Raw genomic sequence first — 72,089 nt, 5'->3', positions numbered from 1 at the left:
TGAGGGCAGGGGACTGGACTCGATGACCTCTCGAGGTCCCTTCCAGTCCTAGTGTCTATGAATCTATGAGTCTATGAATCTATGATGCCTGCCATAGTTATTGCTGATTGGCATGGGAAAGCATCCTATTGTGGAGGAAGAAATAAGGCTTCCATCCCAAACCTTCAGCAGAGGATTAAAACTTTCATTGCGCTGTCTCAGGAGGATACGGAACCATCCCTGTGTACATAAACAAACTGCTCCACCTCGCCCTCTTGCCTAATTCTGCAAGGGGAATGAAAAGCAGATAATGCTACCTCTTGGTTGTACCGCTTCCTCTTCTAATATAAGTGAATTAATGAAAAGTCGATAGCTGTGCCCTGTGTGGCAGAGCTCTGACCTTGCTCCTGTGGGTCCTGCGCTCTAGGCGGTTTATGCTAGCCTCAGTGGCTCACTGTGACCTCCACGTAGCCCTTCTCTCTCTAGGGCCAGGGTTACAGTCTACTGAGCCCTTTTCATCATAGGCCTGCAAGGAGGTTGGTAAGAGAACTCCCACAGTCTCTGTTCAGCCTCCTGTCCTGACAGGGACCTGACTTCCCTTCCAGGAGCTGTTCCTGTAGTGGTGGGTTGGGGGAACCTGGCCCCGCCTCTACTCCGGGTTCCAGCCCAGGGACCCTAATGGTAGCAGTTGTTGGCAGCCAACCTTTCACTGCCAGAGTTGCTACATTTCCCTGGGCCACTTCCCCACAGCTCTCCTGCTTCTCCCTTCTTCACCCTTACCTTAGGGCTCCTTTAACGATGTTTTAGGGTGTCTTCAGTAACCAGCCCTTCAGCCGCACTTCCTCTCCTCTGGCTCCCTGACTCCCCTGCTGGACTGGAGTGAGCTCTTTGATAGTATCAGCAGGGCCTTAATTAGAGTCAGGTGTTCTCATTAGCCTGGAGCAGCCCCTGCTCTGGTCAGTCAGGGAACAGAAAACTGTTAATCCAGTGGCCAGTATATCTGCCTTCTGCTATTCTGCTGTACCCAACTGGCCTGGGTCTATCACACCTGTTAAATTGGGAGCACCGTAAGTACACCATTGTAATAGGAAAACAAACAATTACCTAAGGTTCCTTACCCTGCATCGGGCTTGCCTGTGCTCAACTGCTGGGACTGACTGGGCTGCGTGGAATCTCAAACCGGTCCTGGTTCATGGGCATAGCTGGATCCCCGGTGGCATGTTCTATATCCTTCACTTCCTCCACCTCCTTGTCCTCACTGGTCACACCAGGGGCCTGTGGCTTGGGCTCCTGAGTTATCCACAATGGGGAGTGTGGTTGTCATGGCAGATTGACTGTTGGCCTCTGGCCTTCTGATATGCCTGATGCAGTTTCTTTGCTTTCACATGGCCCTGCTGCTAGTCCCTGTCACCCTCTTCTCCTGCATCCCCCATGCAATCTGCTCAGAGGTGTCCACGTTTCTGTGGCTGCTCCGTAGCTGTGCTTACACAGCCTCTTCTTTCCAGAGGCCCAGGAGATCCACTATCTCCAGTTTACTCCAAGCTGGAGCACATCTGGCCAGCATGTTTGGCTGGGCAGTTGCACACTGGAATGGAGAAATGCTAGGGAGACAGTCAAGAAAAAGGCATTTCAAAAATGTGTGGAACTTGAACGGGGAAGGGGGCGTTCTGGTCTCAGTGGTCCCTGGACAATGGAGTTTGCAGTTGTGACTAGAGCAGTCAGCGTCAGGCACGGTGGGATAGCTGCTGGAGGATTGTTAGGACTGACAAAGGTAATGCAGCACCTATACTTGTGCAGCATTGACCTGGGTTCAACGCCGCTTGGGGAGGTGGTGTTACTGTGTTGCTGTAATGGGGTGCTTACATCAGTGGGAGAGACATTTAAGTGTAAACACATGCACAATTAGGTCGACACAAGACAGCTTACATCAGCCTAACTTTTAGTGTATGCCAGACCTAAGCGCCATTTTCATTTGGTAGCACAATAGCTTCTCAACAAAGAAAATCTATATCTGATTTCCTGGCAATTATTTGCAGTGTTTCATAACTAATACACTTTTTCTCTCTTAATAATCTCAAACATCTGATTACTTTATTTGCCATTACATCTAAATATAGTTCTGCTTGAAGAAACAGGTCATCCTACAGTTGCGCTAATATGGGTAGTAGTTGAATTCATGTTTACATTTGAGTGCTTGCCCATGCTGGCATAAACAGTGCTTACAAACTCAGCTATTTTGCTTTCTGAAAACTGTAAAACTTGTAAAGAGAAAAGCTCAGCAGACACCTAAAATGAAGGTATAATTTTTCTCAGCAGAGAAAGCGAGGCGCTCAGAGAGAACACGTGTTAATGTTTTGCATGCATAGCAACACATCAATGGAAAGATCTTTAACAAATTGTTTTTGAGTGATCATAAAAATAACATAGTAGGAGGCATCTTTCTGAAATGCATCTCAAGTGTGGGACCAGTAGGGTAAAAATTATCCCTGTAGGAGATGGAAGTCACTTGCCTATGTCTACACTAGCACTTTTGTCAGTAAAACTTCTGTTGGTCAGTGTGAGGGAAAACACCCCCCCCCCCCGACCAACATATGTTTTGCTAACAAAACTGCCGATGTGGATTGCGCTGCAGCGGTACAACGGTGCTGCTGTAAGGTCTCTGGTGTAGATAGACACAGCCTAAGGAATCACAATGTCAAATTAGAAGTTATGCTCCAGCTAGAAATTGCTAACCATGGTTCCAGAGGCTGGAATGTGATCCAACATTGTAACAGAGTAAAATTCTTTCTAGCCCTGTCTGAATTATTATGAAAGTGAGGAGTAATTTTTAAATCCATAGTCTTTAGTGCATTCAACTAATAAAAATCAAAATTTTGAATCCTAAGCCTTTTAAAAATCAGTTGTAGTAATGTTCTCCTTGTGTTTCAGGTTCAGTGATATACACTTTATATTAAGGAAAAAAGCAGATATAAAATGAGCTGGGTTGTGGAAGAATGGAAAGAAGGCCTTTCCACAAGGGCCCTTCAGAAGATTCCAGAGCTTGAAAGTCAACTAGACAAGCTTAAAAAAGAATGACAGAAAAGACAGTTTCAGCTTGAATCGCTGGAGGCAGCTTTGCAAAAGCTCCTTCATGGCCTACCCCAACCCAGGCATCCTTTTTTTCATTCACTATTGAAATGTCAACTCCCGCCTCTGATTGGCCCATAACACATCCATTTGTTAAATTTTTAAACAAGTACCTTTGTGTTTTCTCCCATGCTGACTGTCAAGATATGCTTGGGAAGAGCCCCCCCTAACCATCTGCAAAGTCCTCATCTTCTTTCAAAGCCCTCCTTACAACTCTCCTTTGCTGTGGTGCCTACAAAAACGTAACAGTTAAGCAGTGGTCTCAGTACACAAGCTGCCTATCCTAGTGACCAACGTTGTCTCATTGTTTCCTTGTACTCTCCCCTTTTTCCTTGTCTTGTGCCTAAATTGTAAGCTCTTTGGGGTAGGGATAGTCTTTTTATTCTATTTGTACAGCGCCTAACACAGTGGGGTGCTGGTCCATGACCAGGGCTCCTAGGTGCTACGGTAATAGCAAACAGTCACCTATAAAATGCATCTAGAATGCTGTGCAAAGGTTAATCTTATGAGACACAGTGGAAAAAGTAAAAAATTTAAAAAATACCTTTATGTAAATCGTTTTGATAAATTGATTGTATAAGGTGCTTTGTAAAACAAATTATTTCTACAAATGGATATCTGTGAACACTCATCACTTCATATAAAATATATTTTTTATAAACATACCGAAATTGTCATGTTGATAGCTTGCGCCCAGTTTCTCATGTCAGATACTCATTGGTACTTTGTGAAGGATTGGCTCAACTTTTTTGTACCAAACAACAGGCTCATTCAGAATTTACACCAACTTGTCTATATGAACGTGGTGGTTTTAAAATACTGGAGTACGCTCTGTTGTAATGGCCTATTAAAAATTGCTGCTTTTATTTTCATAGATTCTTAGGCCAGAAGGGACCACTGTGATCATCCGTTCTGATCTTTTATGTAACATAAGTCACAGACCCTCCCAGAAATAATTCCTAGAGCAGATCTTTTAGAGAAATTTTGACTTAAACATTTAAAAATAGTCTGTACAACAGTAATAATTCCCCACTTATGCATCATCAGCATAATTTGAACCCCAAACCGTCGTCATTGTAGCACAGACGGTTTATCGCTTGAGCTAAAAGGACTAACTCTTCAGTACAGAGCCTCCAATTTAATCAGGGCTTTAGTCACAGAAAAGCCATAACACTTAGGTTTATAGCTGATAAGATTAATATCTACATAACGTCATTGCTGCCATCAAACAATTGACATGCCAGTAAAATGTAAACTACTCGCTAACGTTTTTTTGATGCTAATACTCACTCTGTGAGCAGTGATTGACACCTGTGTAAAGTAGTGAAGGAAAATTACACTAGCCCACTATCCAGGCCTTGCTGTGTATTCAGTCTTAAACTGTCACTGGCCTCTTGCTCTGGTAGTACTTTTTTGGTACGATTCCAAGTCCAATATCTCAAACTGTCAGGGATAGGAATGTATGCCGTATACCCAGGGCTGGCTCCAGACCCAAGCGCGCGCGTGGGGCGGTATTGTGCTGGCAGGGCGGCAGGCGGGTCCGCGGACCATCCGCAGTCATGCCTGCAGGAGGTCCAACGGAGCCACGGGTCCAGCGGACCTCCCGCAGGCATGACCGCGGAGGGTCCGCTGGTCCCACGGCTCGGTAGACCTCCCGCAGGCATGACTGCGGACGGTTCGCTGGTTCCGCTGCTCGGTGGACCTCCTGCAGGCATGACTGCGGACGGTTCGCTGGTTCCACGGCTCGGGTGGACCTCCCGCAGGCATGCCTGCGGATGCTCCACTGGAGCCGCGGGACCAGCGAACCCTCCGCAGTCATGCCTGTGGGAGGTCTACCCGAGCTGCGGGACCAGCACCTCCCGCAGGCATGACTGCTTGGGGTGGCCAAATTTCTAGAGCCCCCCCTACGTATACCTTGCAAAGGCTGGGGATATCAAATCTGTTTTCCAATGCTACATAACGCAACACCGATCATGAGAGAGAGGATCTTGAAATTGCATTATTCTGATTACTATCTTGCATCCCTACTTCAAATCAGACATGGCTGTTCCAGCTGCTATCTTGAGGAAACGCAATTTGAGCATTGATCTCTAACACTAGTCATTCAGGAAATACTGGTTGCTAACACTGACAGATTTGAAGGGAGAGGAGCAAGATGATGATCAGAGTCGTATGGCTTTTAAGTTTAGCTCTTCTAATGATGTGCAAGGGCTGTAAGCACTTTACTGGTCTGGATAGATGCTTTTTATAGCCAATAAAGTCTTCCAAGAACAGGTGTGGGACCACTGATTAGAGAAATCATTTTAATATTAATACCTAGGTGGAAACTAAATGACTTGTGGGGACTATGTATTTTGATTTTAAATGTTACACAGGGAAGCCTTGATACGAACACTGGTAGAATAGCAAAATAGCTTTGCGTGTAACTGAAATTTCCAGTGCTGTCAGGGCTTTGAAATGTAGTGAATAAAAATACTCAACCACCACTTTATCAAGCAGAAATTGTTTCTTTTATAAGTGCTCTCCACTCTTCACTCTGAAGAAAGATGTGTATTCCCAGGCTTGATCAAAATCTTAAAATAAGGTATTTTTTATATATAATTGATTAATCAAAATTAGGTTGAAAATGAAAAAAATGAAGTAGCAACACTAAAAGAGAAAACCAGAGCTTGATGGAATTGTGTGATAATCTTGAGAAAACGAGCAGAAAATTTTACATGATCTTCAAGTAAAAGAATCACAAGTTAATTATTACAGGACAACTAACTTCAAGCAAGAAACAAATTGAAAGACTAGATCGGAAACTTAAAAGGTGAGACCTTACTGTTCTCCTTTAACTTAAGTGTGGCTGTTATCCTGTGTAAGTATTATTTTGCTTAGACATGTAAATGACTCTCAAATTACTGTCTTTGTCCACTTTATCTTACTTTAACTATACTCCATATTTAAATAGACGCTTGAGTTTGTGGCCAAAATTTTCAAACCTGGGTGCCTAAAACAAGGTTCCTGAGTCTCACATTGTTGTACTTATTCTGATGCTCCGGGAGTGTGGCAAGATGAACCCCCAAAGTCTCATGGCCAAGCACCCTATTCTCAGAGGGTTTTTTTTCTTGAAGTCTATGGATTTTGCTGTGTCAGTTTGTGACCGTGTTACTTCTTATTTGGTGTATCTTTTGATGTAAACATTCCAATACACCTCCGAGAGGGTCATCCTGTCCTGGTTCCCATTTAACCAGTTGTCTTTAGGGCTGCCAGCCTTCACCTCAGGGTTGTCAATTGGCCCTTCCTCAATCATGGCTACGCTTTGATGGTTCTTTGGCATCAACAAATCTCAAGTGTCTTCGCTTCTCCTTTCTTGACCATCTGGTTAACAATGGCCTTCACACCTTATCTTTCCTGATGCACACATTCCTTACTCACACAAACAGATTGAGAATACAAACAGTAGTATTTTATATCCAGCAAAAAGGCACTGCAAATTAAACCTTGCTAAGTTTTACAATCAATAACCAAGACAATTTACACTGAGACCCAGGCCTTCAATGTTCCTCTAATCTACTTAACATACACACAATACAGAATCCTGTCTCTTACTAACTAAATCTGAAAACAAAGAGCTAAAGAAGGCCCAATTTGTAATGCATATAGGAAAACAGAATCTCATACTCCCAGAGGGTCATTTCTTTCTGCTATTAAAAAAGGGTGGCTAGCAGGATGAAATCAAATCATGCATTAATTCTTCTAGTGCTCTATAAAATCCTGCTCCTACAAGGGTGAGGCTTCTAAATAAAGTGGTTTGATTATCTGATGTGATGCGCACCTGAAACTCCCACTAAGCCCAGTGGAATTCATAGGTACTCAGCACATGTGAATATTTGGCCCTTTCTTTTCTGGGCAAAGTTGTGTTTCAAACCTGTTAGCTTAACAGGATTGAAAACATACAGACTCTTTGCCTCTCAAGATAAGGCCTTTTATGTAAGGCCCTTGCTTACACTTACATTTTGCCAAGACAACTTTCATTTTTTTTATAGCAGAGCTTGGTGTATGTCCACATTTAATGTTCTCTAGTCCAACAAAGCCTTCTGCTTTTTACAGCATTAATTAGTTCTCTTTCAGAGTTGCTGCCAGTAGAGTTCTCATGGATGCACATGTACCAGTACCAGTATAAGCAATCCCCAGCTGCAATCCCACAATGCAACTTTCCTTCCAGAGGGACTGTCTGGTAGCCAGGACGGCTCCAGGCTCCAGCACACCAAGCGCGTGCCTGGGGCGGCAAGCCACGGGGTGCTCTGCCAGTCGCCGCGAGGGCGGCAGGTAGGTTGCCTTCAGCAGCATGCCTGTGGAGGGTCCGCTGGTCCCACGGCCGGGCGGACCTCCCGCAGGCGTGCCGAATCCGAATCCACGGGACCGGGACCTCCCGCATGCAAGCCGCCTAAGGCAGCCTGCCTGCCGTGCTTGGGGCGTAAAATACCTAGAGCCGCCCCTGCTCGTAGCACTCTTGAACTTCACTGTCCAGGGTGCAGCGACCTGGAAGCTGTCCTTACTTCACTTTTATATGCCAGCATGTTTCTTCACAGCAACATCTGTTCCTGTTCCCTGCTACATTTTCACTGAATGTAGATACCTAGCACTGTCTCATGCTGCTGTCTATTCCAAGAGAGGGGTGCTCAGTTTCCTTGTACTGTGGGGGAAGGAGCATGTGCAGGCACAGCCAGAGCCCTCTGAATGAACAAGACTATTTACAGCAATTTGCTGAAGGCTGTGGCAAAACTCAGCCTCTTCAGAGAGGAGTTTCACTGCCACACAAAGGGAAAGGAGCTGAGGCAGTGGTGGCAGAAGGCGAAGAAAAGAGAAAGTTTGGAGCCACCTGCATGACCTCTCTCATAGTGAGCTGGGTGCTATATTCTGGATCTTACCTCCTCCCTTTAACTCTGTGGATACTCTGCGTGTCCTGGTGAGGAGAAAGAAATCCCTCCCTGGAGCAATGGATGAGCAAGAGGTATCTGGCCCTGACCTGGAAGGAGACAATAAGGAGGGCTACAGCAAGGCAGGTGCCAGCCAGGAGCTGTTTCATACCTACCCGTGACATGCACCAATATGTTTCCTCCTTGGGTAACGGGAGATTATGGTAGGTGAAAGTGATTTATATCCCTTTAAATAAACTATTGTCTGCTGATAGGCCCTAACTTTTGGCAAATGCATATGTGTGTGCTTACGTTGTCAGTTCCTGCCAGACAGTGAGGTGGTGTTTCCCATATATCCACCACATACCTCCGACTATGGCTGCAAACAGTCAGCCATTACTCCGCATTCCCACCTTGTCAGTCGTCCGTAAAAGACACTCTGGTTTGGGTTCTACATTCTCAACCCTCCCAAATTGATCTGCCCTCAGCTAGTTTCTATCAGGCGCTGGACCCAAATCCAGATCCAGTGCCCACATTATAATCAGTGTACTAAAAACTTCTCTTGAAAACATGATTTTACTGCATCAATAGCAGAGGCTGAGAACAGAAGCAAGTAAACACACGTCAGTTGGTGCTCCATCCGTTAGTATCTTGCAGTATTTTGAGGTACAGACAGAGCAGCCTGTTAATTTTTACACACAAAGCTTTCTGGTTTGTGGGCACAATTTCACAGAACTTATTTTCAGTGAGTAGTATGTAAGACTTGCCCAAACATTATGTTGAAGATACGCTTTGCTCAGCCCAGTGTGATATGGCACATCCCCATGCCCCTTTGCCAGGACCTCTGAGGGGGATTCTGCAGAAAGCAGCATGGCTGCATACTGCCATGGCCAGACTAAGGCCTCTTAAACAGCTCTTTCTTTGCCACTTTGGGATCATCAAGGAGCATGACTTCCTGAAACAAGTGCAGTTGTCTTTATGAAATACTATCCTTTTCTATATCAGAAAGAAGCCCACCTCCTCCCCAAGGCATTGGGTTAAGAAACCCTGATCTACTCTCCATGTAAGGTCTAGCACCTGTTATGGTATAGTAATTTGGAGGCAATCCACATAGTTATGCTGTACAGGGTGGGAAAATCTGAGTAGCTGCAACAGTTATGTCAGGAAGGCTGCCTCCTTCCTCTCCACCTAACAGTTCTGTGTTTATCACTAACTTTGAGAGTGGGGCTCTCCTCAAGATTCTCCGTAACACCTGCACAACTGTCTGGTCACTGTCAGAGCCAAGAGGACGCACACAGAGAAGGACATGCTCTGTGAGATTCTGCAGGTCTAAAAGTGAAATGCAAGGGCAATAAGGCAGCGGTGTGAACAGCTGCTGAAGGAGTAGAGGGAGGACAAAGATGCAAAAAGAAATGCTGCTGCTGCTGCTGATCCAGCTGCTCAAATGAATTGTTGATCAATTATTGATTAAGAATCTCACTGCATTAGTTCACCCACTCCAAAGCATGGATAAATATGGGGTGTTGGCAGGGATCATAGACACCTCATCCCCTTGTGCCAGTTCCCGCTGTACTCTACTCTCATGGACAACATGTCAGGGAACAAAGAACTTTGATTACATGTACAGTCATCTGTGATGCGCTGACATCCAGTCTGCATGTTGTACTTGTACCTAGTCAAGTTATATAGCTAGTAAAGTCAATTATCAGTTATCTTTTTTTTTTTTGGTATGTCTAGCATGCCGTGGTGGTAATAAAGTACATACTTGAAAGTTGGTGCAACTTTATTGTGACTTTTTGGTATTGCAGTGCTAGAAAGTAATATAACCAGAAAGGCATCTATACCTCTAAACAAAGTCAATGCATGTATATTACAGAAGTGCTAGCCTTTATTGAGTCTAGAAATACACCACCTGTAATGTGACAGCGTTTCTATGACCATCAGTTATCTTCCACACTTCAACAACAAATGCCTGAAAAGTCATGAATGTCACAAATTCCACACCTGTTCTATTAATAGCTTCATAGAAACAGGGTTAGGCTATTACCTACTGTTGAAGTAAGCTTTTAAAACTTCCTTTACCTGAACCGCTGTTAGCAATGCAACTGTTAGCTAGCCTATTTTAGATCCAGCCCGTCCACCTCACTCATCCACCCTGGCAAGAGGGTCTCTCAGAGAGTGCTGCACGCTGTGCAGTGCATAAGAACTGAGCATGTTTTACTTGTTGATATGGAGCTTTGGCATGAGTACCCTCCACCTATCCTGTCGTCTTCCACCTCTGCCCACTTCACATTCCTTTTCAGCTGCACAGATAAGAGTCAGATCTTTCCTTGTTTCTGTCTAGCTTGATAGTATGTGGTTTCTAAGCCAGAGAATTAAGGGTGGGCAGTTTCCATAAATTATGATTGGCACAGAAATGTCATTAATTCCAGTTGGATGGAGTGGGTGTCTGCTTTCAATATGTCAAAAGCACAGTGTTTCTAAAGCCGTGGTTGTCCTGAATTTCTCTGAACCAGCCAGTGTTTGTCAGTAGCGTGTCCCTTATGATCTACCAAGGCCTGCATACATTTTGAAGGTACCTTTTTTTAATATGCTCAGAACCTGGGAAGGGTGGGCACAGAATGGGGATATTCCCCACCTATTACCCCAGCACATTTAGAGAAACCCAGCTTATTGAATCCACTTTTTTTTTTTTTGCACAACGATCTAGCCTAACTACCCTGCACAGCAGGGTGTGCTTTATTGTGTTGCATACCTCAGTGATAACTGTCCTTACCATTGATTTTTTTTGTAACACCAAATTGATTACCCCACTAATTGGTAGCAAACTGGTGGTGTAAGATTCCATAGGGCAATCACCACTTGTTTCCCCACTGTAAGGGCAGCTCTCACCTTGCTGTTCCTGTGCTGGGGGAGTGGGCCGAGCTGACCATGCAACTCTAGGAATGAACTTCTGCATCTAAAAAGTTCTAGAACCACTGATTGTCCCACCACCCACTAGACAGGCTCAAAACTGCCACTCCATCAAATGTGGTTGTTCCATGAATAGCCTCTGCATTTATTTTCCAGTTATCCTCAGTTGACTCTTTGAATGCTGAGTCTTTGGGAATATAGCACTAGAATGTCTTGCCAGAGTGCAGCACATTTTTGCCAATACAACTCAACGCTATGCAGACGACATGCCAGCAGAAGTGGCAGAGTGTAAAATGCACTTGACCAAAATAGTTTTGGCAGTGTCACCATGACAACAGAATTTTTACCACTGCCACTTTCTCGTGCAACTTTTTAGAGAGACAGGCTTGAAAGTCTTCACCTAACACTCTATATTATATTAATGAGCGTGATAAAGTGAAAGAGTTTGGAGGTTATATGACTCTTTGGGGGATTGTTGTACATATAGCAGTAGCTTCATAAAATGGAATATTAATAAAACAATTTAATTATGAACATTTGGAGAATCTGCCTATGTACAGTTTACAAATGGTTTGATATCGGGACCCTGTGTCAGATTGCAAACTCTATTTTGAATGTGGGTCTTTAGCTTCTGTTTTTTTACCTCCATCTTGGACTAAAATTCCAAGTGGTGAGGGCCTGGGGCTATCAATGATAGGCTGTGAAACTTTGATGATCATTTAAATGGAGCACCCTGGGACAAAGCAAGGGCTACTATCCAGGCTAAACTAGCTTTTCACCATCTAAATTCTAGAGCAGCAAAGAGTCTTGTGGCACCTTATAGACTAACAGACGTTTTGGAGCATGAGCTTTCCTGGGTGAATATCCACTTGCCGGAGGCCCCCACGAACGCTAATGCTCCAAAACGTCTGTAGGTCTATAAGGTGCCACAAGACTCTTTGCTGCTTTTATAGATCCAGATAACACGGCTACCCCTCTGATACTTAAATTCTAGGAGTGATGGTAACTAAGCAACAGAATCTGTGGTCAGGTACTTTCATTAGCTGATGAGGCTGATTGGGAGTCACCTGACAAAGAAGGGGGAGATAAGAAAAGAGGGTTTCTGACGAATCCTGGGGAGGGAGGCAAGGACAGAAAAGACTGCAGATACTCCATGATTCAGGGGAGAAACCATGTGCATGAGGGCAGAGAGAGGAAGAATCCTGAACTAGAGGACTCTGACCTAAGACCAAAGAATGCTCTAAGAGTGGTGACGAAATTGAGGCAGGGAATTGTGTAGAGGGTTTTATTATTTTTTTGTTCAGATCTGTATACTTCTTGTGCTTGCTAACAGAGTGTTTTTTGGGAACCCTTGTAAAGTCTGTGTGTCTGTGTTCAACTACTACCTATCACTGAAGAGGTGAACTGTGTACCTGGAGCGCTCACAATGTAGAAGCTCTGGGAAAAGGGTGTGTTTAAGTCTGCAGGGTCAGTGCTGGCCTGGGGGCTTAAGACAATTAGGTTGTGTGGTCCTGTAACTGGGAAGTGGAACTAGGAGCCTGGGCCCTGGAAGTGTACCAGCAAATCCAAGGGAAAAGGCAGTTGCTGCAGCCTATTCAGGCCAAGGGAAGCTTAAGAGCACAAATCAAGCATATTGGGACCCAAAGGCAGCAGTCTTGTGAATGTCCAGCAGAGGGAGCCTTATCAGAGCTGTGACTGATTTTAAGAGGGGATAATGGTTGTAATTGCTCTTCATCTCTGTGTCCTTTGTGTATAATTCTTTAAGTTATGAGTTTTCTGAAATATTAAACCTTGAGTGTATATAGAAAATATAAGCTAATTGTCTCTTTGATAGAAGAAAGAATTTAAACAACAACCCAATATCACTAGAAGTGAAAGTACAGATTCCAATATTTATTTGAAGGTGTGGTATTGTCATCTAGAATCACATTTTTAGTGATATATCTTTATTATGCCTAATTTTATATTCCTTGAGCAACCAAAATTGCCATTCGATGTGCACTGGGGGCTCTTAAAAATGTCGGATTGGGCCCTATTTGTTTCTGTAACTAATTCCTTGTACTTCTAATTCTCTTTTAAGCAGGAACAAATCTGAACTTGAGAGAAGTCAGCAAACATTGATTACAGGAGACTTATCACTCAGGAGGACCCCACAGGAGAATTTTTCTGCTCTTTTAACACCAAATCAAAATCACAATGATCACTCCCCCTCCCCCCTAGTATGCAATTGAATAAAATGTAAATTCTTGTGAAAGTACAGGTCATTCCTGAAAGCATAAAAGAAAACAAAAGGTGAATGAAGAAAACAGCTGACCATGTGTTTGGCTTATAATCTGTTAATGTCTATAATTTTGCAGTATTTGAAAATTAATTCCCATGAGTGACTATGTAGGAATTGAAGTGAGCATACTTTGTGAGTCCAAGACTATGCTTTGTCTTGATTCAGGGGAGGTACAAATGCAGATACTAATATGGACGTAACACACGCATAGGCGGCAGGTTCGTATAATTTTTGGTGGAGCCCAAAATGGTGGTTCCCCCCGCCCCACCCTGTAAGCTGATATAAAATGAAGCTACAATGCGTCAGCACCACAAGATTACAAGGGTCAATTAAAAGTGGAAAGTCAGAAGCAGCACTTGCCTGCTTCAATATACGGTATTATATTTTGTTGCACCTGTTGTGACGAAGTGGGAATGTTCTTAATGTTTTCTCTGAATACTGTGTGGGTGCCTCAGTTTCCCCTGCAAAGTGCCAACTGACGGTGTTGGGGACAAAGAGATCAGGTAGCCTCCTTGTCCGGAAGAGACACAGAGGCCAGATGAGGGAGTGTCAGTTTGGAGCTGGCTGGGGAAATCGGGAGAGGCCCAGAACTTGGGTCTGGGCTCCCCACCCCCCAAGATGGACCTGACTGAGGGGTCCTGTTTTCTGGACCTACAAGCTCTGTTTTAGACTGTATCCCTGTCATCTAATAAACCTTCTGTTTTACTGTCTGGCTGAGAGTCACATCTGACTGCGGAGTTGGGGTGCAGGGACCTCTGGTTGCCCCAGGACCTGCCTGGGCAGACTCGCCATGAAAGTGCATGGTGTGGAAGGGCATGCTGAATGCTCTGAGGTCAGACCCAGGAAGGTGTAAGCTTCTTGCCCTGGAGACAGTATGCTAAGAGAGGAGGCTCCCCCAGAGTCCTGACTGGCTTTGTATGGAGTTGTTCCAAAGCATCCCAGCATCCCCTTCCACACCATGCGCTTCCCGAAGTCTGCACAGGCACTGACACTCCTCCTCTGGCCTTTATCTCTTTTGCAGGCATTAGGAGGCCACCTGATCTCTTTGTTCTCCAACACCTTCAGTTGGCACCTTGCAGGAGAGTGGCCCAGGCCATCAGTTGCCTGGAGGCAGGGTTGCAGCCATTCTCTGTGAAGACGGCATCACACTGGCCCTCTAGGGCTTTACAACAATCACACCCCCTTATCCCACCATCTAGAGCCTTAAGAAATGCATTGGGGAAACTGAGGCACACAGACAGTATTCAGAGAAAACACCTGTATATGACCAGTTACATACTTTGAAGGGTGTAAAATAATCAAATATTGTGCTAAATACAATGATACTCCAAACTGACCACCAAATTTAAGTTGCATGTTTTTCCCCTCAGGTGAGGGTTCTGGGGTGGGGCTGGGGATGAGGGGTTCACAGTGCAGGAGCGTGCTCGGTGCTGGGGGTGCAGGCTTTGGGGTGAGGCAGGGCTGAGGATGAGGAACTTGGGGTGCAGACAGGCTGCCCCAGGGCTAGGGCCAGAGAGGACTCCCATCACCACCACTGGCAGCAGCAAGTTCCAGGAGGGACCCTCCTGCCCCCACGGCACACACACTCTGCACATGCTCCTAGGGCCCCTCTCAGGTCCAGAAAGCTCACTCCCTCCCTATGATGGGTACTGGGCGGGGGCATAGGTGGCCTTCCATGTTGCTGCCCTCACCATAACTTCACTATGGATGGGGCTGCCTGCCCAGCATGGGGCAGAAGTGGGGTAGGCAGGGTGGTGGCTGGCTATGGGACGGGGGAGCAGGGTGTCATAAAATTCACCTAAGCCCTAGCTGCTCAGGTCTAGGAAGCCTCCGTCTCCCATCCCTCCTGTGGCGGGTGGGTTGGTGGGTGCTGGGGGAGGGGGCATTGCCTTCACATGTGGCTTCCTGCCTCCCCTGTGCAGCCTGCTGTGCCTCACTGGGGGTAGGAGTAGGGGCTGGGGCAGGGGGGGAATCATAGGGTCAAACACTCACGGAAGCCCCAACAGCTGCTAAGGTGAGTGATGTGTGTCTCCTGGCCCGTTTGTGTCTCCTCCAGGTAGGGGCAGGAGAGGAGAGGAGAGGGGAGGGGAGGGGAGGCCCCCTCCCCTCCCCCTCCTGAGTGCTTCAGCAGCAGTTAGCATTCCTCTTATGCTAATGCTGCAGCCCTTAGGCTACGGCAGCAGCAGCAAAGGAGAGAGAGACGCGCTGTGCGCTCTCTTTACATTCAGGCAGGGAAGCTACGGGGAGGGGGAAAAAATCTAGCTCCAAATATTGGTGGAGCAGAGCCCCTGATTATGAATATTCCTGGGGCTTTAGCTCCAAGAGCCCATATAAGTTGGCGCCCATGAACACACATACATCCTAACTAATTATGTTCTATAACAAAATATTCAGGTAAAATTTTCATTCAAAATAATTGAAATTCAGTTTTGCCGGCTGGTGAATCGGGGGCTTGAGGGATTTAGTAGTAAGTGCTCAGAGTTGGAAATGCTTACCAGTGTTGGGGACTCTGGTACCCCAAACGGCAAAGTTCGTTGTCTGACCGCGAGAGACAGGCAACACCAGCAAAGTTCAAATATAATGCTCTTTATTGAAGAGTGCACACGACAATAGAGAGCGAGCTCATCTCCAAAGAGAACCAGCTAACCTCTTTACAAAATAACCTAGGTTTATATAGACAGTTCCGTCGCATCATCATAATTGCAATTACCTAGTTAAGTAGTCACTCCTTCTTTTGAAACTAGAAACTGTTACCATACATTCATTTTTATGTTCTACAAGATTAAATGTTTTACATGATTTATGATACTTTAACAATCACCAATCAATCTAAAATGTAATTGTTAGGAATAGACATAGAACAGAAACAGGGAGTTTGGAAGTTTGGAAACTTGGCTTCTTATGAGTTCTTTAAACGAATTGTTTCTACCTCAGTACGTTTGGTACCATGCTAGGAATACAGTCCCTTTCTTATCTCATGGTTGCTTAACTTTGTGAGAGACAGACCTGTAACTCCCTGGGACTTTCCACTTATGAATTACCCATAAACCTCTGTTAGGGTGTTAGCCTGACTTTGTTCAGGTTGACACAACTGGCTTTGGGTTACATTTTATTTAGGCCTAATACCAGTGACAAGGTACCATCACACAATTTGCTTGAGTTTAGGTTGTGAAATTCAGACTCTACAATATAAAACAAAACACTCAGATTTCATGGACACCAAAAGAAGGTACTGCCAAAAACTTGCATTTGGCTACCTAGCTGGAGTTGAGATCCCCAGTCCTTGTTCTCATTTGAAAGCTGAGATTTCAGATGCTTTTGGAAGAGGCAAAGCACTCTGGCTATGGTGTTCCTTGAGAAAGTGGCTGCTACAGTTATGTAGGAGTTAAAGTGGAGAGAAGCAAGATGTGACTTTAGGCTGAGATTTTCAAATGTGTGGTGAGTCCCATTAGCAAGAAGTTAGGTGTCCAACTCCCACTGATTTTTCTTTTGAAGCTCCTTTGAACCTTAATGCCTGATTTTTAATTCATGCTACAAATGAATGTTAATGCCAGGAGCGACGGGAAAAAATTCTTCATTCAGGAGATATTACAATATACATTTGTACCCTGGTATTGGTCCTCAGTCTAGTGGTTGCAATTTCATTGTGGCACTGAGTTCCAGATCTCAGTTTTCAGTCTCTGAACGGTTCGGTTTTAGAAGAACTCCTGTTGAGTTGTTGTCTTAATATATCACTAGAGATTAATGAGGGCTGTTGCTTTTATCACCCTTGTCTAATATTAGGCATAAGAAATGGAAAGGGAAAGATTATGTATGAAATGAGGCAGATTATTAGCAAATATTCACTGTCAATTTGTAGGTTTTAAGTTTGAAGAACTCCAAGAACAATACAATAAAGAAGTTGAAGAAAGAAAAAAGCTGAGAAATATCCAGATTAAAGTATGGGGCTAGAGTATCTCAGCATTAGAATCTCATTTAATGTGTGACATGGAGAAAGGTGCAGTTCTTCAAAATTAGCCATATGATTTTTCAGGGAAAGTGGTAACATTAAATGTGCTCATTGTTCATACCACTGAGATTAAAGTGTAGATTTAAGAAGAGTAAGCAGGGGGTATGGTTAATTTCCTGACAGCATTTTTGAAAAGTTAGTACTAATTAGAATACACAAAAAGGACTTTTTAAACATATTGTTTTCATGTAAATAATCACACGACTGAGAATTTCTCAATACTTAGTTATCACGAGGGATAGAATTTATATGGAATGTATATGTTTTTGCATTTAAAATCTGAAAATGATCTCTTATGTTTTCTATTTTAAAAGCAAAACAAACAAAAAACCTAACCTACTCAACTTGGGCACAGTTGTTTTACCACCTTAAGAATATTTATACTACTTCAACATGCTTACATCCTTTTTTTAGGAAACGTGTACTGAAAACCTACAAACAAAATTAATGAAATACGTGTACAATCACTTTCTAGTAAATTTAGAAGTTGATTTACACGATAAACTCAGTGTAAATATCCAGGAATATTCCCATTACTGTTTTTCAGTAGGTGCTTCCTTTGTAGCACTTTTAAAGACTGATAGCGCTCTATAGCGAGGCGAAGACTCACCGCTGTGGCACCTCCTGCTGTTCGTCTCTTTCCAGCCTTTGGAGCGCTCTCTGCCGGCGGATGTCTCGCCAGCCTCAGGCCCCATGTCCCTCCCAGACCCCGGTGCCCTTTTCCTCAGGGTTCTGCCCCAGCAATACCCCCACTCTCTGTGGGTCTCCCCTCCCAGGAGCTCCCAACCTCTAAAACCACCTTGCCTCAGTGGCTACTGCCAGTCATCCTCTTGCCCCCACTCACTGGGGCAGACCGCGGTCTGTAATGGCCACTCATCATTGGCCAGGGGTTAGGACCAGCTGCCTCTGCCTATTCCTGGGCTGCCCTCTGCAGCACCAGTACCTCCATAGACCTCCATCAAGACCCGCAGCCTGGGAGTTGCAAGGCTAGAGCTCCCCAGCTCCCTTGCCCTTTCCCCAGCTCTGCTCTGCTTCGGGTACCTTGCTTGCAGACAGCTCACCCTCTCCCTCCAGGGCTGAAGAGAGAGTCCTTCAGGTGCTGGCTCACAGGCCTCTTATCAGGCCAGCTGGGCCCTGATTGGGTGGCCACAGCTGTGGCTGCTTCCTCAATCAGCTTCGCTTGGCTGTTTTGAAGCCCTGCTTTACTGGAGGGGGAAGCTGCTCCACTACTGATGTCAGGGATTACATTCTTGTGAATTTTGGGGAGCAGTATTGGCCCTTAGTGCTTTAGTCAAAAACCCCATTCAAATGTTAGACATATTGGAAAACCAAGTTCAGTAAGTACCAATAGCAGCTTTTTTGTATTTTTAGAACAGAATGGTCTGATCCAGTAGGGCCAATGGTCCATCTAGCCCATTATCCTGGCTTCTGGATGGTGGCAGATGCTTCAGAGGGAATGAACAGAACAGGGCAATTTATTGAGTGATCCCTCCCCTGTCATCCAGTCCCGGCTTCTGGCAGTCAGAGGTTTAGGGAAAGAAAAATATCTGATATTAGAGCCAAAGCATGTTTTTTGAGTCCAGGGATTTTGTAAAAGTAAGTGCAAATAAATGAGTGTCTCTCTCTTGTGTGTGGAATGATTTACATGTAGAATTCTTGCTAATGGGATCACCACACATTTGGAGATGACTAGAGCCCACAGTCTAAAATGTAGCTATATTTGTCCACAGAACACAAATGAGGATCCGTTCTAATGCACAGTAAGTCTAGAACGAAATACAAAAATGAATATTATGCCTGTCAACAGCTAGCTTGACAAAACCGATCTGATCGTGAGGAATGTGCAGGGAAGGTACCTCAATGTTAACTGATAGGATGCCTCTCTTAAAAAACAAAACAAAAAACTTGATATACTAAATATAAGGAACCACAGGTCAAACTTCTTGCCATTGAGATGCTGGCCAGCTTAGATATATCTGAACTGCAGATAGTACTCCCCCAACCCTCTTCAGCTGCCTGTGATGTTAATCAGCAAAGTATTCCAGTCAGTTGACTGCTGGGGGTATAAAAGCAGATTGGTGTAAATCATATAGTACTTTGTGCTGATGGACGATCTGTGTCGCGGACTCTGTTATCCAAAATTGCAACTGACAGCTTGACCAATTGCCCTATCTTATTTCCATCATACAGAAGTGAATTAATTCTCTTATGAATTGTCAGCTATGTAAAGGTAGATATGCTTTCCCCCACTCTTTTTAAATAGAAAATAAATCATTCTCATCCTCAAAGTACTAAGAGTCACAGAAAGATTGCTCGGCATCAGGCTTCTTCATCAGTGTTCTCGTGGCAACAAGAAAAGACACACAGCTGTCCTTCATCCAGCAGTCAAGAAACCCTTTAAAGAGAGGTTTTTACTTCATCCCATTTTCCATGGGGATAGGAGGCAATTCCTAGTCACAGTGGCTTAAGATCAAAGAAGACAGATTTCAACAACAAGTTCCCTGAAAATGGTGGTAATTCTTCCGTCATCGAGCAGTTAAAAACACAGAACCAAGGTATCTTGCAAGTGTAGTTATGACTTTAAATCTACTTTGTAAATAAGAACATCTTATTTTTTTTAAAGAGAATTAAAACCTCTGTGTTTAAGGACTTCATTGAAGACTGTTTTATATATAAAAGGAGTAAAATACCTACTCAATGTGTAAGACTTTTGAGATCTCTGGGTAAAAAACCCTATATACATGTTTATTAATTATTTTCTTGGTTTATAAAGTTTTTCCAGTATGAAAAAATTAACTGAGCTCAGAAACTGACTTGTTTTATTGTGTTTTTGAATTTAATTCTTTGGCAGGTTCTGTAGAGTAATCTGTTCTATCAAGAAGTCATTTTTCAGGGAGATCCTTGCCTGCTTAAACTAGAACCATAGTAGAATGAGCATCTGGAGCTTCTTCAACTGAGAAGTCTTCTGAGCTTAAGCTCTCTAGTGTAGCCACTCTAAGCCGATGGGATAGAGGTCTAGAGGTCTCCCGTTGGCTTAATTCATCCGGGCCCCGCAAGCGGTGGCAGCTATGTCTCCTGTCGACACAGTGCTGTCCACACCGACGCTTAACTCTGTGTAAGTTATGTCGCTCAGGTGGGTGACTAATTTCACACAACTGAGCAACAAACCTTATGTCGACTTAAGCTGTAGTGTAGCCCTAGTGTCAGTGCAGCTGTGCAGGATACCCACTTGGAAGTCTTTGTAAACATTTAATAAACACTATAGGAAGAACCTTATCTTCAGCAGATAAGGTGACAGGTGACTTAAGGCCATTTCATGTCTTCTGCTCTGCCATTCTGTCTTTGGTCTTCAGATTTTCTGTCAGTAAATTTTGTTACCTTGTTGGAAGTGTTTGGGACAGTGTCTGTATCCTCCATTTTTTTTCAGTGAATGGATGGGTCTCCTTTCTTAGATTTCTGCTTTAATCCAATTAAGCCAAAATCATTGGCAAGTGGTCTTTGAAAAAGATCATTTTTTAAATGGTAATGCTGTTCTGCAGGACAGTTATCTCAGTTCAAACACTCACCCTTTGCTTACTGTTAGTTTAAAAGGGAAGAGTTTTCATTCAAGGCTTAGTTTATGTGCACGGTCACATTGTAAAGTTAATTGCAAACCTAAGATGAAGTTTCAGCTTTGGAAGCCTGAAGGGTTGGTTGGTTGGTTGGTTGGTTGGTTTGTTTGTTTGTCTGGGTTTTTTTGGAGGGTGTTGGGGGGGGGGGGAGGAAGGGGATGGGGCAGGGAGAAGGGTCAGTGACCGAAAAAAGGAAAATTCTCAACTGCCATTGGCTGCCATCTGTTTGCCGCCGAACTGCTGCACGTGCCACCCCTCTCTTCATTGGCTGCCCAGGCACCTGCTTGCTACACTGGTGCCTGGAGCCGGCCCTGATCTTGCCTACTTTTCAAATGTTAGGCTGTCTTTTATTTTGATCTTAACTCTGAATTACCTTGGTTTCTAATGCTTCATTTTGTTTGTTTTTCATAACTGCAGCATTACGAATTTTTAAAAAAAACAAACTTACATGTACTGTCAACTTTACTCACAGAGTTTAATGATTTGTTTTGTTTGGTTTCTGCCTGGGGATTTTCTTGATAATTTCTTTAAGACATTTTGAAATCTTTCCCATGCAAAGAAAGAAAGCTGGCAGAGAGCTCCCGGTGTTATGCAGAGAACAATGGGGGAGCTAAGAAACGGGGAACATTGTAGTCCTTAGAAGTATGATAGGGGTCCCTCAGGTTCTGTGGTTACCAGGAGAACTGGAGGTTCTGGTGGAGCTACTGAACTTTGCAGGCACTCTGAGTTGAGATTAGTGGAGAAACTCTGAGGGGTGCAGGAATGCCTGAGAACATGGGAAGTTAGTCCAGCTGAATGTTTTGGCCTCTGCCAATTGCTGCAGCTCCACAGTTTCCGTGTGTATTGGGTAGAACATTATAACTCATGCAAGTCATGGATTCCACGATTCTTCATATTTCTCTTTAGCTTAACTCTTTTCCCATCCCCTTTCTGCCCCTCCATACACACTTAGATTAAAGAAGTTATGTTGCTGTGGGAAAGGCACCACCACATATGTCTTCTGTAAGTGTGATGGTTGTCACCTACTCTTTGCAGTCAGGGATTTTATCTATGCATGCAGATTCTGCTGCCTACTTAAGAATATTAGAAAATGCTGCTGCTTGTTAGAAAATTCTGCTGCTTCCTACATCCTATATACAGGATGCTGAAGATTATACCATCATATTGTTGCCGGCTCAAAGGCTGAGCAACAGCAGGTTCGTTGCCCGGTGTGCGTAGCACTAATTATCACACCAGGGTGGAGAAGCAAAAACCAGGTTTATTTGAGCCCAAATAAGGTGCCAGGGAGAAAAACCATTCTCAAATCCTGCACACCTGCGCGCAGGCGGGATCCCAGCATTTATACCCCCCTTGTTTGTGTAAGCCTTTTGTTCGGTTTTTCCCCTCACCTCTCCCTTCCCAACAGCAGTTACATTAGGCATTACATTTCAGCGTGTTAGAAAAGTTCTCATCCGCATGTTTATCTCTGGCCTTCACAGCACAAACGCATACAGATTTTTCTCCCCCCTCTCCCCCTCCTCCCCTTCAAACTCCTGCATCTGCAAGCTGAAACAGCTGACAGTTACACATTTTGCTTGCTGTCTGTTAGCATCTTAGGCTGGTTAAAGTTCACAGCATGGAAGACCTCTGGTTCACTCAGGCCTGTAGTCACAACTTTGGTTTACTTAGGCCTAGTGACACCAACAATATGAATGGGGATAAGAATTTGCCTCTGCAGAGAATGCGGTAATGGCTGTTCTTTGCTGCCTCTGTAAGGACCCCATTGAGAGAAGGTCTTGGCTGGGAGTAGGTTGAGGCCAGGGACAATGAGTCAATCCAGGGTTATTACCATGTTTGTATACAGATGTTCAAGTAAGTTAACAATGAGAACTTTTGACCTGTGAATAGGCCCTCTCCACTTCACTGACTGATAGCAAAGTGCAGAGGAAAGATTGATTGGTTGCTACTTCTGATGTCACAATGATGCTACTTATGAATCACCTGAGTTACTGAGCAAATTGCACAGGAAAGTTTGATTGGTTGGTTCTTCTGATGTCACAATGATGCTACTTGTAAATCACCTGAGTTACTGGTATAGCTCTGTCACCATCACCTCTGTTGAGACTGTTGAGAGCTTTTTAGTAACTAGGGAATACATGAAGAGTTTGGGGTCTTCTGTCATTGAAATAATCAAAGCCAAGAATAAGGTGAGAGAACAAGCAGTGAATTTTATTAATATTGTGATTTTTAAAAAAAAATGTCTCTGGCAAAGTAAGAAACTATTTTATGCAAAAAATTAATGTAATCTAAAGTGTAACTCTGCTGAACTTGGAAAGTAGATTCATTTATTATACTGTGAAACCGGGATTTTTAGTTCCACTTTAAATGCAAACGTCAACCTGTTGGGTGAAAACCAAATCCACTTCAATTTAGGCTTAAACAATTTATTTTAGCCTTTATTATATATGTTTTTAGACAATGCTACTATCACGTATGAATTACATAAACATGCAAAAAAAGATAAGGCAAGACAAGAAAGTGCTCAAGTTATCTTTCTTGGGGACAGGGTGACTCTTCTCAAATCTCTGCTATGCTTGGCTATTTTCCTCTGTCTCTTCTCCACTATTATGTCAATCATCTATTTTTAATCCTCTGTTCTGTAACTGCGCAGACTCAGTAGAGAAGCTACCTCATCTGTGTCTTTATCCATATATATTCTACTCTAACCCCTAATTAAAAGCAGGGCGGCTCTAGTAATCCGGCCGCCCCAAGCAGGCGGCATGCCGCGGGCGCTGCGGGCGCTGGTCCCGCGGCTCCGGGGGCGTGCCTGCGGAGAGTGCGCTGGTCCCGCGGCTCCAATGGAGCTTCCGCGGGCATGCCTGCGGGAAGTCCACCGAGCAGCGGGACCAGGGAACCGTCCGCAGTCATGCCTGCGGGAGGTCTACCCGAGCCTTGGGACCAGCAGACCCTCCGCGGTCATGCCTGCGGGAGGTCCACCTGAGCAGCGGGACGGCGCCCCCTCCGCAGTCATGCCTGCGGGAGGTCTGCTGGTCTGGCGGCTCGGTGGACCTCCCGCAGGCATGACTGCGGAAATCGCCGGACCCGCCTGCCGCCCTCCTGGGAAAATGCCGCCCGGCGGCGTGCGTGGCGTGCTGGGGTTTTGAGCCGGCCCTGATTAAAAGATTCGCATGCATAAATCACAATAACTAACCCAGATTAATACATTTTTTGCTTATCCTGCTAAAACTTAATTATATCTGTGTAGTTCCCAACACAGCTATTCCTAGCTGTCACACTCCTGGCTGCATGCAGTTGTACTTATATTACAACTGCAATTTTTATTCTTCGTACTCATCTGTTTCTGTGGCCTTGAGTTTTTACTTGTTAGCTGGTTGAATAGGCAGGTGGGGATGAGGATTGTACCTGACTTGTACAATTTTGCTGCTTGTTAGAAAATTCTGCTGCTTTCTACATCCTATATACAGGATGCTGAAGGTTATACCATCATGTGAATGGGGTTAAGAATTTGCCTCTGCAGAGAGTGCGGTAATGGCGGTTGTTTGCTACCTCTGTGAGGACCCCATTGAGAAAAGGTCTTGGCTGGGAGTAGGTTGAGGCCAGGGACATTGAGTCAATCCAGGGTTATTACCATGTTTGTATACAAATGTTCAAGTAATTTAACAATGAGAACTTTTGACCTGTGAATAGGCCCTCTCCACTTCACTGACTGATAGCAAAGTGCAGAGGAAAGATTGATTGGTTGCCACTTCTGATGTCACAATGATGCTACTTATGAATCACCTGAGTTACTGAGCAAATTGCACAGGAAAGATTGATTGGTTGGTACTTCTGATGTCACAATGATGCTATTTGTAAATCACCTGAGTAACTGGCATAGCTCTGTCACCATAACCTCTAGATGTGACTGTTGAGAGCTTTTTAGTAACTATGGAATATATGAAGAGTTTGGGGTCTTCTGTCATTGAAATAATCAAAGCCAAGAATAAGGTGAGAGAACAAGCAGTGAATTTTATTAATATTGTGATTAAAAAAAAAACTTGTTAGCTGATTGGATGGATGGGTGGGGATGAGGATTGTACCTGACTTACTGAAAGCTAACAGCTCTCTTCTCTACCCTGCTATCTGCTTGGTCAAGAACTTTATAGATGAGACACAAAAACCAATTTTCTGATTTACAGACTGTTTCAGCAAAATCTGACAATCTCAAGCAGCAGAACTACATACAAAAGCAAACATTCCTATTTTCTTCCAGAATTGTATATAATAATTTCTCTAACATTACTTAGTACACATTTCACTAACACAATTCATTACACAGTTCTCCAACAAAGCTTAACTATGTATGTGCTTGCTAATGGTGGCTCCATAATTTACAGTTGAGCTTTAGAGTTACAAACACCAGAGATACAAACTGATCAGTCAACCACACAAATCTCGTTTGGAACCGGAAGAACATAATTAGGCAGCAGCAGAGACACATCCCTTCTACCCCACCCCACCCCCGGCTAAAAAAGGCAAATACAGCACTGTACTGTGTTAAATTACTAAAAAATGAAGGGAAAGCAGCATTTTTTCTTCTGCATAGTTAAGTTGGAAAGCTATGTTAAGACAATGTTCAGTTGTAAACTTTTGAAAGAACAACCATCATGTTTTGTTCAGAGTTACGAACAACGTCCATTCCCGAGTTGGTAACTCTGAGGTTCTACTGTATATTTAAGTCCACCATTTCCCTATGCCCTTAAAAGATTTAAATAGCTTTATATGAGCTAAAACATCTCGTACTTTTGCTTATGCAGCACCAGCACAGGCAGAAGTTAATAAAGCCTATTAGTAGAACTGTATTGCAGTCTCTGAGGCTGGTACATAAACAAGAAAAGAGAACAGTGCTGTCCACTTAGAGTCACAGACCTGCATGATCCAGGACAGATTTTTGCTCTATCCTTTGGACCCTCTAAATTCTGGTGGTACCTCTGGATCCCTTCCATGACAGGAAAGAATTCACACACCTTACTGAAGAGTTTTAAAGTGCTCAGAATGCAAGATCTTGGGTCCTTCCAAGACCTCTCTGTTTTGCTGCAGAAGAATCAAGGGGGAAAAGGCCCTCTTGTATTCAGTGCAAGGAAGCCAAGAAATTTCTGTGGCTATAGTTCTGATATAATTGAAACGTTGAAATAATTTGCATTAGTGGAGCAAACGTGTGTTAATCATATAAAATGGATTTTTTTTGCTAGCTAAAACAGATGCCAAACAGGTGTACACTGATAAGAGTAAAGAAATAAAGCCAGTCAAACCCAGCCTTTCATTAAGAGGCAAATCCTTATTTGGCCCCATCTTTCCATATCCATGAAGAGGCCTACACTTTGCTATATGGGATAGGGTGGGCAAGATTTCAGCAGCCTGCACAGCACTTCCTTTCTCTGCAGGAGCTTCCTTGCCACTGCATGAAGTGGTTGTTTGGTTTAGTGGGTCAGCCACTGCATTGATATACTGGACAACGTAGCAGGAGAACCATGGAAACTAGTGGATCATCTGCTGCTCTATGACTTTTGGGATTAGTGATTGGTTCCTTTTTTCCCCTACCTTTTCATTTTTTTTAAAAAATTTTTTTAATACCAGTTACGTGGGTGTGTGCTGTGGGGAAGATCTGCACCTTGAAAAGTTTTCCTTTATGGATAAGTTGCTCTGATAGACTGAACAAATAGCAGGCCAGCTCTCTAATGAGGCAGCCAGCAATGCAGTATTGTTATTGCGGTAGAGTGAATAACGATAACAAATATCTAAGAAACACAGATATTTTATATATCCTAAAGCCATTTGAAAGTGTCATAAAAAGACGTTTTAACAGCACCACTGTCTCCTTCTTTGAAAATCATTGGCTTTTCACCCTATTTAACATGTGGAAGTTAGTCCAGCTGAATGTTTTGGCCTCTGCCAATTGTTGCAGCTCCACAATTTCCGTGTGCATTGGGTAGAACATTGTAGCTCATGCAAGTCATGGATTCCACGATTCTTCATATTTCTCTTTAGCTTAACTCTTTTCCCATCCCCTTTCTGCCCCTCCATACACACTTAGATTAAAGAAGTTATGTTGCCGTGGGGAAAGGCACCACCACATATGTCTTCTGTAAGTGTGATGGTTGTCACCTACTCTTTGCTGTCAGGGATTTTATCTATGCATGCACATTCTGCTGCCTACTTAAGAATGTTAGAAAATGCTGCTGCTTCCTACATCCTATATACGGGATGCTGAAGATTATACCATCATATGAATGGGGGTTAAGAATTTGCCTCTGCAGAGAATGCGGTAATGGCTGTTCTTTGCTACCTCTGTGAGGACCCCATTGAGAGAAGGTCTTGGCTGCGAGTAGGTTGAGGCCAGGGACAATGAGTCAATCCAGGGTTATTACCATGTTTGTATACAGATGTTCAAGTAAGTTAACGATGAGAACTTTTGACCTGTGAATAGGCCCTCTCCACTTCACTGACTGATAGCAAAGTGCAGAGGAAAGATTGATTGGTTGCTGCTTCTGATGTCACAGTGATGCTACTTGTAAATTACCTGAGTTACTGGCATAGCTGTCACCATAACCTCTAGCTGTGACTGTTGAGAGCTTTTCTTATTATAGTCTAGCTTCTTTACATGAGTTTGAAATCCGATTGAATTGCAGATTATATTAGTAAATATGTTCAAAATAGTTCAGTAATTTTTTTCTGATCAATCAATGTGCTGATTCTCTGTAAATTTAAAGTTGCATTGAATTTATCTCCTGTGCCTAAACACTTATTAAAACTTAGCACACACTTGTCTTCTAGCCAAGTGTAATCTGTTCTCAGTTTGGTATGGGATACCTGTGTGAGTGTTCACTAAGTCATGGAACACTGTAAGGAGTTTTGGGGCAGAGACCATGACTTCCTCGTATGTATGTCGTTTTTTGTTGTTGTGTTTTTAAACACTGCCTACTAAAGTGGGATTTCAATCCTGATTGCGGGGGCGGGATTGCTATTGTAGTACAAATAATAAATATTACCCTTGCATCACTGTGATTTATGATTAAACTTTGTATAGCGTGAAATGTTGGAGCAAAAAATGGACGACCTACTGAGTCATCAGAGACAATTTGTCGAAAATAATCGTCGGTCCTTAGAACAGAAAATAAAAGAAAAGGAAAAGGTAAGACAAGACCCATTTTTTCACAAGTTTAAAGTTGCCTCCAGACTGCTATTATCAGAGCGAACAAGTTGTTCATTGAGTATTTGTCCATGTAGAAGAAAAAACGCTGATGATTCCATATTTGATGTGTGTGCGCCCACATGCACGCTGTCAGAATTTTTTCCCCGTAATGGTACCCCCAGGGCCAGCTTTGGCAACCTCTGGAGCCCTGTGCTTATGCGCCGGTACATGGGGCCCTGCTGGTCCCACGCCCTCTCAGTTCCTTGAATGGATCTGTATTTGTTAGTGAAACAATTTACTGGCCTACCACGAATTAAGTTGACTAAAGCCATGTTCCCTAGCTGGTGATAATAGTAGTCTGGTGGTTATAACTTGGTAAGAGGAAGTGAATCCGTATTTCTTCAAGGTAGGCTGGGCAGGCAGGCTACCAATGTGTTCACCTCTAATTTATAGTTCGATGACAAAAAATAAAATCAGAAAAAAGTTTGAACATTTTGCTAATAATTTGCTCACTTCTTCCTGAGTTTGACCCTCCCCGCCTGCATTCTTCTGCTCCTGGCAGGCCAAGCCAGGGTAGGAGTGGGCCTTTGGAAAGGGTCTGAGGGCAGAGAGGCTGGGTATAATAAGGGGGTGGGGAGACATAAAGATTTGGGGAAATGGATCACTGGGATCCAAGAGGGTGGGGACTTCATAGGATGGGTCTCTGGCTGGCAATGAGAGTGGGAACAGGCTGTGGGGGAGCTTGAGGACATGGGATGGAGCAGGTGTCTTGCTGGAGGATAGGAGGGTGCTTAGGAGAAAGCTGAGGGGAAGCACTAGCACTTCACTACCTTCTCCAGCTGACAAACCTGCTATGATTTGTTAGAGGAGTCCTGCAGCTGCTGCCAAGAGAAGTTTGGCAGAGAGGTTTGTTGCCAGGAGACGCCACTAGTGCTTTCCCTCCCTATCTTCCTCTGCTTTCTGCTCCCCCACTCAGCCCTCTCTTTTCCTTACCAACCCCCGACTAAAAGTCCCGTGCCCCTCATAGCCCTATTCCCTCATATAAATCCCCTCTCAAATTCATGTAGAGCCCCAACCATAAGGACCGTGGGGCCTGGAAGAAGCCTCAAAAACGAATTATACCCAGATGGATATCTACTTTGCATCTCCTAATAGTTGCAGGAGATGGGCTAGATTCCTAAGGATCTTAGGAGGTGTGCATTAGTGAAGTTCTGCTCCCCCAGACCTGAGGCGGGAGGAGTCAATGCCCCTCTACCAAACTTCTGTTGCTGCCCAGTCATGTGTTAAGTCAAATTGAAAATAACTAAGGCATTTTCCTCATGAAAAACATTTTGACAGCAATAAGCTAAACATGTAATCATAGCAAAGAAGGGAATTCCCCGCACCCCAAAGGATCATGATTATTGGGGATTAGTCTGGTTGCTTAGTTGTAATGCTCAATGTTGTTATGGAGATCTACTTTTGAATCGATATATAAGCTTCATTCCATTATTTGCTAGTATTTTTTTGATCCACCTGTCTTGGTGTAGCAGATGAAGTAGGCTACTCTGATTGGCCAAAGTGAGTCATGGCCATTAGTGGCCATAACAGTATTTATGCTTTACTTAAAAATGGGTTTTAAACTCTTTTTGCTTCTGTCAGAGAGCGCTTTAGTGTAATTAGTAACTTTTTAAAGAGGCAATTTACAGTCCCTCCCCCACGTTTTCCAGTGTTAATAGTTATAGTAACTTGACAAGAAACATGTAACTAGAGTGTGTTTCTCTCTCCTACCCCTCCCCCCCCAGTCTTCTACATTTCTAAGAAGTGTTTCATCAGCTACATGACTTACTGACAGGGGATCTGCCGTGCGACCAGATAAACCAGGACTTGCAGCAAGCCAACGATGCTCTCTGAGCAGAACTCAACAAAGTAGGATTTTTAATATCTGAACTATTCAAATGGAAGTGGTGATGCTGAGTTTTTATTTTATGTAAAATTTAACTGTCCTCTTTATTGTGCTTGAAGATCTATACATGACTAATATTTAAGTGCAACTAAAAATATCACAGGTCAGAGCAAGCTGCAGTATGTTCCTGTCACAGGGTGAGCTGGTCCATTAAAGACTGGGGCACAGCTGCACCTTTTGTCAGGTTTAGCCCATCTCCCTGTATGATGGGAATAAATACAAGGGTCATGTGACAGAAGCATGCATCTAAACCGGGCCTGCTGGCAGGTAAAGGGCAGCCTGTGGTCATTCAAGAGAGAGACCCTCCCCTGCCCCAAAAGTTCAGAGAGACTCTCTCTCGTTAGTGCCCAGGCAGAGGGCCTGTGAAGAGGACAGGTGACAATTTTCCAGAACTCCAAGGCAGAAGCCTTTTGGGGGAAGAGAATTACAAGGAACTGGAAACTGTGCAGGGATAAGCCTCCATTGATGGACTTGCAGGATGCAGAAGTCCCAGCTAGGAGAGGGTGGGACTACAAGGATGGGCCTGCTCTGATCAAGACCTGGAAAAACTTGAGGCATTATATGCGGAAAAGAATAATTGAGGCTGGTTAAGGGTATGTTTGAGTCTTGTGTTATGATAATAAACCAACCTGGAAGAGAGCACTACTGTAAAATCACCACATGTGATATCTGGTTTGATGCAAGATTAAAGGTAAACTGAGGTAGCAGATGGGCCCAAAGGCAATCTGGGGTAATGCCCTACAACCGTTCCCTTTAGCCTTGTTCTGATATGAGCACTGCTTCTTTTCTATCCACACTCTCTAATAGAAAACTGCTTTTTTATTTATGATAGACATGGTCTACACTGACTTCATACAGAGGTTCTAAATTTGTCCACGATAGCTGTCCGGCATAGCTATGTGTCATCCTAGCTGTGTGAGCACATTAATCAAACCTTTTCTACAGAGGTGGTTAGTATTTTCTCTACACATACTCTTCTTTCCAGGTTTACTCTTGAAACACTCGATTCATACTCAAACTTGGACATCTATAGGTTTTTATCCAGAAAAGCCTACTCCCTTTTTAGAATGGAACTAGGTTATTTCATTCTCATTTTTTACTTCCTTTTTAATTTGGAGTACTATGGAGCTATTATGACTGATATAAAACAGGTTAAAAAGGTTGAAAACCAGTTAGAATTTGGTGGTGGTACAGTTATGATCTTGTTTAATTCCTGGTTTAGATAGCGACTTAACATGTGTCTTCTACCTTTCATAAGTGGTGTGCAGAGTCTTCATTTATTCACTCTAATTTATGGTTTTGCGTGCCAGTAATACAATTTAACGTTTTTAGAAGGTCTCTTTCTATAAGTCTATAATATATAACTAAACTATTGGTGTATGTAAAGTAAAAAGGTTTTAAAATGTTTAAGAAGCTTCATTTAAAATTAAATTAAAGCATGAGGCCTCTGGACCAGTGGCCAGGACCCAGGCAGTGTGAGTGCCACTGAAAATCAGCTCGTGTGCCGTCTGTGGCACGCATGCCATAAGTTGCCTATCCTTGCGATATAAAGTCAGGTGATAAATTTAAGATAGAGGATAGCACGACACTAATTTCCCTTGCCCCTGAAGAATGTGGTTATGGAGACAGAGGTGCAAGCTGAATGTCTTTGTTGGTCCATAAATATGGGGAATTAAGATGTACAAATACTGGTTTTTCACAACATGTAACCTATTCCTTGAGTATATAGTAAGTGGAAAAGGTAGAGTAATTTGTCAATCTCTTGGTATTTGGATTGTGCGAATTGAGTCTAGTTTGGTATTGATCCTTTCTGTTTGTTGGCTGTTCAATGGCATATTTGGTGATAGCTGATCATCAGTCCAACACCTAAATGTTACCTCTCAAATGAGCAGCTGAGGACTGAGTGGGAATGGGAAGCATCTTCTAAGCCCAATAGGTGCTCGCTTTGACAAAATATGTTATGTTAAAAAAAATGGAGAGCAAGTGTTAAATCTGCTGCCCTTATGATTGAGCTTAAAAGAAAGCACTGGTTAGGATTCCCAATGATTACCAGACTGTACTATGACTATGGCTTAAATTATGAATATATTTATACATTACAACTATATACTTGAAAATGTGCCTGAAAATATTGTTCATAACCTTGCCCAGTCTTGAGTTAAAGATTTGTGTTACCTTAACCTGTACTGTTTTGGTATGATACAGAATCTAGAACCCAGGACTGGACAGTGAAAGGAGGATGGATTTTTCAGATATTTGGGCTTTTTTTAATTGCACTTTTTTAAAGCCATCATGCTGAGTTTCAAGGTTTAGGGCCAAATTCTGCTCTTAGTTATACAACACAGAAGTCAACAGTTACTCCAAACTTCTCTTTCTGTAGGAGGAAGCAGAACGTAGCTTATTCTTTTGGCTTTGTTTTCTAAGGTATCTCTGGAGCTCATCATTTAAAGGGACATCAGGAATTTTTAATTTTTTAAAATAGATTCAATATAACTACAAATAAAATGTGATGTGTTTTCCTCATAGGCAATAGCAGTGAAACACTGTTTGGAAAAGGACTCCAGTGAGCTTAACACAGAAGCTGTGCAGAGCAGAACAGGCTTTACTAGCAAACCAGTCAAAGGAACTGGAATAATTAATAATTTAAACTGGAAATCAGTAAGAACTGGTGCCATTTATGCCTTACCGACTCCCAGGGGAACTCTGCAAGCTCTGTGTTGGAGAATAGTGTATTTCCACCAGAAGTTGTGTTTCGATACTGTCTTATTCTGGCTGTCCTTTTTTGGAGCATCTTAAAAGACTGTGACAAAGTTCCTCCTCTGCCTTGGTGGGTCCTGCACTTATTGGCGGATTTGCTCACCTCAGATATTCAGGGCAGCCCTCAGTTTGGCCAGTTTTATGGCTCAAACCTGCCATTCACTCAGCTAACCACATCACTTGCCAGCATGGGGAAAAGGAAGGAGAACAATCTCCACAGTCTCTGCTGACCCACCTAGTGGGCCAGGGAGACAGGCCAGGGATCTTCGCCTCTGGTGGGACCCACAGTCCAAGTCAACTCCTCTTATATCCATTAGGAGGGAGGGGAATGAGGGGAACCCAGGCCCTCCCTCTACTCTGGGTTTCAGCCCAGGGCCCTGTGGATCGCAGCTGTCTACAGTGTTACGTGTAACACCTGTGTGACAGCTACAACTCCCTGGGCTACTTCCCCATAGCCTCCTCCCAACATCTTCTTTATCCTCACTACAGGACCTTCCTCGTGATGCCAGATAGCGTTTGTACTCCTCAGTTCTCCAGCCGCAGGCCCTCTCACTCTCAGCACTTTGCGCACCCTTCACTGACTGAAGTGAGGTCCTTTTTAAACCAGGTGTCCTAATTAGCCTGCCTGCCTTCATTGGTTCCAGCAAATTCCTGATTTTTCTGGAACTGCCCCTGTTATCTTACCCAGGGAAAAGGGACCTGCTTAATCGGGGGCTAATATATTTGCCTTCTCTCATTCTCCTGTAGCGGGCCCCTGCCCCATGGACCCAACCGGCTTCCGTGCCCCTTCAGCATAAGCCATCTGCACGACTTAAAGCCGGTTCATTTCCAGACCACGCCAAGGAAACATCTATACGCGCTCGTGCTCCACACTCTGCACTTCCTCACCTTTGCGTCCCACCCTGACACAAAGTGGAGGGACCTCCTGCCACCTCTAGAGGGTGAGGCCCGGTGGGCCAGCCTATACTCCACCCTGCTCCCAAGGCCCGCCGGGGATGTCAGTTGGTCGCTTCTTCACAGGGGTCTGAGCACGAGCGTGTAATTGGTGCAGTTCACCCCCATCCTGGACACCTGCCCTTTCTGCTGCGTGAGGGAGACTCTGGTGCACGTTTACCTGGAGTACGCCAAGCTGCAGCCTCTATTCTGTCTCCTCACAGATATCCTGTTGCATTTCTGGCTGCACTTTCCCCCTCATTTCCTTATTTATGCACTGCCTATCGGTGGCCTCACAAAGTCACGGGACCTCCTGGTCAACCTCCTCCTGGCCCTGGCTAAAATGGCCATCTATAAAACCAGGGAGAGGAGGTTGGCCGATGGAGTCTCCTGTAACTGTGGGGCCTCTTTCCGGTCCTCCATCCATTCATGCAACCGGGCAGAAATCCTCTGGGAGGCGTCCACTGACTCCCTTCATGCCTTCGAGGAGCAGTGGGCGCTGTCCGGAGTTCTCTGCTCGGTGTCCCCATCTGGTTCCCTTCGTTTGAGCCTTTGACAGCATGTCTGTCCCTGTTATTTCATTAGTTGTCCCCTGAAACCACTTGGTTTCCAGGTCTTGTTGATCCCCCCCCTTAAGGCTGGGGGGATCTTTTAGCAGTGGGCTCCCCACTTCCTGCATCCCAATAGGATCACTCTCCTGTAGCCCTCTGGCCCGACCCTGTCACAAGACCTATAGCTGTGATACAAGATAAGGCCCCGATCTTGCAGTTTTTGCAATTGATTCCATGTGGACTGACCCAAGGCCAAAAATTGGTTGTATGGTCAGAGTTTAAAAAAATGATTTTGCACCAGCATACTACAGATAGGGTTACAGTTCATATGGAATTATTTGTTTAATCTAATTATGTAGTATGGTTCAAGAGACTCTTTGTTTAGTCTAAAAATAGAATATATTAAATATCTGAGTTCATTTGGAACTTCTAGAATCAGTAGCTGCTTCCTAAGTATAAGTGTGTTTTGCCTAATTCTAAGATTTCATGGAGGAGTGGGTACATTTTTGGTCACACAATCAATTTAAAGCAAGAAAATCCCCCAAATGATTTATACATTTTAACTTTTTCAAGGACTATAGACTAGCATTATCAACAAAATTCTAACTATGAAGCCAGATCCTGCTCTGGCATATATCAGCATAGCTCCATTGAAATCAGTAAAGTTATTCCAATTTACACAAAAAGCATCTGGCTGTAACTTTTGATTTTTAAAAACCTTGATTGTAGATTAAAGATTTTCCTTTAATTTGGCATTAGAAGGAAAATGAAAGGGAAGAGAACTCAAAATAGTCGTAGAAGCAACATCAGCGACTAGGTTTTTTTAAGTTCTTCTATTGTGCCAATTGCTGTTGTATCTGAATGCTTTCCAGAGTTAAGAATAGTTAAGTGACTAGCATCTGTTATTTGAGGTTTCTATTTCTCCCATATCCCCCAGAGCAGTTTTCAACCTGTGGTGCACAGACCTCTGGGAGTTTGCAGACTGTCTAAGGAGTTCTCGAAAGGTTGTCGTTACAACGGAACAGTGGTTTTCAAGCCGTGGCCTGTGGGGGTCCACAGACTATATCTAAGATTTCCAAAGAGGTCTGCACCTCCATTTGAAATTTTCTAGGGTCTGCAAGTGGAAAAGAGGTTGAAAATCACTGTCCCAGAGGGCAAAGTGTGGAGGGCAGGAGCGGGCGCGGGGAGTGTAAATACGAAAAATGGTGATGTTAGTTGTCATTCTAAGTTTTTGCAGGAGTGAATTTCATAGTATTGGGCCAGCTCCTGAAAAAGCCCTGTCTGCTGCATCTGCTAGTTTTACTTCTGATGTGTAGACAGTTGTTCCTGAGGAACACAGCTACTGAAGTCTGAGAGAGTAAAATGGTATATTGGGCCCAGTTCCTTTACAGCTTTGAAAATAAAGACCGAGATTTGATTCAGTGTTGAAACATAGGACTGATGTACTCAAGTGAACCTGTATTACTGAGGAGGTGTGCTGCTGTGTTCTGTAACTCTTGCAGATTTTGCAGGGCAGAAGCATTCAAGTCTAAATACATTGGATTGCGATGATTCAAGCAAGAGTTAATGATGGCCTATGCGATTGAGGCCAAATTGTAAATACAAATGATGGGATGTAGCCTTACCAGATTAAGGTAGGAGAATGCATTTCTTGTAAATAGTTTTGTGAACGTCCTGCATCAGAGCATGGGATTTTTTTTTGCAGCTATGTTAGGTTGTTGGTTCCAGCTTTTTGTTGAATGCTTCTTAATCAGAGCCACTTGTACTGAGTCACAGCAAGAGGGCTGGGCGTTTCAGCCATTTAAACCCCTTGAATTTTGTTGATATTTTGAACACAGGAAGCTGAGAATTCATACAGCTTTGAAACATTTGTCATACATCAGCATTGTCTGAAAATGTTGTCGCTTGACACCTGTGTCTTTTAGAATGATTGATAGAGTGTGTGTGTGTGTGTGTGTGTGTGTTTGTTGCGGTATAGCAGTTGGACTGTTTGGTCTAGTAGGTTGTGTGACATAAGGAAAATAACTAGAAGCATCAACGGTTTTAGTTATGTTCTTTGGGTGACTTGTTTAAATAGCTGAAAATACAGACTTGCTGTGTCGGCAAGGTTTTAATTTGTTTTCCATCCAGACCCTCCCTTTTCTTGAATTTGGCTTCTGCGCACTGGTGCCCATCTGCTCGTAGTAAGTAGATGAAGAAATGATGGCTTGCTTCCAGTAGAGTCCCACCAGTGCCATGCCATCTGTTACCCAGCAATGCAGGAGTTGGGTGGAAGGAGTTAGTTTCTTAGAAATAACTTTTATTTCAGTTCCCAGGTAGGACATAGTTGTATGGGGTATTTTAACTTTTCTTAAAATATTTGGAAAAAAAGATGCTTAGAAAATGTACTATCCGAGCCCCAGGTATTACTGACTAATAATACTTTACATCTAATGCTATCTTGCTCCCAAGAGCAACTTCATATATTTGACTCATCCACACTGAGAGATGGGTGGTCTGAGAACAGGAGCTAGAACTGGAAAGTTCTCCTGTGTTCTGATACTGACTCCCCTCTGTGGCTTTGGGCAAGTCACTTAACTTCACTGACGCTCAGTTTTTGTGGGCTGAATTCTATCCTGTGTCAAGATCTGCTATAGGCAGGCACCAGAGAACTGGTTGCAGCTCCTGGTTCCATATCCTGAGCCACCTAAGTACGGCTGTGATCTGTGCCAGCTGGGAGACGTCCCAAAAGGATTGTCTGCCCTCTGAGGACTGCCAAGAGTGCCGTTTGTGTTCCTAACTCATGTATATGTTTCCAGAGTCTTCATGGGACTCAGATGGGTAGTATTCCACATCACACTACTCTCAGTTTATTGACTTAATCAACTGTTTTGTAACTAATGTTTTGTTGTAGGAAATGGAGGAAAAAAACCTTCTTCGCTGCCAGTCTGATCAAAAATCTCAAGAAATCCATCAGCTGCAAGAAGAACTGAAAACAACTAAACAGTTTCTGAAGGAGACCCAGAATTATGCGGAAGAGATGAAAAGTGAGATACACATTTCTACCTATTTAAATCCTGTTACAAACTATTACTTCAGTGTGCAGGTTCTTTAAACCTCATTATCAATGGTGATTTGAAGAATACCCAAGAAAAAAGTTCCCATTGTGTGATATAGTTAAATTAACTTTCAGTTAATACACGCAATTCTCTTTCCAAACTGAGATGGAACTTCTTTATACAAATATATAGTACTAACTCATAAAATTATATGGTTTTAAAGCAATTTAAAATGAGGAATAAATATGTCCCAAAGAGAACTATATGGTCAGCATATTAAATACTACAATGTGCTCCTGTGTTTTAAAATCCCAAACAAACAAATATACCTCAAACTATTATCCTTTTAGCTTGTGTATGGGCGCCATCAAGCTTAATCGTGGTGAAATGTTACCTGCCGAGCCCTAATTTGACTTTTCCCTACATTTGTCTATTTGGTTGGGAAAATGCAATTTGCAGATTGAGGTTTAAGAGAACAGGTAATTCTGCTAAATAGCCATTGTAAAGAAGGAGACTGCTCCCACTTATCCCTGTAGAAGTCTAACCTTACTTAATGAGATTTCAAAATTAAATGTATGGACCCAGTCCTGCTCCCATTTTAATCAGTATTTTGCACTCTCAATCCATGAGGCCATCCAAATAAGTGCTTTGTGTTTTGATCTTATTCTTGGCAAGTGGCAGCACTTTCGGCTAGCTAATAAAATGTAACGCCTTCTAAGTCCATTTTCTTGCTTTCGCTATCTTCTAGCTGTGGTTCTTAAGGTGTCAAATGGTAGCATTATCTCCATTTTCTGGAGGGAATAATTATGAACAAAAAATAAGTCAGAAGATGTTTGTGCTGTAGCTGTGCACTGCAACCAACAATACCTCGTCTTAATTGAAACATAACTGAATGTGGGTGCTCAGAGTCCTAGGCTGTCACCCTTAACCCCCGGACAGTTCTTCCTCTCTAACAAGTCTCTGACTATCCTCTCACCCCTGCAGTGCCTCCTTCTGGTCATCCAGGGACTGAGCTCATTTCTAGCTGGAGCATCCTCTGCTGGTCACTATCCCTCTCCTCACTGGCCCCCATGTCCCTCCCAGACCCCGGTGCCCTCCCCGTCAGGCTCCTGCTCCCAGCAGAAATCCACTATCTGGGTCTCCCCACCCCAGGGAATCCCCACCCCCTATTCTCCACCTTGTCTCAGTGGCTACTGCCAGTACCATCTAGCCCCCTTTCACTGAGGCTGACTGCAGTCTGTAATGGCCACTCATCATTGGCTGGGGGATTTGGACCTGCTGCCTTTCCCGCAACTCAGTACCTCTGTGGGACTAGGACAAGGCCCTGCGGCCTGGGAGTTGCCAGTCTGGAGCTCTCCAGGCCTTTCCCTAGCCCTGCTTCACTCTAGTACCCCAGCAGCCAGGTCCCTCTCCCTTCAGGCGAGAGGAGACTGACTGAGTGCCTGGCTCACAGCCCTTTTATAAGGGCCAGCTGTGGCCTGATTGGGGACTGGCCCAGCTGTAGCTGCCTCCCCAATCAGCCCAGGCTTGCTGCTTTCCCCAGCCACAGCCCTCTGCAGGGCTGTTCCAACCTTCAGGGCTAGGCGGGCAACCGGCCCGCCACACCTCTTTGAATCACCACCTAAATAATCCTTCTCCACCTAGGTGTTGATATATTTCAAATAACTGTTGATTGGTATCATTTCCCTTCCCCTCTGTCTGCTCCTCTTTCTCACCAAGTTCTGGGTCTTGGAGACATTGAATTTTCCTTGCCCTGTAGGAAGGGAATGCGTAGTCTTGTTTCATATGGTAAGTTGGTGTTATTCAATAGAATTCTCTTTGCAATACAGGAAATCTCTTGTATTGCCCGTGTCTCTTAATTTTACTCCATACATCAGTTCATCAAACACCTTGAACATTTTTATATATGCTGGAGTTTGAAGAGAGGAAAATGGACAAATAGGGCACCAACATTCTTTATCTAGCCATTGGTACTGTTGCCTGTCAACCATGAGTTTCAGAGTACAAGCCATCGGACCTCAGTGAAGATGGGCTGTAGAAACAGTTACAATTGTGAAGCATAGAGCGATTTGACTAGCAGTATGTTCTTTCTGCAAAACTGAATTCTGGCAATGCTAAAATTGTCTCAGCTATCCAATGTCATGGTTTGGGAATAAAGGCAGTTTTAGAACACATAAGTAATTATATTCTGAAATACTAAGAAAATGTATTGCTAGGTGAAAAATTGAAAATTGGCAATATTGCCATTTTATAGTGTTATCCATAAAAGCTAATATTGCATATTTGACATAGTTTGCTTTCACAAATTAAGCACTTTTTTTTTTATTACTAAAGAGAAGAGTTTGTCTCAGGAAATACAATTAGAAAAGAAAGAAGCTGAGATTCGGGATTTAGAGGGGAAAAATCAAGATTTGACTGAGGAACTTGAGAAAGTGCAGTCAGAGTTGCAACAAACAAGCTGAGATCGCTCATCTCCAAAATCTATCTGCAGCCGAGTTGGCTTGTTTAAAAAGGAAATAGTAAACATCAAGGCAGAGCAAAAGAAACTTCAAGAGCAACAACAACTCGCTTCAAGAAAATGAGCAACTGAGCAAGGTAATAAAAGAAAGAATGAATCAGTAGCACGTTACTTAGTTCATGACAGGGAAAATGGAAACTATTTAAAATGATTTGTCCTATATCTTGGTTGAAATGGTACACTACGGAAACTCACAAACCCATGTTATTTTCAGTCTCTGTTATCAATGCCGGATAAGAGCAATATCAATATCCTTTCCTTACTCCATTGTGAGAAGGCTTGATCAGGAGCATGAGGATTCTCAAGGAGATGAGAACCCGACATAGTCTGCTCAGGAATAATACTTGGAAACTCCGTATGTGCTGGGTCCCAAAAGGCAAAGGAATTGTCCCCTTTGTAAGGAAATGTCGTACAATTAATGAGTAGGTTGTATAAACATCAGTCTTTAAATCTTTTCTCTTGCCTTCCCACCCTTAGGGCTGGTCTACACTGTGGGGGAGAGTGTCGATCTAAGATCGCAACTTCAGCTACGTAAATGGCGTAGCTGAAGTGAAGTATCTTAGATCTATTACCTTCTGTCCTCACGGCGCGGGATCGATGTCCACGGCTCCCCGTCGACTCCGCTACCGCCGCTCGCTCGGTGGAGTTCTGGAATTGATGGGAGGCGCGTTCAGGGATCGATATATCGTGTCTAGGTGAACGCGATATATCAATCCCGATAAATCGATCGCTACTGCGCCGATAGGGCGGGTAGTCTGGGCGTACCCTTAGGATGTGTTTGCTGTGGTTTTCTCCTATATCGGGTCTCCTGGAGTGCTCTGTATCAGACTCACTGCCTCCCTTCTCTCCCCCGAGTATATCTGGGTGTGCAGAGAGATGTGTTACTTCTGTGAAGCCCATTCTCAGGTGGCAGGGTAATGTAGTTTGTTCATCTCTGTTTTCAGCCTGGGACCCTCTTTCCAAGCAGGAAGGGGACCCAAATTTTAGGTCACAATGGAGTGGGAATTGTCCCTGTCTGTTTATCAGGTCAAGGACTCAGGCTTTACCAAGGAAAGGAGTTTGGAGTCTCCTCTCCTCTCCATAGGCTTGCTCAGCATTGAAGGATTAAAGAGCACTTTAGCCAGTGTGTGCCCAGAAGAGAGGCACATAAGAATTCCATTCATTTCGGTTAAATCTAGATGTTAAACTAAAATGTTATATAAAAGATAAGGAAAATGTGTAAGTTTGGGGAACCTAAGTGCAGCAGTAGTCCTACCTGAGAGAGACATGGCCATGCCTCCAGAAGGGGTTTCTTCCAAAGATTCCATTGACCAAAGAGTGAGGACACTACAGCAAATTTCAAAACTCCAACTGTGGCCATTTCTTAGACTTAGTAAGGAAAATCTAGTTGGTGGCAAGCAAGTGGGCCATCGTCTCTAGGGTATGATCCTCAATTTGAGTGTGAGAGTTCTCTGGGTTACATTCTTGTCAAATCCTTGAGGTGTTGTGTAAGATATTCTTTCATGGCAATTTTTCTCTATCTTGATGTGATTTGTAGCAAAGCATTCTTACTCTCTGGCTACAAGGAAACTGTTTACACTCATGAGCGTGAAAAAAATCATCCATACCCCGTGCATCCACTTTCATAAGTGCAAGGCTATTTGGGGAACCAGTGAAATTAGTAGCTGAGACAACAGAAGCCTGAACCCTCCTTGTCAAAGCCGGCATAGTAATCCATTGGTCACTGCCAACACCAAAGGTATTCATGAAGAGAGTGGTTTCAGAGTAGCAGCCGTGTTAGTCTGTATCCATAAATAGAACAGGAGTACTTGTGTCACCTTAAAGACTAACAAATTTATTTTAGCATGCAGAGGAGAGTATGAAGCAGAAGCTCACATAGATGACCTAAATCTTTTTCTTCCCAAACAATTAAATCTTCAGCATCACAAAGACAAAATGAGCATTTGTGTGTGAAGAGTTTACAATTCCTATACAAGACTCTTCGTTTTGACCTATCCTCTGTGTTGAGAGGTTTAAATGGCTGGTAGTATCACAGCAAGGCTGAGGTCTCAAGTTACACAACCCTGTCCATTTACAGACAACATCACTGTTTGTGCCCTGACCAGCAGAAACAGATCCATTCCCAACTTGCCAGCTGCTAGAAAGGATTCCAACCCCTGGAGTTCAAAATCAGAATATTCTGAATCCAGTGCAGGACATTGTTCAACCAGGTTAAAATAGGCATGGCCTGGACTCTAAATTTACCACTATGGTAAAGATTTACAAAGACCCAAAACTTCATCTCATCAATTGTATCCTGGCAGCAGTCACCCCGAGCTAGTTTTCCCCAGTGACCAGGTTTGCTGATGCCATGCATTGGTAATGTCCTCTGAGTGGGATTTCTCAATGTGTCTCCAGAAATTCCATTTGTGGACACGTCATTCTCAGATCCTGTCCAAATGTCTCTTTTGGGGCAGGTAAGTACAAGGAACATACTTTAAGCCAACCCAGTTTTCACTTTGGCCCTTGTATGATTGCTACAGGAACACACCTCACTTGGTGAAGAGCATACCTGGAAGACAAGATGCCCCCAGGGTTATGGTGGGTCACTCCAGAAAAAGCGTCCAGCTTTCTGAACCGCACACCTTGTGCTGTACCGTTTTCAATATGTCAGGGTACACTTCCTTTTAGTTTACTTTTACAGAATTCAGTAGTGTTGGAACAAAAACATAGGAATGGACAGATGGGTTCAAACTAGTGGTCCATTGAGTCTCCTGTATGTCATCTGACGGTGGCCAGTATCAGTTGCTTCAGAGGAAGCTTCAAGAAACCTGTAGAGGGCAGTTATGGAATAACTAACCCACAAGGAAATTTCTTCCTATCTCCTGTTAGAGGTTGGCTTGTGCTCTGAAGTATGAATGTTTATATCCCTTTCAACATAAGTGAGTAACCAGAGGTCAGAACTTCTCTCAGAGGCCATGGAAATAATGTCAGATGTCGAGAAGAATCCGCTGCTTTACAAGACAATTCGCATAAAGGGAAGAGGAAAGAGCTGAAATCATCCTTCTAGTTCTTCACTAGCCAGAAGTTCTGGGAATTTTTGGACATGATTGATTGATAGCTAAGGAATCTCCACTATACCAGCAGAAAAAACAGCTCTCTTGACGCATGGGCCCCTATTTCATCTGTACCTGAGCTGCCTACAGTTTGACAGCCTGGATATCAAAGGAAAGTGTAGTTCAGCAGAGATTATCCTTTAGCCCAGTGATTTTCAAACTTTTGTCCTGTTGACCCCTTTCACATAGCAAGCCTCTGAGTCGCGCCCCCACCTCCTTATAAATTAAAAACACTTTTTTAGCCTGACTGATACATTTTGGTATCCAGGCAGAATTCAATCAGGAACTTTCATTCATTGTTCTGGTAAAGTTTCACTTATGGTGCAAAGGAAACAATACCTTACTTGCCAGGGTCTCTACTTCAAAATGAGACCGTGTTTAAACATGTCTTTTCACTCTGCCCCTAAGGTTGACCGTAACTGACTGATGTGATATTAAACATAACAGGGCAGTGTCTACACTGCATGTTGTAACATCGTGTTAATGAACACATTAATTAATATCTTATGAAACTTCCCAGGGCAGACATGCCCCTGTTATCTTTAAACTGCTTTTACTACCTCATTATGTCACACTCGACTTGGGAGAGCACATCAGTTCTGATGTATGCAGAATTTCCATCTAAATTATTAATGAAGTGATTCTTCTTATGACAGCACTATTCTTGCTAATAATTTAGATAGGCATGTGAACAATTCCATGTGCCACTGCAAAGAGAAATTCTGGTAATGACTATATGAAGTTTTATTTGTAACACGCATAGGTTGGGTGTTTACTGCCAAGCAGAAGGGGAAAGTTTTTAAACCTGTCCATCTAGGTGAATTTTTTCTTATCAATTCCCTCTGCATTTTCTAGTCTGCAATCTGTTTCTACTTCCATTTATGGTGAATGAGGGACTGTAGTTCTATGCTCTCGCTTCAGAAATAAACACATCAAAAAGCACTCATGTAGCACAGTGTGGAGCCGGTATTGTGGCAAGCAGGCATTGAGTTACAGTACTCACTCCATGCCCAGCTGATGGAGCACTGTGCTTGATATTTACATTATCCTGAAGTGCGTTTTATAAGGCTGCCAGATATCTACCATCCATTTATTTTGGCACCCCAATGCACATAAGGTGGACAAACATGCCTGGACCACATGCTTTTCGGCCGGGTTCTGTCATTTGGTTATTTTGAATATTATATTTAGATTATGATTTCTCTATCAAGGAAATCTACACACACGTAACTTTCCAATAAACATGACTTTAATGTTTCTCTGTTGGAATTAGAAGCTGCTAGAATTCAATTGTATATTACTAAGTGAACTCTACTGTACAAATTCATATTATAACTTTTGTTTGGATTTTTAGTTGCACTGAACTTTTAATGGCAGGTGAGATGCCATTAGTGAGAGTATAATGCTTAGACAGAAGAATGAATTTTCCTATTAGCAACTAAATTTTTTTTTTATTTTATAGCTAGACAATCTGAAGGCTTTAGTTCAACTGAAGAAGCAAAATGGATTCGCTGACAGTAAACTGAAGACATGGATGCAATCCTGTAAGCAGCTGGGGAAGGAAAAAGAAATGTTGCCGAAACAAATTGCTGACCATAATGCTCTCTTAAAGGAGCACAAGCCAAGTATGGGGTAGTTGAAGAAGGAAATGCTATACTAGAATGATTGTAAGGCTGCAAATCATTCCTGGAAGTCACGGTTTCTGTGACCTCTGTGAATTTTGCAGTGCTGGTGCAGCTGATCCCAGGATCTCAGCAGCTGGGGAAGCCCAGGAGCCAGCCGCGCTGGCCGTTGCTCAGTCAGCCCCAGGCACGGTCCCTGGAGCAGCAGTCTGGGACTCGTGGTGGTGGGGCCCTGAGCCACCCCTTCCCCCCCAGCACCAGCATTGCCCTGCTCTCTCTCTCCACTCCCCAGCAGTCTTCAGGAGCATCCCCTCTCCCAGGCGGTAAGATTTAGTCCCAGGTATTTTTAGTAAAAGTCATGGAGGGGTCACGGGGCCCTGACTTTTTGTTTATTGCCCGTGACCTGTCCATGACTTTTACTAAAAATACCCACGACTAAAACATAGCCTTAATCATGATCCTGTTTCTAACCTTAATGCATTTATTTAGAACACATGTTTTCAAAACCTCCATTATTACATTTGATTCAGATGAGGGGCCAGATCCTCATAAATCAGTATAGTTTCTGAAGCTCTGCTATAGTTGACTGTGGTTGCACAAGCACACGTCTTATGTATAATTAACAAATGAATGATTGAGATCATTGCATTCTAAACACATCTTTACAGAGTATCCTTAAAGTGATTTGTACAGGTAACGACTCTTTCCCTTGGTCAGGTGCTGATGAGGTTGCCATCTACCTACATTCACTGACCCAGGACAACGAGCCAGAGTATGAGCCAGACGGACTCCCAGAGGTGGTCAGAAAAGGTAATTGTTACTTCTTTGGAGGAGAATGGTCCACATTGTGGGAGTGTGTGCCGCATGCGCTTATCTAAATAATCGTGTTGTCATAGGTGTGACTTGGAAGCATTGTAAAAACTTGGACATCATTGGCCAAATCCAGCCCTCATATAGGTTGCAAGAGAGGGATTCTAGGCCCAGCCATTCCCATTATAAAACACCTTTTTCTTCTGGTTGATAGGAAGGGGGGAAATTTTTGCTTAAACATTTTTAACTAAATGTTTTTTCATTGAAATGTGCTGCATTGTCAAAACCGAAATGTATTACGGAGATGTATTGATTCGGACAAAGTTTTTGCTGAGCAGGGAGGGAGACCCCCAAATTGAAAGCCTGATGTTTTTTGATTCAATTTCATTTTATGAAAGCATTTGAAAGGCTTATGTTTTCATTCCAATCTAGAATAAAAACAAATTCTGAAAGCTCGAAAGGGGTCACAAAACAAAATTGTCTCCCTCTGGCCGGCTCTATGTAGAACAATAGGAGAGACATCGTTTTCAGATGGAAATGATTTTCCAGTTAATGGTGTCCCTTTAAAGGAAAAAGAGAACATTTGCTTGGGGAAAACTCTTTTTGCCATTTTAGTAGAGTTGCTGTTACACAGATCCACACCCTTGCCTGAGTTCACCTATAAAATGCTAGGAGCATAAGATAGTCCTAATAATTCCCCCATTCTGTTATTCAGTGAGTAAATGCCATTTTACTTTCTTAAATTATTACCCGTTGTCATCTCCATCTTGAATTGAGCAAGATCAGATTGATTGGAACAATAAAGTAATTTAATCAACTGTGGTTAATGGCTGTTGTTTATTTTTCAGGCTTTGCTGATATTCCTACTGGGAAAACCAACCCCTGTGTTTTGCGCAGAACAGCGCTAAACCTAAAGACCAGTGCCCGTCTTGCTGCTCAAAGCCAAAATTTGTCACCATATGGCCAACGTTTACAAAAAGGCAGGTCAGCTAATTTTGCCAAGATCTCTAAACCGACAGCTGGTGGCAGCAAATCACCAAAGGTAACTGATCGTCAAAATGTATCTGAATGTGCAGGGCCTGGGAAATCCACATAATGTATTTATCTCTCCAAGTGAGTTTGAAGATATGCCGTGTTATTCATGCCTCCTTTATATCTGCCATGAATATAGTGAAGACAAGGTCATCAATGTAAATAAAATGAATAAAGCTTGGCACATAACAAAGATCTGGGCATAATGGTAAACTTAAAATTGTTGGTATGATCAAATCTGTGATCTCATGCCAAGTGCTCATTAACTTGGTAAATGGGAATGAGGTCAATCTTCCCACTTTAATGCTCATCCCAAATATTTGATTATTTCTTGAAAGGCCTGGATGCCTAGAGCAGGGGGGTGTGCGTGCATATATGGATTACACGCAAAAGCACTCAAAAATTCGTATATGGTGGAATTAAGGCTTGTTGGCCCAATCTCCCTGCTCAGCCAGCCCCAGTTCTCTTAGACTCATAGACTTTAAGGTCAGAAGGGGCCATTCTGATCATCTAGCCTGACCTCCTGCACAACGCAGGCCACAGAATGTCACCCACCCACTCCTGTAACAAACCCTAACCTGTGTCTGAGTTACTGAAGTCCTCATATCGTGGTTTAAAGACCTCCAGGTGAGAGAATCCTCCAGCAAGTGACCCGTGCCCCATGCTGCAGAGGAAGGTGAAAAACCTCCAGGGCCTCTGCCAATCTGCCCTGGAGGAAAAATCCTTCCCGACCCCAAATATGGCAATCAGTTAAACCCTGAGCATGTGGGCCAGACTCACCAGCCAGACACCCAGGAAAGAATTCTCTGTAGTAACTCAAATCCCACCCCATCTAACATCACATCACAGACCACTGGGCATATTTACCTGCTAATAATCAAAGATCAATTGCCAAATTAATTGCCAAAATTAGGCTATCCCATCATACCGTTCCCTCCATAAACTTATCAAGCTTAGTCTTGAAGCCAGATATGTCTTTTGCCCCGCTACTCCTTGGAAGGCTGTTCCAGAATTTCACTCCTCTAATGGTTAGAAACCTTCGTCTAATTTCAACTCTAAACGTCCTAGTGTCCAGTTTATATCCATTTGTTCTTGTGTCCACATTGGTACGAAGCTTAAATAATTCCTCTCCCTCCCTGATATTTATCCTTCTGATATATTTATAAAGAGCAATCAGATCTCCCCTCAGCCTTCTTTTGATTAGGCTAAACAAGCCAAGCTCTTTGAGTCTCCTTACATAAGACAGGTTTTCCATTTCTTGGATCATCCTAGTAGCCTTTCTCTGTACCTGTTCTAGTTTGAATTCATCCTTCTTAAACATGGGAGACCAGAACTGCACAAAATATTCCAGATGAGGTCTCACCAGTGCCTTGTATAACAGTACTAACTCTCCTTATCTTTACTGGAAATATCTCACCTGATGCATCCTAAAACCGCATTAGCTTTTTTCATGGCCATATCACATTGGAAGCTCATAGTCATCTTGTGATCAACCAATACTTCAAGGTCCTTCTCCTCCTCTGTTACTTCCAAATGATCGTCCCCAATTTATAACCAAAATTCTTGTTCTTAATCCTAAATGCATGACCTTGCACTTTTCACGGTTAAATTTCATCCTATTTCTATTACTCCAGTTTACAGGGTCATCCAGATCTTCCTGTGTGATATCCAGATCTTCCTGTGTGATATCCTGGTCCTTCTCTGTGTTAGCAATACCTCCCAGCTTTATTAGCACATTCCCACTTTTTGTTCCAAAGTCAGTAATAAAAGATTAAATAAGATTGGTCCCAAAACCGATCCCTGAGGAACTCCACTAGTAACCTCCTTCCAGCCTGACAGTTCACCTTTCAGTATGACCTGTTGTAGTCTCCCCTTTAACCAGTTCCTTATCCACCTTTCAATTTTCATCTTGATCCCCATCTTTTCCAATTTAACGAATAACTTCCCCGGTGGAACCGTATCAAGTGCCTTACTGAAATCGAGGTAAATTAGATCCACTGCGTTTCCTTTGTCTAAAAAATCTGTTACCATCTCAAAGAAGGAGATCAGGTTGGTTCCACTCTGTCCCCCACCCCTGAAAATTTCAGCCCAAGCAATTAAAGTTTGTAAAGTTAGAAGCAGCAGAAAACAGGGTCTTCTTGTAATGGGAGGAGTCAGGTACCCTTAATAATAAATGGTCCTATTAGCTTTGCCAGTAATATATGTTGGTAACAATTCTGTTTTTGCTGGCACTAGAAGGATAAGCCCTGATGCTCACCTCTCACACAGGACCCACATCAGTGTAAATGGGATGAGAATTGGGGCCAATTACCTAGACTATCAGAAGCTTTGGCATTCAGGATTTCAATTGTCATGAAGCACACATATATAACTACTGAAGTTTTAGCTAACTGATGCTAAAATCATGTCAGAATTTGGTGGGAGTGCAGGGAGTGCAGAGACAAGGACGATTGTAATAGCAGTGGGGACTGGAATTTGAGAGAACCCCAAAGGTGTACACATTGTGAAATTTTTCAACAGTTTTACAAAGCTAGTGTTGACCATCACAACAAACATATTGTGAAGGTTATGTTAAATATTTAGAATGACATGACATTCTCCTGAATATTTCATAATACGTCTGGACAGGATATCCTCTGCAGGCCAATGTAAATGCTTCAGGACTAAACAACTTTTTCAAGTGCTATCATATTTACAGAATAAACTATAGGACATTTACAAATTCATTATGAAATATCAGTAATTAAACTTAAATTACATATCTCAAAATACAGTTCTGCAGATTAGTGATTGAGCAAGAAGAGACTAGACAAGGAACTCCTGTGTACTACTCCTTAGCTTTGCCTATACCTTGTTAAATTATGTGACTTGTGATTTGTAAAGCATGGATGATAATGCCCATTCTATCTTGAACATGGTGAGGAGTAGGTAGTTGCTGTAAAGCATTCTGCATAAGCGCTGTTGTATTTTCAGAGTGATAACTATAAACATTGAAGATTCTTGCTTTTAGCGTGTGTCTGCTAATTCATATTATTCAGTCGCTTGGAATGGGTCTTTCACTTCCTGCTGGTAATTAACAAGGTTCTCAATACCACTAAAGCATGAGAATTTTTTCTTTGTGTTGCAGGTAGATGATACTCAGCAGTGCCAAGCAGAAACAGCTATTGAACCCATGGAATCTAGTTCAAGATCTCCTCTTTGCATGAAGAAGCAAAACACACAAGCTGTTGCTGAGAACTTGATGGAGAATCTCAACACACACCAAGGCAGATGTTCCTTGAGCACACAAAAACTACCTGATCAAAATGAACAAGACAAAAACTGTATGGTACAGTAAACCTGAGTAGTATAAGTAGTATACCATGAAACAAACCCTAACCGCACCCCTTGACCCCTTAAACTCTGCCCCTTGAACCAGTGATGAGCTGCCAAATTTTTAACAACGGGTTCCCTCCTCCCTCCAAAATTTTAACAACGGGTTCCCTCCTTCCCCCCCCCCTCCGTGGGAGGTCGTGCCCATCCAACCCCTCATGTTCCTTAACACACACACTCCGAGACCCTGACCCATCCCCCTTCCCTGTCCCTGACTGCCCCCTGCCCCCCCACCCAACCCCTCCTCACCTTCTCAATGGCCCCCCAGAACCCCACCCCCCTACCCCTCCCCCTTCTCTCTGGCCCTGAGGGCCCCCACCACCTCATCCAACCCTGCTCTTTCCTGACTGCTCCCCGGGACCCTTGCCCCCATTCAATCCCCCTGTTCCCTGCCCTCTGACTGCCCTGACCCCTATCCACCCCCCCACAACCCACCCCCTCCCTGCCCCCTTACCACACTGCCTGGGGACCGGGTCCACTCTGCCAGGACCACGACCGACTCCCGGGGCCGGGCGGCCCCGACTCCCCGGGCCGGGCGGACACCGGGGCCTGACTCGCCGGGCCGCTGGGCCCGACTCCCCGGGCAGGGCCGGCACCGGGGCCCGACTCGCCGAGCCGCTCGGCCCGACTCCCCGGGCAGGGCCGGCACTGGGGCCCGGCCGCTCGGCCGCAGCTGCGGGGCCCGACTCCCCGGGCCCGCGCTGGGCTGGAGGGAGCCGCGGTCTGGGACCGGGAGCTGCTGAGCCAGCCGCACCTCCCCTCCCCCTCCGCGCCCCAGCTTACCTGCTGGCTGCCTCCATGCTGCTTGTTCAGGCTTCCCGCAAACATCTGATTCGCGGGAAGCAGGGGAGGGGGAGGAGAAGGGGGCGGAGCAGGAGAGGAGTGGGCGGGAACTTTTGTTAAATTTAGCAGCCCTTAACAAGCGGTTCTAAAATGGCTGCTAAAATTTAACAACGGGTTCGTGCGAACCCGCTGCAGCTCACCCCTGGCTTGAACCCCACTCACCTGTCACCAGAAGTCCAGCTCCGGGGGGTATTAATCCCAGGGTCAAGATGCCACATGACCGGAAGCAAGGTGTGTCACGTGACCATCCTCTACCACTCAGGAAGGGTTTCAGCCGCTGGGGACCACCCCGAGAGGAGATTTGACCAATCAAGGCAAGTTCTGGGGTGGAGTGACCCATCTGGATGTGGGTCATGTGACCCCTCTAAGAACTCCTCCTACTGGGCCCGGCCGCTCGGCCCGACTCCCCGGGCCGGGCCGGCACCGGGGCCCGACTCGCCGAGCCGCTCGGCCCGACTCCCCGGGCCGGCGGCACGGGGCCCGACTTCGCCCGAGCCGCTCGGCCCGACTCCCGGGCGGGCGGCACGGGGCCTGGCCGCTCGGCCCGACTCCCGGGCGGGCGGCACGAGGCCCGGCCGCTCGGCCCGACTCCCTGGGCCGGCACCGGGGCCCGGCCGCTCGGCGGCAGCTGCGGGGCCCGACTCCCCGGGCCGGCGCTGGGCTGGAGGGAGCCGCGGTCTGGGACCGGGAGCTGCTGAGCCAGCCGCACCTCCCCTCCTCCTCCGCGCCCCAGCTTACCTGCTGGCTGCCTCCATGCTGCTTGTTCAGGCTTCCCGCGAACATCTGATTCGCGGGAAGCAGGGGAGGGGGAGGAGAAGGGGGCGGAGCAGGAGAGGAGTGGCGGGAACTTTTGTTAAATTTAGCAGCCCTTAACAAGCGGTTCTAAAATGGCTGCTAAAATTTAACAACGGGTTAAATCTTGAACCGTGCGAACCCGCTGCAGCTCACCCCTGCCTTGAACCCCACTCACCTGTCACCAGAAGTCCCGCTCCGAGGTATTAATCCCAGGGTCAAGATGCCACATGACCGGAAGCAAGGTGTGTCACGTGACCATCCTCTACCACTCAGGAAGGGTTTCAGCCGCTGGGGACCACCCGAGAGGAGATTTGACCAATCAAGGCAAGTTCTGGGGTGGGTGACCCATCTGGATGTGGGTCATGTGACCCCTCTAAGAACTCCTCCTACTTCCCTCTACCAATCAGGATGGGGTTCACCCTGATAGGACCTCCCTCAGAGGAGATTCGACCAATCAGAGTGAGTTCTGGGGTGGGGTGACCTGTTCGGAAGTGGGTCGTGTGACCCCCTCTAAGAACTCCTCCCAACGCCCTCTGCCAATCAGAGAGCAGCACCATTACCCCATAAGTCCCAGCTCCGGGCAGAGAGGCCATCTCTGACCAAGGACACGTGTGTTAGAAATTGTGGAAAGGCTACTGAGAGGAAAGCGTGGACTCCTTTACCACCCCCATGAGAACTTGGACTTTGTTTTAACCCCAAGCACCTTTAGACTTGTGTGGAGATAGCGCTACCTCAATGACAGTTCCAAGGAGGACCCTTTGACTCAACCGTTGGGTTCTTACACTGTTTGTTTTCTGAAAATCTCTCAACAGCTTAACGATGCTGTGACAGTACCTCCTATACGACTTTTTACAGTAACTCCCATAAGGCTTTATGGAAATAATGCTTAGAATGTGTTTTATGGAACTATGCTTAGAATGTGTTTTATGCTACATATGCCATGTAACACATCTCCGTAAAGGTTATGATCTAATGAATGTATTAATCCTATTCGTATGCATGTATCATTTTTGTATTCAAAGTTATGAATGTTGGCTGTGTACGGCTTGATTTCTAAATAACCTTAGTAGAGCATTTGGTCAGTTCCTGGGGAAAGGAATGTTGAAATTAAGTACCTAATCAAGAAACACTGAAAGGACAATGGATCTTGGAATGCTCCAATCCACATAAGAAGTCTACTTGAGGAAGTTCAAGGTAGCATGTAAACAATGGATGCTCCCTGTAAAAACTGTGAGTCATGCATGGATATGTGGCTTGCCCAAGTGACTCCAAAACTCCATCTTGGAGCTGGACTTGGCACAGGAGTGAGGAGGGTCTCCACCCCAAGAGAAAGTCTATTTAAACCCCTAGGAGAGCCCTCCATTTTGGCTTCAGCTGGCTAAAGAGACAGCCCCATCTCCCCCTCCCTGGGATACTTGAAAGAAATTGGAACAAAGACAGTGACTGCAGGGGTGTGAGTGATTGCTGGACCCAGGCTAAAGGAGATTAGTCTGTAAAGGGAGCATTGTGGAACTGGTGAGGATCTTATCTGTATTCAGTTTGATTAGATATAGATTTGCACATTTTCTTTTATTTTGCTTGGTGACTTACTTTGTTCTGTCTTTTACTACATGCATCCACTTAAATCCTACTTTCTGTCTTTAATAAAATCACTATTTACTTATTAATTAACTCAGAGTATGTATTAATACCTGGGGGAGCAAACAACTGTGCCTATGTCTCTATCAGAGTTATAGAGGGCAAACAATTGATGAGTTTATCCTGTATAAGCTTTATACAGGGTAAAGGGATTTATTTGGGTTTAGACCCCATTGGGAGTTGGGCATCTGAGTTTAAAGATAGGAACACTACTGTTAGCTGCTTTCACGTAAAACTGCAGCTTTGGGGCAAGTAATTCAGACCCTGGGTCTGTGTTGGAGCAACCGGGAGTGTCTGGCTCAGCAAGACAGGGAGCTGGCAGGGAAAGCAGGGCTTGAAGTAGTTTGGGAACATCAGGTGGCAGCTCCCAGGAGGTTTCTGTGATCCAGCCTGTCACAGTGGCGTAGTCAGCAGAATCTGTGCACATCTGATTGCTTTGAGGTACTGGTAGTGATTTTAAGTGAGTTTTGAGTGTGGTCGGTGGCTGAAGAACAGACCAAGTGGCTACTGGTTTGTTATTTTCTATTTGCTTATTTTGGGTAAGGGAAGTAGGGACAGAAAAGGAAGCAAAATAAGTAAGAGACAAGATCTGAAGATGCTAAAACTGCACAGGGTGCAAATTGCCCAGAAAGGCTGAACACTGGGCACTGTGAAAGTCTCTGTTAACGAAGAATCCCCTGAGCTGAGTGCATCCCACTTTCAGTGAACTGCAGAGGGGATGTGGCCCAGAAGAAAAAAGCAGGAAAATGACTAGCAGTGAAGCAGCTAACAAACTAGAGTTGGCTAGACTGGAAGCGAAAGAAAGAAAATGAACATAAAGACTAATGGAGAGGGAGGAGGCTGCCCACGAGAGAGCTATGGAGGCAGAGACAGCAAGGGTGGAGGCAGAAGCAGCTTCCCACAAGAGAGCTATGGAGGCAGAGACAGCAAGGATGGAGGTAGAAAAAGCCAGGGAAGAGGCTGCCCACGAGAGAGCTATGCAGACCCAGAGAAAGGCCCAGAAGCATGAACTGGCTGTAACGGAGTCAAAGAGACAAAACCCTCCACCTGCTGGCTCCACTTCCCCAAAAATTCATAAATGGGAGCAACTGTGTCCACAGTATGAGGAATCCAGCGAGATCGCCGAATATTTCATCACCTTCAAGAGACTGGGCACCCTGCATGCCATCCCTGAAGATCAAAAGATGACCACATTGATAGCAAAATGGACTGGTAGAGCTCTGGACATATTCAGTAAGATGCCTATTGATGATGCTTCAAACTACAGTAAATTTAAGGATCTGGTTTTGAAAGAGTTTCAGATTACACCTGAAACCTACAGGGTGAAATTCAGGAGTCTTAAGAGGGGATCTGGATTGAGTAATGTGGTTTATGCCAATGAAATGAGAGATTTGGTAGACAAGTGGGTGTGGGGGAAGGGCATTACAAGCTTCCAAGGGATGTGTGATCTGGTTACTCAGGAACACTTCCTGAATATGGGCAGGGAAGATGTAAAACAGTATTTGTGGGACAAAAAGGTAAATGCAGTGGGTGAATTAGCTGGGTATGCAGACTCTTATGAGCAAGCACAAGCTGCAATCAAACATAAACCACTGGGAGAGGGGTACAGGGTTGGGGGAAAGCAGAATCACCGTTTTACCCCTGGGAAAAAGGAGGCTGGGGAACCTCCCAATTCCCCTGGAACTCGTCCCAAATTTCCTGTGCAAGCAGAGGAGCCCAAGAGGTGCTATGATTGTAAGTCAACTGAGCACCTGAGGACTAAGTGTCCCTTTCTGAGTAGAAACAAGCAACAAGTAACACATGAAGCTGTGGCTTCTCAGAGCCAGGCTGTGGCCTCTTTCCACACAGGATTTGTAAAGCTTGCTTCCACACAACCAAGCAATGAGCATATGCATGCTGTTAAAATGAATGGTGCAGTGCTTCTTGGACTGAGGGACACAGGTGCTGAGATTTCTGTGGTCAGGAGGGACCTTATCCAGAAGAAGGATCTGTTGCCAGGTAAAATGGCAGAATTAGAGCTGTTAGCGGGTTACAAAGTCTTTGCACCTTTAGCTAAAGTACACATGCAAACTAAGGATTTGCAGGCTGAACCGACTGTTGCAACGGTGGCACACAATTTTGCACCGTTTCTATTGGGAAACGATTTCTTTAGTGTGGCAGAATCTGTCCCAGGGCTGGTTAGCAGTCGGGGTCGGTGCGGGGTGAAGTCACATGGACTGCTGGGGGAATAGGAGGGTGTCTCATAGATTCCTCTGCAGCAGTAAAGAATGCAGCTTTGGGGGCAGGGATGGTTGTGGCCAGTTTCTGTAGTCCCGGGGCTCAAGGAAAGTTCCAGAGGGAGGGGCTGGATGAAGGCAGCTCCTGTCCTGTAATCATCTCCCCAGGGGAGGGGGAGGAACCACCTTGTAACGGGGGGCCACCACAGCTGCTGACTGCCAGGAAATTGCAGGTCAGCAGAGGGCAGGGCCTGCCCTGGGGTGCATAGAGACGTGTGTCCCAAAGGTGGAAGTTGGGGTCCTGGTGACCACAGTGGTGGAAACAGACCCCAAGATCGCTGTAGCTGGAAGCAAACCCAACCTGAGTGAAAAGGGGGAAATTTTGCTGGCCAGTGAAAAGTCTGCCATAGCTGGTAGCTGTGAGCCCACAGTTGGACCAGGGTCACCTTCCCTTTCAGGGGACACAGGAGTGTCTGACCCAGAGGGGAGCCCAGAGAGGGAAGCCCAGATGGAAGGGGGGGCAGAGAGTCCGCCCACCTTTTGTGGGAAGGGACTTTCCCAGGAGGAGGGTGAAAAGTTTGCATTTAAAATGCCAGCCCCTTCTCCTATGGTTCATGTTGTAAGAAAACCTGAGGTCAGATCTCCTGAACAGGGAGTCCATCCAGCTGGCCTGTTGGGAACAGAAAGTGGGGTGCCCAAGGGTCCAGAGCCCCCATTGAAAGGTGGTGTTCTTGCTGCACCTGTAAGAGATAAAACTCTCTCTCCAAGATGGGGTGGCACTGGTGGGAATCTCTGCATGGGTGGCACTTCACAAGGGAGTGCGGTCCAGCCCAGAGACATTCCAGAGGAGGGCCGAGGGCAGGCATGGTGGCAGTGCACCCTCTCCTTGCCAAATGCTCAACCACATGCCTGAATTAAAAGCCTTCTCCAAAGAGGCAGAGTGCCTACCAGAGGCTACAGAGAGCTGGGAAAATGCAATAGACACTAAAGGAGTCAAACTGAGTGAACGAAGCCTGTCCACCGAAGATTTGCTGTTAACCTTGTGTCTTTTGCTAATTCACCTATGGGATAAAACAAAGGAATGTGTACTAGTGTTAAACCCTTTAAAGATGTGGGACATACCTGCTTTGTGGAAGAAACTGTTGTACATGCTAGGGATGGTGACAGGAGGCCCCACAAGCAAGTTACTTTTCAGCCTACGCCTGTAAACAGTCTGGAAGCTTGGAACAGCAGCAAAAGCATAACAGCCCCATGCTGCTGTGTAGAAGGGGAAACTGAGGCACACTGCCTCATGGCATTGGTGGCTAATTGCCAAAACGCCTCCGCTGTAACAGATATCGCTGTCTGCGTTCTGTTAACAATACTACACCCCAACCTGTTTTCTGGCATCTGAGGACCAGGACCCCCAAAACTGGCTAGGACCCTTAGGAATGACATCATATGGTTTAAAGGTACTTGAAAGGAGTGTAACCAAAAACAAACAGGGATTTTACATGTACTGCCTCCGCCATGGACAGTGTCCAAGTCTCTGGCAGTAAGCTCAGGGGGAGGGTGTGTGGTACCTCCCATAAGGCTCTATGGAAATATGCTTAGAATGTGTTTTCTGCTACATATGCCATGTAACATATCTCCATAAAGGTTATGATCTACTGAATGTATTAATCCTATTCGTATGCATGTATCATTTTTGTATTCAAAGTTATGAATGTTGGCTGTGTACCGGCTTGATTTCTAAATAACCTTAGTAGAGCATTTGGTCAGTTCCTGGGGAAATTAAGTACCTAATCAAGAAACACTGAAAGGACAATGGATCTTGGAATGCTCCAATCCACATAAGAAGTCTACTTGAGGAAGTTCAAGGTAGCATGTAAACAATGGATGCTCCCTGTAAAAACTGTGAGTCATGCATGGACATGTGACTTGCCCAGGTGACTCCAAATCTCCATCTTGGAGCTGGACTCGGCACAGGAGTGAGAGTGGATCTCCACCCCCACGAGAAAGTCTATTTAAACCCCTGGGAGAGCCCTCCATTTTGTCTTCAGCTGGCTAAAGAGAGAGCCTCCACCCCCACCCCAGGATACCCGAAAGAAATGGGAACAAAGGACAGTGACTGCAGGAGGTGTGAGTGATTGCTGGACCCAGGCGTATAGGTGATTAGTCTGTCAAAGGAGCATTGTGGAACTGGTGGGGATCTTATCTGTATTCAGTTTGATTAGATATAGATTTGCGCATTTTAAGCTGTATACAGGGTAAAATGGATTTATTTGGATTTAGACCCCATTGGGAGCTGGGCATCTGAGTGTTAAAGACAGGAACACTTCTGTTAGCTGCTTTCAGGTAAACCTGCAGCTTGGGGCAAGTAATTCAGACCCTGGGTCTGTGTTGGAGCAGGCAGGAGTGTCTGGCTCAGCAAGACAGGGTGCTGGGGTCCTGAGCTGGCAGGGAAAGCAGGGGTAGCAGTAGTCTGGGCACATCAGGTGGCAGCTCCCAGGGGGTTTCTGTGATCCCACCTGTCACAGATGCCTTTCTAGAGGCCTTTGAGAACTTACACGTCGGTAGCCCTGTGGGAGTAAGTCTATCATGCATCAGCTGTTTTTGCTCATGTCTGAGACACAGATCTCAAGAGGTAAATCTGGAAAGGACAAAATGGACTTCCTTATGGTAGAGTCACCCCACTAAAGCTCCCAACTTCCGGGGGGGGTGTAATATAGTTATTTAACAGAGCCGTCTGTGGAGACATAGAATCATAGAACTTAAGATCAGAAGGGACCATTATGATCATCTAGTCTGACCTCCCGCAAAATGCAGGCCACAAAAGCTGACCCACCCACTCTTGAAATAATTCTCTCCCTTGACTCAGCTGTTGCAGTCCCCAAATCCTGGTTTAAAGACTTCAAGTAGCAGGTAATCCTCCAGCAAGCGACCCCTGCCCCATGCTGCGGAGGAAGGTGAAAAACCTCCAGGGCCACTGCCAATCTACCCTGGAGGAAAATTCCTTCCCGACCCCAAATATGGCGATCAGCTGAACCCCGAGCATGCGGGCAAGACTCTCAGCCAGACACTCGGAAAAGACTTTCAATATCCCAACATTGACCCTCGGTACTAATTACCAGTGGCGGCACGTTATTGACCTATTGACTAAATAGTGTTATCCTATCAAACCATTCCCTCCATAAACTTATCAAGCTTAAACTTAAAGCCAGAGAGGTCCTTCGCCCCCACTGTTTCCCTCGGTAGGCTGTTCCAGAATTTCACTCACCTGATGGTTAGAAACCTTCGTCTAATTTCAAGCCTAAACTTCCCGACTGCCAATTTATATCCATGTCATGTACCATGTTTTACTCACACAAGTATGGAGCGGGGGACACATTCGTATTGACACATTTAAATAAGTTTTATTAATCGCCTGCTTTAACACAACCTTTTGGCGCCGCCTGTAAAAATGGATGCCATGACCCCTACCATAAGGGAGTCTGAGCTGGTTCCTGTTGTCAGTAGCTACTGGTGTGGTGCTCCCTGCAATGGACACAGCTCAGTCAGTGGTGGGGCTTTCCACTGCACCCTAGGCCGGACAAAGATGTGCTCTCCGGTACGTATTCTTATACACAGGTGCAGAACAGATTACTCATCACTCCTGACGCATTGAGGTGCAGCCCCTTTGCGCATTACTGCCTTTCTCCTGGCACAGGTCGTTTCGAACAAATCTGTCCATCATACAGTCTGTCCATCATATTATCCTTTCCTATTGTCTATTCATCATATTGTGCTTTTATACTGTCATTAGGCTGGGTCTGCCTGTTCCTTGTTATCTGTGTGGGATGTGTTCGTACCCAGCTGTTCTGGTGCTGTTTTGGCATACGTTCCTAAGAACATAAGAACGGCCGTACGGGTCAGACCAAAGGTCCATCTAGCCCAGTATCTGTCTACCAACAGTGGCCAATGCCAGGTGCCCCAGAGGGAGTGAACCTAACAGGCAATGATCAAGTGATCTCTCTCCTGCCATCCATCTCCATCCTCTGATGAACAGAGGCTAGGGACACCATTCCTTACTCCATCCTGGCTAATAGCCATTACTGGACTTAACCTCCATGAATTCATCCAGTTCTCTTTTAAACGCTGTTATAGTCTTAGCCTTCACAACCTCCCCAAGTAAGGAGTTCCACAAGTTGACTGTGCGCTGCGTGAAGAAGAACTTCCTTTTATTTGTTTTAAACCTGCTGCCTATTAATTTCATTTGGTGACCCCCTAGTTCTTGTATTATGGGACTAAGTAAATAACTTTTCCTTTTCCACTTTCTCAACATCACTCATGATTTTATATACCTCTATCATATCCCACCTTAGTCTCCTCTTTTCCAAGCTGAAGAGTCCTAGCCTCTTTAATCTCTCCTCCTATGGGACCCTCTCCAAACCCCTGATCATTTTAGTTGCCCTTTTCTGAACCTTTTCTAGTGCTAGAATATCTTTTTTGAGGTGAGAGACCACATCTGTACACAGCAGCTGAAACCCTTCCTCTTCTAGCAGCCCTCTTTTTGCCAATTTCTGTGAGCAGGGCCTGCCTCTGGCTCACAGCCTAAATTTGCTTAGCAACATCTTGACCCTTACTTCAGATCAGGCCTCAGGCCTCATCTCACTACAATTCATTCTTCCATTTTGTCCTTTTCCAGATTTTCCTCTTGAGATCTGTGTCTCAGGCATGAGCAAAAACAGCTGAGGCACGAGATAGTTAATCCACACGGGCTACCGATGTGTAAGTTCTCAGAGGCCTCTAGAAAGGCATCGTCAAGCTGTTGAGAGATTTTCAGTAAAGAAACAGTGTAAGCACCCTACTGCTTGTTGTTAATTTATGCAATCCCTGGTTCTTCTTCAGTGATTGCTCATATCCATTCCATGTAGGTGTGTGCGCGCGGCGTGCGTTCGTCAGAAGACTTTTACACTAGCAACTCAGTGGGTTGGCTGGGCGCCCCTGGAGTGGCGCCACCATGGCGCGGATATATACACCAGCCGACCCACCCACTCCTCAGTTCCTTCTTACCGCCCGTGTCGGTCGTTGGAACAGTGGAGCGCGGCTTAGCTGACCTCCACTTCCCTAGCTACTCATAGTTTCTCTCGTTAATTATAGTTCAGATTTCTATAGTAGTATAGTTAGAGTATTTAATTCAGAGGGGTTCGGGGATTACCCCTTCCCGACACCCGGTGCCGGGTACGATGCCCAGTCCACAGGGTTTTACAATGCTCGGCCGGCCACAAGCCGATGCCGACAAGAGATCCTCTCCTAAGTACCTTGAGGAATCTCACCTAACAGATAAGTGCCGCTTTTGTAAGGCCTTTAATCCGAGAACGAAAGGGGAGCGGGACTTTCGTCTCAAGCAGCTCCTGAGGGAGGCAGCTCTTGCCCCTCCGCTCTCGGCACCGAGCGCTGGTTAGTCTTCAAGGAGCGCTCCTCGGCACGGATCGCGGTACCACGAGGCCTCGGCACCGGCCGTCGCTGGCTCCGACGTCCACTCGGCATGGATCCCTCTCCTGTTGTATGAAGAGGCACAAGATTCTTGCTGCGTCCGAGCCGCCTGCTCCGCAGCCCGAGTGCTATGCTAAGTCGGATCGCCCGGCACCGATGTCTGCCGCGGCACCGACAATATCCACACCGTTAACTCCGGCCATGCAAGAGCGGTCGAGTCCGGTGCTGGAAAGCTCCCCGGTACGAACCGTGGTCGAGCTCGCTATTAAGCTGCGTCAGAGCCGCCTGCTCCGCGGCGCTCTCTAAGTTGCACTGCCGGCACCTATACCTGCTGCGGCACCGGCGATCGGCACCGTTCACTCCGGCCATGCAAGAGCTGTCGAGTCTGGTACGGAAAGCTCCCGGTACAAGCCGTGGTTGAGCTTACTCTCCAGCTGCGTCAGAGCCGCCTGCTCCGCAGCCTGAATGCTATACCAACTCGGTCTGCCCAGTTCTGATACCTGCACCAACATTATCGACACCGTCGACTCCGGCCACGCAAGAGCCGTCGAGTCCAGCACCGCCGGTGCGGGTTATATTGTCGATCGGCAAGCCTGCCTTGCTCAGACCACCCTGCGTCGGCACCTCAGAGCAGCAGCGTTCACGATCGCGGTCCGCAGATGTTCTCGGTCCGTCGCCAAGCCAGGTGCGGCACGCTCACGGTCCTGGCACCGTTCTCCATTTCAGTACTGGTGCGTACTCGTGGCACCGATCAGCGTCCGTTCGCCGACCTGGCACACTCGGTGCGATCCAGCTCCTGGCACGCTCCAGGCTCTGGACTCCGTAGCCACTCCCGGCATCCAGCCTCGAGATTTCGGTCGACCTCCTGGCACCGCTCGGTCGCAGGTCCCATTTCGCTCCCGATACCAGTATGCCTCCGGTACGATCCCGGTACGCGTTGAAACGACATCAGCTAGAGAGGTAGACTATGCCCAGGGCTTTTAGCTCCTCCATGGCCATCCATTCGGTGTGCACACCAGAGTCTCCCACGTGCCCCAGGGCCAGGACCTAACCCCATCAGTGGCTATCCTGTATGTCTCGGGCGTGCCGTCAGGCTGAGGGCCTACCTGTGATCGATCTCGCTCTGTTCTGTCAGAGCACTGGGTGCCAGAGGCGACGGTTGGCCGTCCCCTCCGACTGGTATGGAGGAAGCCCAGTTCAGCCACGGATTCCCACATCCCACGGATCAGGAGGTCGTCCAGGGCGTGAGCCCACACAGGACCCACTTGTCCCTGGCCTTTCTTCTTCCTCCTCCCCACATGAGGCGCTGGCAGGGCGTACTCCTTCGGCCTCCCCTAATCGGCAGGGGCCCATCAGGACCTCCCGAGGCGAGTGGCGTTCACTATGAATCTCCAAGTGGTCACTATCCCGCCCATGGGCTCGGGAGTCGAATGCGTGTGCATGGTATCCTCCAGGGGTGACGGGTACCTATAGGTACGTCTTTCCCCTGCTCCCTTGCCACTTAGTCCATCAATAACATGCAACGCCATGGCCGACAGGTACCAGCCCCTAAATTCAAGGAGGCTAGGCAAATGGACTCCCTGGGCCATAAGATGTACTCGGCAGGCGCCCTACAACTTCGCCTTGCAAACCAGCAAGCCCTGCTCAGCCGTTACTATGGGCGGCGCTGGGAGACTTTACAGAGTCGGTTTCTCTGAACTTCTGTCACCCTCCTGGAAAAATGGAACGAAAGTGGTGAGAGCTTCCCTCCAGGCCTTGTTGGATGTAGCTGACTCCGCAGCCACGACTCTGGCCTCGGGTGTGGCCACGAGGCACATTTCATGGCTCCAGTTATCGAGCCTCCCCTCGCAGCTGCTGCACACTATACAGGACTTGTCCTTCAATGACAAAGGCCTGTTCTCACAGCTGACCCTAGGCTGCAAGGCCAAAGGACAGCAAGGTCACTATGCACTCCCTCTCGGCATATGCATACCGATGTCTCACCGCCGACCTTTCCGCCCAGCCTCACTGCCCTTACCCTGCGCCTAGACAAAGACAGGGCTTTGCCAGCAGGCGTCGCTGAGGCAATCGTAGGCGTTGGTCGGGACCCCAAAGGGCCAAAATCAGGGTCCTCCTAACCACCAATCGGGCAAAAGCCTATCCCTCCTCATCCATCTTAGGCACTCCTCTCACAAGCAATTCCTTTTGCAAGACGTGCGGACGCTCCTCACCATCGGAGCTATAGAGGAGGTCCTAAGGACGAATGGGGCAAAGGGTTCTAGTCCCTCCGATTCCTGATCCCCAAGGCGAAGGGAGGTCTCAGACCTACCCTAGACCTGCGGGAGCTCACCAAGTTCATGATAGACCTGGAGTTCCGCATGGTGTCCATGGGACCGTCATCTCATCCTTGCATCCCGGAGACGGGTATTCCGCCCTCGATATAACGGGCGCATATTTTCACGTCGCCACTTATCCTCCACACAGAAGGTACCTCTGGTTTGTGGCCAACCGTCATTTCCAGTTTACGGTCCTCCCGGCTGGCCTCTATACAGCCCATGTGTATCCACAGTGTCTGGCTGTAGTCGCCACCTCTCCGCCACCGTCGGATACACGTTCTCTATATCTAGACGATTGGCTCATTCCAGGGACCACCGGGGCCCAAGTTACCACTCATGTGGGCATCGACAAGGTCCTATTCCTGCGTTCAGGCCTGATGATCCATAAAGAGGAATCCACCTGATTCCCACACAGGGAATAGACTTAACTGGGGGCCACCCTGGACTCCAGTATCGCACAGCCTGCTTACCTACGCCTTGGTTTCACGCGATGGTAACCATTGTACAAGGTCTATGGACCTTCCTGACAACTGTGGCTTGAACTTGCCTAGGTTTCCTGGGTCACATGGCTGCCTGCACGTTCGTAACCAAACATGCCAGGCTGCGCCTCCGTACACTTTAATCGTGACTCACCTCAGTGTACCACCCGGCCAAAGGTGACATGGTCATGGTCGCCTCGATCCCCCCGAGCGTCCTAGGCTCCCTCGACTGGGGGTCGACGCCCTCCCTGATGTGTGCAGGGATGCTGTTCCATCCACCTCACCCCTCGGTGTCCCTCATGATGGACGCCCCATCTCTCGGCTGGGGTGCTTACTTGGGTCAGTTTCACACTTAAGGCCTTCGATTGGCTCACCAGCTGGCCTTGCACATCAATGTCCGGGAGTTGAGAGCAGTCTGCCTTGTGTAACAGACGCTTCAGCAGCACCTGCAAGGCTGTTGTGTCTCGGTGTTCACAAACAACACAACGGACACGCGTTGCATAAACAAGCACGGAGGAGCACGGTCCTCCCCTCTTTGCAGGGAGCTATCCAGCTCCGGGACGCCTGCACAGCCCAATTGATGGACCTAGTACCGTCCTTTCTCCCAGTGGTCCGGAGCACTCTGGCTGATCGCCTCAGCAGATCCTTCCTGTCTCTCAAGTGGTTGATTCCTCCGGATCTTATCCATTCCGTTTCCGGAAGTGGGGTTTTCCCCGCATAGTCCTCTTCGCTCTTGCGAGAACGGAACAAGAGGAAGTTCTTCTCATTCCAAGGCCTCGCCCGGGGCTCGATCTTGGCTGCTTTTCTGATTCCGTGGGCGAGCCCTCTGCTGTTCGCTTTCCCACCGTGCCCGCTAGTTCACAGGGTCCTGCTAAAACTCTGCAGGGACAGAGCGCACGCTATCGTGATCGCTCCGGCGTGGCCTAGGCAGCACTGGTACACCATGTTACTAGACTTGTCGATAGCCAACCCTATTCCCCTGCCTCTTTGCCCAGACCTCATAACGCAGGATCACGGCAAACTTCACCACCCAGACTAGCAATCCCTGAATATCACAGCATGACTGCTGCAGGTCTAAACCGATCGGAGTCACATTGCTCTGCCTCGGTTCTACAGGATTCTCCTGGGTGGTAGGAAGCCTTCCACTTGGTTAACGTATCTGGCCAACTGGAAGTGTTTCTCTTGCTGCTCTGAAACACAATGTTTCTCCCACGAGGTTCGATACATTTCATCTTGGATTACCTCTGATCTTTCAAACATCAGCGCCTGGCGCGATTCATCATTAAGGGCCTCAAGGGCTTGGGGCATTTATACCCCCAGTTTTGCCGCCCCGCCAAACCTGGGTCTTCAACCTGGTTATAAGCAGTCTTATGCCTGCCCCATTCGAGCCACTGACAACATGCTCGCTGAGATACCTGTCCTGAGAGAGTTTTCCTTGTAGCCTTTGCATCGGCCAGACAAGTCTCCAAGCTTCAGGCTCTCACAGTGGACCCACGGTGCACTATGTTTCGCAAGGACAAGGTGCGGTTGTGACCACGTCCGGCCTTCCTCCCTAAGGTGCTGTTGACCTTTCCTATCATCCAGGATATCTTCCTTCCGGTCTTCTTTCCGAAGCCACATTCATCGCGAAGGGAGCACATTTGCCCTCTCTAGGCGCCGTGGCGCTCGCTTTTTATGTCAAGCGGACAAGCCCTTTTGTACGCCCCAACTCTTCGTTGTCTTGGCAGACCGGATGAAGGGCCTACCTGTCTCCTCCCAGAGGTTTTCATCTTGGATGACGTCATGCATTTGCACCTCCTGTGACTTGGCCCATGTTCCATCGAGCCACCTTACTGCTCGTTTGGAAAGGGCTCAGGCTTCTTCTGCTGCCTTCCTGACTCACATACCCTTCCAGGGGCTATGTTGTGCTACTACCTGGTCCTCGAACCGGACCTTTGCCTCTTTGGTCTAACTGTCCAGAGATCATGCAGCCTTTGGCTCAGCAGTTTGCATTCTGCAACATCTCACTCCGACCCCACCGCCTCGTAAGGCTTGGGAATCACCTACATGGAATGGATATGAGCAATCACTCAAAGAAGAAAAGCGGTTACTCACCGTTGTAACTGTTGTTCTTCGAGATGTGTTGCTCATATCCATTCCCACCCACCCTCCTTCCCCACTGTTGGAGTGGCGGCAGAAGGAACTGAGGAGTGGGTGGGTCGGCTGGTGTATATATCCGGCGCCATGGTGGCGCCACTCCAGAGGCGCCCAGCCGACCCACTGAGTTGCTAGGGTAAAAGTCTTCCGGCGAACATGCGCGCGACGCACACACCTACATGGAATGGATATGAGCAACACATCTCGAAGAACAACAGTTACAATGGTGAGTAACCGTCTTTTCCTAGCCCCATTACAGCCCATCCTCGACCGTCGCTTCTTAATCATTCATTTAACGGCGGCGTCTTTTCCATTCACCTTGTCTGCGGTGACTCCCCAAGCCATGATCGCCTTCCACCTCGAGGGGGGTGGACAATGAGAGGCCTTCACACTAATTGGGATGCCTAACAAAGTTTTTGGGGTCGGATTCCAACGTATCCATCAACGTTGAGTCAAAGGGTCCTCCTTGGAACTGTCACCGAGGTAGCGCTTTCTCCACACAATTCCAAAGGTGCTCGGAGCTAAAACAAAGTCCAAAGTTCTCAAAGGGATGGTAAAGGAGTCCATGTTTCCTCTCAGCAGCCTTTCCACAACTTCTAAAACACGTGTCCTTGGTCAGAGATGGCCTCCTCTGCCCAAAGCTGGGACTTATGGGGCAATGATGCTGCTCTCTGATTGGCAGAGGGCGTTGGGAGGAGTTCTTAGAGGGTCACACAACCCACTTCGAACAGGTCACCCGCCCCAGCACTCACTCTGATTGGTCAAATCTCCTCTCAGGGTGGTCCTATCGGGCGAACCCCATCCTGATTGGTAGAGGAAGTAGGTGGAGTTCTTAGAGGTCACACAACCCACTTCCAGATGGCTCACTCCACCCCAGAACTTGCCTTGATTGGTCTAATCTCCTCTTGGGGTGGTCCCCAGCAGCTGAAACCCTTCCTGATTGGTAGAGGATGGTGGGAGAAGTTCTTAAGGGGTCACACGACCCACTTATGGACGGCTCACCCCACCCCACAACTCACTCTGATTGGTCAAATCTCCTCACAGGGCACTGCTAATGGGACAAAACCCATCTTGATGGGTAGAGGGCAGTGGAAGGAATTCTTAGAGGGTATGAAAACTATATGCTCACTATTTTTTGTCAAAATAATTTGTATAATACTTTCAACACGAAATCATTTTTACACATCTTGTTGTTAAACATTTACTGATAACTATGTCAGTAAAGCTGTGTTGAATGAATGGACAGATCCATTTTATTTCTCAACATGTTGTTAATATAGGTGATTGTTGTACAATGTTCTGTAAATAATTGTGTAGAAACTTGTTTGAAATAAAATTTAATAGAAATTCAGTTAAGTACCAAACCACACATTACATTAGCAGTATTCCTTCTGTATATCAATGTTTCATTAAATTTCCAAAACACATTTTGAGACTATTTATTACTAGAAATTCACCTTGATCGATCAGTCCTTCAGCCGTCGTCTCATTTGCACGATCACAACACATCTTCCATTCTTCTCGTATCATGGCCTTCCTTCCCCATGTGCGGCCATGTCTTTTCATGATAACATCTTCCCATCTCTTTGGAGTTTGGCCGAGTGCAGCTGCAGTCCATCGATTGTCAGTGAGCCTCACTATATGCCAGGCCTATCGCATTCTACTATGCATGCTCTCAACAACAATGCCCAGCACTCCACTCTGCTGTCTGATCTCTTCATTGGGGACTTTGTTGTGGATTGAAATTCCCAGAATTCTTCTTTCCATCACCCTCTCCAGACAGTTCCTGCTCCTCTGTCAGCACCCATGTTTCGCTACCGTGCAACATTGCAGTACAGTAATTCCTCGCTTAACATTGTAGTTACATTCCTGAAAAATATGACTTGAAGTGAAACGTTGTTAAGCAAATCAATTTCCCCAGAAGAATTAATATAAATGGGTGGGGTTAGGTTCAGGAATTTTTTTCACCAGACAAGAAACTAGATAGATAGATAGATAGATACACACACACATACACACACCCAAATCCTCATCCCCAGCCAGAGCCCTCAGCCCCAACACCTAATTCTCATCCCCAGCCAGAACCCTCATCCCCCGCACCTAATCCTCAGCCCCAGCCCTCATCCCCCGCACCTAATCCTCAGCCTCAGCCCTGAGCCCCTCCTGCATCATGTATCCTCATCCTCAGCCCCACAGCCCTCACCCCTGCCCTCCCTCCTTTCCCCAAACTCCCTCCCAGAGGTGCACCCCCTCCCCTTCCACACACCTCTTCCCACCCCACACTCCCTCCCAGAGCCTGCATCCCTAACCCCATCCTACGCCCCCACCGCCAGCCAGCACCCAAACTGCAACCCAAAGCCTGCACCTCTCACCCCCTCCTGCACACCACTCCCTGCCCCAGCCCAGAGCCTGCACCCAGCACCCAAACTCCATCCCAAAGCCTGCACCCTGCACCCCTTCTGTACCCTAATCCCCAGCCCTGGATCTGCACCCCACACTTCCCCCCAAACCTCCTCCCAAAGCCTTAGGCAGGTGGGAGGCAGAGTTTGGGGGGGCAGACAGGCGGCGGGTTCTAGGCACCACCAAAATTTCTACAAACTTGCCACCCATGCTCTCAGCTTATGCTGATGGAGGATATGTCTGTTGTCTCAGAAGTTGTTCTGGATTCAGCTGAAACCCAGAAAGATGCTCAGGAAGATGTTTCTCTAGAGCAACCCCTAGCTGAAAAGGGAAAGGACAACATTTCTGGGGGAAATGAATTGTTGCCTAAAATTGCTCCTGAAGGACTAAAACCTCATGTAGCTTTTGCAAGCAGTTTGCTGCAACTGAAGGGTGTGGAAGTGAGTTGACTGAGTTAGCTCAGAATGAATCATTGCCTGTAGCAAGCAAGAGTGTAGGTGCTGAGAAATTTGGTTCAGTTTCTAGCCACGGCCACCCAGAGTGGGGGCAAGTGGGACAATTTGCCCCAGGCCCGGGCCCTGCAGGGCCCGCGAGCTGCTCTGGGTTTTTGGCAGTGGGCCCTTTACTCGCTCGGGTCTTCGGCAGCGGGTCCTTCAGTGGCGGGAGACTCGGGCGAGTGAAGAACCTGCTGCTGAAGTGCTGCCAAAGCCTCGGGCGCCAGCCGGTAGTCTGAGCGCCACAAGCGGCGGGAGCCAAAAAAAAAAAAAAGAAAAGAAAAAGCCGCGATCGGCTGTGCCAGGCTGCTCTACTGCCACCACTTCATTCTTCGTCTGCATTTGGCGGCAGGTCCTTCCCTCCGAGAGAGACCCGCTGATGAATTGCCGCCGAAGACCCTGCCCTGCCCCAGGCTCCCTGAATCCTCTGGGCGGCCCTGTTTCTAGCTGTCACAGTTCCTCAACTGTGTATAAATCCACTGACTTTGTTTGAGAAAGATCCAGGGTGGAAGCCATCCCTATTAAAACCCACACCGCCTCTGTCACTGCTAAGCAGTTCTTTACATGCACCTGGGATGGCCGCTGCTCTTTGGTGAATTGGGCCAGCCCCAGTGTGTGTCAGGGAGAAATCCTGAATGAAAAAAATGGGAAACCCTGGCGAAAATGGTTTCATTCTTCACAGCTCAAAGTATGGAAGGATAAACCACCTGACCCTGTCTTCTCCATCCTGTTGGCCACCCATCTTGGCCAGCAAGAAGGAAACGACTTTGGGCCATTGGAAAATAAGCATCAAGTGGGCTGGTCAGTGCCTACCCTGATGTTAAGACAGGAAAAGGCCAGAAAAATCCTTGACTTATTATGCCCACCCTCACGTAGGTCACGCTTCATGATCACTCTGTAATATTGATCCCAGATTCTCCCAATATATACGGGAGTGTGGGAAGTTTTCTCTCTTCTCTGCCCCCTCACAGGGCCGTCCATGAGCCATGACATCCCACTGGTGTGCCAGCACCCTGCTGTTCATAAGTGTCTGGAGTCTGATGCTGTCCAGGCTCTATGCTGTACCTGTGACCCCTCTGAGCCTCTGGAGGTGCTTGCCAGCTGGAGCCCAGGAAGCTAAATTGCTGTGCCACATGCATGGATTCTGTGGGAATGGGAGCAACCCCCTGGCCCTGCAGCGTCACTATCAGTTCGAAGGAGACAAACACACTCAGTGACAGCCTCCTGGGTGGTGAAAGGTGCAGGGTAGCCCTGGTTTCCTCTGCTGTTTGAGGAACAACCATGCCCCTACGTGTCATCATTGCCATTGGAACTCAGACACCTCCGTTACCTGGAGAGGAACTGCAGCTGTCTCTGATCACACCAGCAGGCAAGAATATCACATGGTTCCTCGTAAACTGCTGAACTGGACTTTAGCTGCACATGACTTGATTCAGCAAGGTCCCCCAGACTGGACAGTTCCATTAAAGGACACACATTGTGACAAGCTCATGCCAGCAATTTGGTGTAAATTCTATAGGCACATTGCCATTTCAGAGAGATTTCATGAGCCCGGTTTGTACAGAGTGGATTTGGGCCAACAACAAAAAACAGCTTTAAATTCCAACCCTCTGATCACAAACTGTGCTCCCTTCTGACATTTAAGAGCCCCAGTTTCAGGACCCCAGGTGTTAAAATTGGATCAACAAGAACATTTGGTTCTTCCACCTCAGACTTCTCTGAAGGAGGGTCAAATCCACTTAAAGGGCATGAATAGCTCTCACATTGCACCTGCATGTGCTCTCCTGATTGAAACTAGCCATAAGGATTGGGATGAATGGGTAACCTGGGAATATTCTCACTCTTCCTTCAATGTTATCCACGCAGAAGGGTCTGTTATTGTCTATGTTGGCAAAGCAGGTATGTGTGTAAGGACATGATGTAATATTGTGTTGATTAATGGGCACTGGGTCCAACCCATGGGGCCTTATGCTAATCGCTGTTTCTATAATATAACCATCATTGTTGGTTGTGATATTACATTTACTGTGCCTATATGGACTGTACAACAGTTAAATGCCTATCCTGAGCTCTACAAGGAGGTTTCTCCCATTTCACTGGGAATGGGTCTCATTGCCATTAAGGTAAAAACACAGGCCATCACTCTTGGTGGGAGACTTTGCTTGGGTGGAGCCCCAGTGCAACAGGTCTTTTAAATCTCATGCTTCACCCCATTTGGTGATCACTGGTTTCCAAATTATACTAGCAATTGGTCTGATTCTGCTGGTTTGTTGGATACAACGACTGATGCAGCGGCTGCAATGGATGGAAGATCAGACCCGGTACCACGGCGTTAAGGATGCGATGGGGATACTCACTCAGTGCAAGTACCCCATCAATGTGGGGACTTGATACCAGCCAGCTCTGTGTTTTGGGGAACCAGGGCACAGTATCTAGCCTGTCTGACTCATGAAAGACACCCCCCTCCAGTCTCTGTTTGAGCCAAAACCAATCAGAGAAAAGGCTTGCAGAGAACAATGAAGGGCATTGGGAGACACACCTAGACCCCTCCTAACAAGGGTGACAAGATTAAGACATCTCTATTCGCATACAGAATGAAGAACAGAGACAACTCCTCTAGCCTCATCTGCATGAAAGATGGGACAGGGATTAGCATAATGAATGAGGAACAGAGAACCTCACTAAACTTTGAGACCAGAAAAACAGGGACACAGTGCATCATGGGAATCCCTGCTCCAGGTGCTAATGAACCTACGCCTGCACACACTCAGCTTAGCAATTATCAGACCAATTCTAGTAATAAATCTTCAATTGATATCCCAAAATACTGAAGGAGCCTAGTTGCATTGTGAGCTCCCTGGAAGAAAACACTACCCATAGCCAAGAGTGATCAGTTCCTATTGTCTAGCTAAAAAAAAACCCCTCGAGTCATCAGTTTACCCACAAAGAAATCTAGTGTTCTCCCTTGAACTACTGTATTTTCTCTACAAAAACCCCTACCTGTGCCCAAGTCAGTGTTCTGATGTATAGACTCAAACTCTGCATCAGTTCCACTTGGACACCATCTCCTGACTGATCATGTTGAGGGCTCTGCCAGTCTCCAGCACTCAGGACCCAGAGCTACCACCATCACGTGGGAACCCCGACCAGTTCAAGCCTCATGGAGTGGGTGAGATTTCTCTCTCTCTCTCTGTTTTCTTTTCTACCACAGGTATTAACCTTTAAAATGTAACTGTTATATTTATTTAGCCCTCCTTGTGCAGTTATCACTATTATTCAATAAATTACTTTTATGGTTCAGCTGGTTGCTTCTCTCTCTCTCTCTGAATTTTACTCTTTTGTGTTTTCAGCTTCCCCCATTAATTCTGCAGCAACACTTCCTTTACCTAAGCTAAAGATCCCTGTAGCGCCCAAAAATACTGTGGGCTTTGCTCATTAAGTGGGTTACTACCAGTACTATTGTAACGTGAAAGTGGGATAGGGACGTGTTAAACTTGGGGCACATAAGGGGGAGGGGCAGCTGAAAGTGCTGCTCAACCCAGCCCATTGAGTACAGAGACACATGAGGGGATCAGCTGGAGGGTGCTGATTGACCCGGTCCACTCAGACTTAGGGGGTGGGGAGTGTGTGTGTGTGTGTGTTCATCTAA

General features: G+C 45.9%; 1 protein-coding gene across 1 annotated transcript; it reads left to right on the top strand.

Annotated features, from left to right (window-relative positions):
* The first annotated feature begins 44,333 nt into the window (after nucleotides 1-44,333).
* LOC120400556 (centromere protein F-like) lies at nucleotides 44,334-64,337 on the top strand. Its single transcript, XM_039529260.1, has 5 exons — nucleotides 44,334-44,456; nucleotides 45,171-45,263; nucleotides 46,112-46,305; nucleotides 49,423-49,477; nucleotides 64,132-64,337. Exons 1-5 carry the CDS (start codon nucleotides 44,366-44,368, stop codon nucleotides 64,335-64,337), a joined length of 639 nt encoding a protein of 212 aa, XP_039385194.1. The 5' UTR covers nucleotides 44,334-44,365.
* Nucleotides 64,338-72,089: the final 7,752 nt, after the last annotated feature.

Source organism: Mauremys reevesii, linkage group 3, assembly GCF_016161935.1.
Source record: "Mauremys reevesii isolate NIE-2019 linkage group 3, ASM1616193v1, whole genome shotgun sequence".
NCBI classification, from domain to species: domain Eukaryota; kingdom Metazoa; phylum Chordata; order Testudines; family Geoemydidae; genus Mauremys; species Mauremys reevesii.
Note: the sequence above shows the minus strand (reverse complement) of the source record. Positions and strands in the feature narration are given on the sequence as shown.

Bases quoted from the DNA above. Each gene is read 5' to 3' on its own strand.
- LOC120400556 (XM_039529260.1), top strand. From the start codon at position 44,366: ATGCAATCCTGTAAGCAGCTGGGGAAGGAAAAAGAAATGTTGCCGAAA. The intron at 44,457-45,170 runs GTATGGGGTAGT...TCCCTTGGTCAG, and splicing joins CTTAAAGGAGCACAAGCCAA to GTGCTGATGAGGTTGCCATC. The intron at 46,306-49,422 runs GTAACTGATCGT...TTTGTGTTGCAG, and splicing joins GTGGCAGCAAATCACCAAAG to GTAGATGATACTCAGCAGTG.